This window comes from Poecile atricapillus, chromosome 2 (assembly GCF_030490865.1).
Source record: "Poecile atricapillus isolate bPoeAtr1 chromosome 2, bPoeAtr1.hap1, whole genome shotgun sequence".
NCBI lineage: Eukaryota > Metazoa > Chordata > Aves > Passeriformes > Paridae > Poecile > Poecile atricapillus.
Window position 1 is genome coordinate 81,745,443 of NC_081250.1, and position 72,089 is coordinate 81,817,531.

Sequence of the window (72,089 nt, forward strand, 5' to 3'; positions counted from 1 at the left end):
CATGACTTGGAAGGACCCCAAGATGCAGAAATGGGAGTCTGATGTCCAAGTGGTCGAGGGATCACCACAGATTGCTGAATTAGCAGCCGTCATCAGAGCTTTTGAGAAATTTCAAGAACCTTTCAATCTGGTGACTGATTCGGCTTATGTGGCTGGAATAGCTATGAGAGCAGAACATGCATTTCTAAAAGAGGTCTCTAACCCAAATTTATACAAATTGCTTCCTGAATTAGTATATCTTATCTCCCACAGAAAGCAACCTTACTATGTTGTGCATGTGAGGGCACATTCTGACCTCCCAGATGCCATTGCCGAAGGAAACAGGAGGGCAGACGCCTTAGCCATGCCTGCCAATGTCACGCCTGACACCGTGACAGTACACAAGTCTTCTTAACTCCCTCCCCCCTCCCCTTCTCACCCTCGTTGCCTAGCCCAAATTGCCAGTTTACACCAAAATGCACCTCTGTGCTGCTGCTGGTGTCGGGTCATGTGTCCCCAATACACAGAATAACCTTGCTTATAATTGTTTTTTTTAAAGAGGGGGGAGATGGGAGAGGAAGGGGAAAAAGAAAATAGCTCCCCCCCCCCCCCCCCTCCAAAAATCAGAGCTAATCTTTTATGTCCTGTTATAGAAAATGGAAAATGGAGAGCAAAACCATCTTGGAGTTCCTGATGTTCCTGATTATCTGGATGCTCCTGAAAACATCAGCTGTAGAGGCCTGGCTAGTAGCACAGCCACAGGAGAATGTGTGGATCACCCTTGCAAAGACGCTCCAACAAGAACGCATGTGCTTGTCCATGGGCAGCACCGCCAACCCTCTGTCATCCTGCCTGGTAGGGATTCCTTTAAAGCCCCATGAATATCCTTTCACAGGGAAAGAACCCAACCCGGTAGACATTTGGGATGAGTGGACAAAGATCTTGCCCCATGCACCAGAGGAACCCCAGGAATTGGAGCTTTTGGGATCCTCCAAAGCTACCTATTGCATAAATTTTAATTATCACCCAGTAGCCAATACATGGCCTGCCCAAAATACCAAAGGGCAATTAAATCAAGGAAAAATGTGACTCCCCACAGTAAAATTTACAATCAGTCCAAATGGTGCAATTACACCAGCAGCACACGATCCGCCTCCTCTCACTATCCCAGAGTGCTGCCCCGGGGAGTGTTCTTGATCTGTGGGGATAGAGTGTGGGTAGGAATCCCTTCCCGACTCCGGGGAGGTCCTTGCACACTTGGACAGCTTACCATCCTCACTCCAAATTCAACTCTAATACATAATTAAAAAAAAAGAATGAATTGGCCCACCAAAAGAGAGATCTCACTCAATTAGATGAAAATTGGAATAGCCAAATTAAAGATCAGTCAAAATTAAAGATCACAAAGAGGGTGGTGATGTCAGCATTTTTGCCGTGGGCAGCCCTTGGTGAGCCTTCTCACCTGGAGTGTTGGCTTGGTAAGCAGGCCAACTGGACCTCCTCTGTCCTGAGAGACCTCCTGACAGATGAAGAGACTGTTAGGCATGCCACGCTACAAAACCAAGCTGCCATAGACTTCCTAGTCTTGGCCCATGGACACGGCTGCGAAGAATCGGATGGTTTGTGTTGTTTTAACCTCCCCAGCCCCAGTGAAGGCATCCACGCCCGCATCCAGAGACTCCAACATGCAGTCCAAAAACTCCAGACTGAAAAAGAGCCCCAGTGGCTTGAAGACCTTTTTGTGAGCTGGGGACTCGAGAGATGGGTTGCCTCCCTCCTCAAAAACATTTTTTTGTTTTATAATAACAATTAATCCTAATTGTTATTATCTTCCTAAGTATGTTTTCATGTTTTAAGAAGCTATTAGCTAACTCTCTAGGAGATGCTTTTTTAATAAGAAGGGGGAGTTGTGGATGCAGAGGAGCCCATGGAGCCCGTGGAGCCTGAGATCCTGGCTCTCCCCTGGAGACAAGATACTTCTCTGTAACAATGTATCGCTCCCAGGGATCTTTGAGTTAGATATGTTAAACTGTTGTGCTTCATTTCTGTTCCCCCCTGCTGTCCCACCCTGATACATGTATCTCAGGCTCCCACCCCCTGCCCCTCTCCTCTCCTATAAATATCCCGGGTTTCCCCCTGTTCGGGAGATTGGCTGTTGTCTCCCTTCGCCAAAGCTCTGCCTGAATAAAGGTTTGTGCTTAGCAGAACGCTGGACCAGCTTTCTCATCCCTGCTTCCCGTGTCACCTGCCCGCCGCCGCTGAGCTGAGCTGGAATCACTCGACTGCCCAAAGCTGCTCACACGCGCTTCGGCCCAGCCCTTTTCAGGGCTGCTTCTCTAGAGAAGTCGCGGTGCTCTGGGCTTTCCATCGCTGCGGAACTGGGCCAGGTTTGGAGACAGCCTGCCAGCCACAGAGCTACCTCCTGTCTCCTCCCGAGTTTGGTGGAAGCAGAGGATACATAGAAAGTTAAAAATACATTGTTGCCTCTCCCAGTGAATCAAAATGAGTCATGAATACCAGCTGCTGCTTCCTCACTTCCCACCTGTTCTGGTATACATTCATGTCCTGATCAAACTGGAAGTCTGGCCAGCTCATATAGGAGTTCTCCTTTTTGCTGACTAATCCCTGTGTGCTTGAGCTACAACTGTTTCCACCAGCTTTTGGCATCACTGTCAGTGCTCCCAGTTTAAACCTCAGAGTACTGAACAGTCTCTCCTCATGTAGCATTAGTAAAGACCTGTTCATATGCTGAGATTTTATCTTGTCTGCAAAGAATGATTCATCAGTTCACAGAAAACTATGCCTGTCTGGAGAGAGAAATCTTTGCTGTGCATTTATGCAAATTGTGAAATAGTTTTCCATTGCCAATCTTGAGGTATTTGTGGGTGGGTGGTGAAAAAAAGGGAGAAATTATATGAGCAGTATAAAATATATTTTAATAGGTTAGGAAATAAAAATAAATGAAAATTTGTCTATAATATCTGAATTTCTTCCAAAAATACGTTTTGCTGAAATTTCTAGTTTTACTGGTTACAGGGATTTCAATCTACTCCATTTACTGCCTTTTAGAAAAAGATTACAGCAGCCATGGCATAATTTGAAAGTGATGAAAGAGACACTATAGAATTTTCTTTTCAAATATTAACTATACATGGTTCAATCAGATTAGCTTTAAAGCAAACGTCCAATGTTGCACCTTTCCCAGCTTTTATTATCTACCTGAGCATGCAGATTTTCTTAAAGAGAGAGTAAGTTTCCTTTTGTCTGAGTATAAAGCCTTTTTCTGGTAATGAAGGATGCCATACAGTTAGTAACGTAAGTCCTTTATATACTCTTTAGATCATTGCACAGCATCAGATCTACATGAGGTTCTTTTGCTTGTGTAACAAAACCAAATTTTTAATTGCTATATGCATTCATTATGCTCACCAGATATATAGCTTTGCAAGATTCTAACCAGAGACAGAGACTAGTAACAGATTAATCAGAGGACGGAATTGAACCTGCACCATGAAAGCCAACGATACTTTCCCAAAGACAAATTGCCATTGTATTAAGGGACTGGAAAGCACCCATTATCCTGGGGGGGGGGGGGTGGGGTGGGGTGGGGTGTTTGTATATGGGAGACAAAGACTAGTAAAACCACTGATTTTACCACTGTTATGATGTTTCCAAGTATTTAGAAATAGTAAATATCTATTTTATATTTTTCCAGCAAAGATGAGGGAAAAAGTTTCATAAATCAGTTACTAGACTTCCAAGAACAGTATATTAAGAACATGATCATAAGTTAACTGTAAAATGAGTGAATGACAGAGATTAAAAACACTTAAATTGATCGGCCACTTTATCTAGAAAGTATATGAAGCAGCTAGAAGTACTCAGAAGTGAATAGGAAAAATAGGCAAATTCATTGCTTATTCAAACATTTATTCAATTCATGGGAACCATCAAGGATAAGAAGATGGCTGAAGTATTGCATTCCACCATCATTTTAGAAAGCCTTGGGATATACCATAAAACTGTAAACAAGATATATGAGAAGCTAGACTTATTTTTGGAAAGGCCTGCCTTTGAAGCAACTGAACTCTGGGTAGGGAACTGCAGCAATATATTAACATTCACTCAGTGTCCAGTCTGTAAATTAAGTGGAAATTGAAGCACATTCTCTATGACACAGTAGTTAGACGAAAGAAAAGGAATACACTAAAGAAAAGGAATACACTACAGGCTTATGTATTCAACAAGACATTAAGACCAAGAATTAGTCAGCTTAAAATGTAAGCCAATTAAAAGGGCTGCTGTGCTCTTTTGGGTTCTGTTGATTCTTTCTGATGTGACTATTACTTCTTATTCTTGCTGCATACATATAGAGGGATATCAGCTCAGGAAAGGTTTACAGGAATGAAAGGGCAAGAGGGTGGTACAAAATGACAATTTTCTTTTTATCATAAGGAATAGTATAAGATAAGGAAAGCAATGATTTAATAATTTAATTCTTGAATTTCTAGATTCTATCTCCATTTTGTCTATCAGCATCACACTGGTTGCACCACACATTTGCTAATGGCTTATAAACACAACTGTCTCACTGCAGTTAAATTACTTGTAATATATGAAGCTAGAAATATATCTGCATGAAGTTCTGAGAAGTGGGAACAGAGAGTACAATAAAAGGTAATGTAAATTTTGCTAGAAGCACTGCATAGCTCTGAAATTACCTTCCAATTTAGTTGCTTGTACATTTTTTTTATATATAAGTTGAAATGTTCATACAGGATCTGCTTCAGAGAAGACAACCTTGGGACATTTGGAACTGAGGCCAGAGAAAAAGTATCACTGGGTGATAAATAGTCAGTATGGATTTACTTGTAATACTCCAGTCATTAATTTTTGGAGTAAAAACTAGAAATATTCTTTGGAGGAGCAACAGCTTTTTAATGAGGGGTGTACTATTTTTTTGCCCACCCAATCTGACAACATGGAGGGAACCGTGAGCACTCAGGGAAGGACAAAATACTGAGCTAGTATTGTGGAAAAGACAAAAAACCTGTGACAGAGACCCTGATGAAATGGGAATAGCTATGCCATCAAACCAGAATCAGTATGACAAGTCTGAGGAGTTGTCCTGGGTTGATTATGATGTTAAATTGTATCCCCATTCGTCCACCTAACCCAGGCACAGATTTTGTATTCTTAAAATTTCATCTAAGAGTAAAAGTGAGTGGAAAAGTATGGAGGCTACCTTTGGAGCAAGCTGTAGGCCCATGGCCTGCCAGCCCTGCCTGAGAGCTAGCCTGAGAATTTCATAGGAGGATTTCAAAACAATCCTCAGAGACAGAAAACAACTGCCAGGTGCTGTTTGTCTGTTCCCTTGTGTTCCTTGCAGGAGAAAGTCAGGGGGTGGTGAACCCCACTGACCAATGATGGTAATGTAGCACTTTACTAACCAATAAGAGTTTCTTTTCTGTACTTTCCACGAACTAGTCTATATAACATGGCTGTAGCAATAAACTAGAGATTCTCTCCTGTTCTGACTCCCTTGAGAGACCGTGTTGTTCTTTCCTGCCGTTCCCAATTAGAACGACAGAAAAGAAGCACCAAGTCTGTTATCAGAGACTGTACTTGCTCCCCCCGCATTGGGAGTTTTGACTACAGCACAGCCAGACAACAAGAGACAGATCACCTTGGCTTTCCAGCTAGCCGAAGCAGAGACGTCTTCCTGGACTGTTTTCTTTCCCTTTTTTTGAAATGAATCGAACCTGCTCTGAACTGGGGACTTGGGGGAGCGCCAGGAGCTTGCACCCATGGACTATCAGGAGTCCAGCCTGGGCAGCGGCATTTTCCAGCGCCAGAGGAACTGATAACAGAGCAAACACCCACAGGAAAGAGACCCTCTGAAGTTTGTCATCTCTTCAGAACGGCGAGAGGTTTTGTAATTTGATATCATTCATTCTTGTGCTGGGTAGTGCTGTGCCTGTTAAATAAACAGGTTTTTTCCACTTCTCTCAGAGAAATCTCTTCCCAAACCGGTTGGGGGGTGGGAGAAAGAGGCCACATGGGTTTGCTTCCCGGGGGGGGGGAAGCCCCACTGGAGGTTTTCTCCCAAATTTGCCCTAAACCAGGACAGGAGTGCAGGTTGGCCCTGAACTGGAATGAGGTCCCAGGGACTTGGGTCTGGAGCATTCTTCATTCTACTTTTCTATAGCCGGCTGAGCATACTTCAGTTGGCACTCATCCACACCAAACTGTGTCTTGCTTTAAAGACTCAGAGTCTTACAGACCCAGCTTTCTAATGAGTTTTCCATCTCCTTTTTATCTGAGTTTTATCTAAACCATGTTTCCTTGGGTCATTGAGGACATCATCCATGTACATGACCAACATGAGAAGAATCTGGATTCTGTGATTACATTTTAATTTTTTGCATGGATTCCAGTCTCTCTTTGCACACCAAATTCTTCTTTTGGTGTGAATTAGGAGTGTGTGATGAAACAGGCTTATTTTTTGAAGGATCCTTGCTTCAGGTGTATCAAATGCTAAAAGCTGTGTGGAAAAGAAATGGAAAAGAAGCTGGGGAAAAAGAATGAATAACAGTCTCCTGGCTGTTGAATTCCATCCAAGAAACTGGATTATGAATCTGCCAAAAATTTCTCAGTGTGACCTTGGGCAGGTCATTTACCCAAACTTTTCACAGGTGTTCTGTGGTTGTGTTTTTTACCCACTATTAGGTACCAATATGGCTGTAATTATGCTGGTTTGTTGCAGAAGTGCCAAGCAGTGACAAGTCAGGCTGCAGGAAGTTTTATTATTTAAAGGACTTGAAGATTTTGAGAAACAGATTTGTTCCAAATCAGGGTATATTCCTTAGATTAGGCAATTTCTGGAGGGTCAATTTTTATTGAACAAGTGATTTCATACTGTTTAAAAAAAATTGCTAATTTTGAGGTTGTACTATCATACAAGAAGACTGTCAGCTTTTTAAATGTTTGGAACAACATAAAAAAAATTAAAAATTAAGCCTCAATTTAGGCATTGGCTGTTCTCAAAATTCAATGTTCCTGTCAAGAAGAAATTTCAGTGGGTATTGAAAAGAACCATGTTTTCAAAATCCTGATTTCAAGATAAACATTTATTTTAGAGAACAGGATTTCCTTTGTTTCCATCACTGGTACTCTTCACAATGATAAGCCAATTATGTGGGGTGTCAAAGATGCATAGCTCTATAGTGCTGATGTTCTGAAAATTTAGGGCCCTGAAGTCTCAAACTGGTCACTTTAAATTAATGGGTTTTTTTAGATTAATGGATCTGTGCCTTGGCTCTCCAACCAAAAAGTGAGGATAATGAACTCTCAGGATTTTTCTGTGAATATTTAGAGGTAACAGTAATAACTGTAATGGAAGAGCCTAAGAGAAAGATACAATTTTAGCTGGATTTGGATGTTGTGCAGTAAATAAGACCAGGGTCCATACTCTGTATAACTAAAAAGGTCAAGTAGCTCATCAGTAATTATGTATCAGCTGTTTTGTGCCTGAAATGCACAGACCAAGCAGGATATAGTCATGCACTAAAACAGTATCATAAACATTAACCCCAAGGAACAGAACTGAGATTTTAAAAAGAAACAAATTCTGGTCTCTGCTCTGTGAGAGTTCACAAATTAAGAGAGATTGCAAATTCTAGAGCTTAATATTGCTGCCTAAAGAATAATTGAAAAATTATTTCAATTAAGTTCAGGTTGCCACAGACTCTCCTGTAGTTTTAGTAAATTTGAAGGAATACATATTTATGAATTATATTGAGAGAAAACAGTGTTTAATTAGTATTAAATTTTAATATTAAAGTATTTAAAATTTAAAATTATAGTATGCTTGCTTTTTGAACCAAATATTTCAGGCTAATTAATGAAACTTGTGCAAAATTTTATTCTCCTAATGTTTCCAGTGCCGGCAGATTTCAGGATAAGTCTTTCCTGTCTGCAAATCCTTATTTATTAATTCTAGGTCTTGCTGTAGGCTATGGAAGCAGTTACAGAATTTTTTATATAGAAGAATAACCAAAAATTTTTCATAATATTGAAAAGAAAGTAGTGAATTATATCTATAACAAATCCTCAAAATGAAAGGTTTACCAGTCTTTTAAGTTGTAAATTGAGTATAACTGCTGAAGAACTGTTGAGAACAGGCAAAATCCTAAATTAAATTTAATTAAAGATACTCTCCTGAAAAGCCTCTCCACCTTCTTAATGAATAAAAAATAAGTAAGTTTCAGGGAATCCCAAAGGCATCGGCACTCAGATTTTCAACGCCATCCAAACTTAAGAAAGGTCTTTTTTTTTTCTGCTCTCCCATGTCTCTTTCCGAAACAACAAAAAATTCAGTTTAAGCTTTACCCAGAGCTAAGAATACTCTCAAGAAACAATGATTGTTTTTACAAGCACAATGAAGATTTAGGGAAATTTTTAAAATAAACTATATCCATATTTAAAAAAAAATGTTTTGAACTATCAAAACTTTATTAATATAATTTTTGTGGTTGTAAATAGTGTTATTAATACTGTGCTAATGTTCTCAATTTTTTTAAATGAAAACCTGCTAGAATAAAGCATATTTCTATTCACTTGAGGATTAGCTGGCTATAAGGCATTGTTTATGCAGCAGATCTTCAAAAACATGATAGACAATATTATCCTCTTCTGAACTTTTAAGAACTGTATGGATGTCTGGGGAGACTGTCTATGTTAAACAGTTGCTTTAAGAACTGTAAAAAAATCCTGAACACTTAATTTGGAATTACTTATTTTTAAAAACATGTATGTTTGGACTAACTGGAAGCAGAACCTGAACTTTGTCAAACGTTAATTGGCCTAAATAAATACCTCAGAAAAAGCAATGAATACAGGAAAGACCTGAAATTGGAAACATCCTGACATGAAGCACATGCACATGGAGCCCCTGCAAGAACACAAACTGAAGAAGCTGCCAACACTGCACAAAGAACAACAGCAGCTCACATGCAGATCTGGGAGCAAGCTCGACAGATGTTCTCTCTTTTCTGAAACTGTAGAACCAGGAAGGTAAATTATCTTCAAATGAAACAAGGAAAGCTAAGCACAATTCCTATGTTTCACCTTGAGTTCTTTTGCTATCTCAGCACTCTCCCCTGACTTTTTCAAGTAAACAATCAAGAAAACCAAGGAACGAGCTGGTTGACAGCATTGTGAAATATTACCTGCAATTTCACTGTAAATTCTGCAATATAAGAGTATCACCTTAACACCATCACCAAAGTAAAAAAAAACAGAGAAAAATTATGAAAACCTACTGATTTATCTCCTTTGTATAATGATCTAAGAAATAATAGAAAAATGTCATTTTGTTTTAAACACCAGCAGAATTTCCTGCTGAACAGAAAATAAGCCAGACTATAACCTTTAGTAGATATTACAGTAAATTAATTTTCATCATATAAGATTTTTTGACATAAGGCCGTTACTCAGACAACTGATGAACTAAATTTAAATATTCCTTTTGACTTTACCTTTCTTATTTAGGATCCTTTCATGTAAGTTTTTACATAATGTCTGAGAGGGACTGATTGACACTAAATGGGCTTCTCTTGGCTGACTACAAACTGTGCTGCTACACCACAAAACAGAAGCCAGGTCACAATTTGAGTGAAATGTGCTTCATTGACTTAGATGGAAAAGACTTCTCCCTCTCAGAAGTCACATCAGTCCCCAAATTGTGTCTTTTATTATATAAATCAGGGAACTCAGTAGCAAATTCTTTGTCCTTTTTCTAATTATAAACTGTTGCTACACCTTACTGTTTTTTCTGCTTTTTCACTTACAATTTCCCTCCAAACATGGAAAAGAAGTTAATTAACTAGTGAGTCACACTCCCGAGTGGCTTTTGAGAAAAGTAGTGTTTAAGATCCTGTCTGACACTTTCTGTTCCTCCACATGGTTAGATGACTTCTTGGTATGGTACTGGGTTAAAACTACACTTTGTGCTCTGCTAAGGCTGTTTTAATGGGATGTTGTCCATATGTACCATATATGGGGGCTAACAGAAGGACTCAAAGCAGCCTGGATTACTTTTTACTTTATATAATTAACATTTTAAGCAGATTTAGTGCTGCTAGGTTCTGTAGGGAAAATCCCATTGCACTCTGACAAGTGTTTCATAGCTGTTTGTGCTGACATCCAGCACTCATTGGTTTTTGGCACTTTGGAGGACATTTGAATTCAACCATCCACTCTGTAGATTTGTCTGGGAGAGTACTCTGGAGCTCCACACAGTCTACACACAGATAGCCCCTAATTAACCTCTCTGGAGGTACTTTCCCACAGCTACCAGCCAAGCATGATGTCTGTGTATGCAGGAAGCATCAGGCTGATTTAAAGTGCTTTTTCTCAATACAGAGAGTACCTCAGAACCTACTTTTGCTTCACAGCTGAACTTCTGTTAACGAATACATTAAAAAAAAAACAACAACAAATTTGTTTATTTGTTGGAGAAAAGTCTAGCTAAAATCTTCTTTGTGCTTTAAAGGCGGGACTTTACAGGTTGACTTCAGATCACCTAAACCCCCCAGGTGAGTAATATTCTATGTCTTTACTCAATGCCACAGAAAGAGACTGAGAATGCCAGTTAAAGAACAAGACAATAGTGTGGCTATGTGAATGCTGGAGGTGTTACTCATGATAAACACAAGAGGAATTTTACATTTAACTTTCCAGTATAAGAGTACTGCTTTTGAGATTCATCTGCCTAGGTCTAGAGACATAAAGAGTTTACAGGTAACACAAGGGGCTGTTCAGGACATCTACAAGAAATTCCTCCACTCATCTTTTAGCCTTTTAGCCTGTCATATTACATATTGTATGCAGGCATCCTGGGAAGCCTGGTGACAGCTCATATAAGACACTCCAACGGTGTCTTATATGAACTGGTGTAAAGACAGATTTATCAACTCTTCTCACCCTGTGTCAATGCCAAGGCAAAGAGACTGCTAATTCAAGGTAATCAACAGTCAAACACATGACTTTACAGCTCCTAGTGATGAAAGGATATTCATAGAACAGGAAGAAGATAAGAGCTCTGGGACTAAATTTGTGCCTTCTGGCTGATGTGCAGTATGAAGAGAGATAGAAGAAGTAGGAAGTAAAGCTAAGAGTAAATGAGGGGGCTTCTGTTCTCATGTCACCAGCCTGCCTACTGAAAAATAGAGTCAAGCCTTTGGTTAGGCCATTGGTGGTTGCTCAGTGTGGTGTGGGTCAGCTGTACACTGCGTATTTGGCTCAAGGACAAATTGAGGCACATATGGGAGAAAAATCTTTGTGTGAAAAATATTCCACTTGTAAATAAGCCAACTTGGACTGCTTTGTACTGGGGCAGAGACAGAGCACTTATAGGGTAGTCAAAATGGAGGCCAGAAACTTCAGCATTGTCCTGCTGACTGTCCAGATTTTCAGTGACGTAATGGCACTTCTCTTAGGAATTAGCTCTTCTGCTGCCTGATTTTCTATTTCCATCCTATGTGTAGCATGAAGCATATGCTGTGGAAATAGAAACAAGAAACAAGTCGGTTTCCTTAATTTTAGATGCTATTTCCATTTCTCTTCAGGGGAATGCAGTTGCAGATGTAGGTATACTCAGTAAGAGGGGTGAAGAAATGAAAGTTTCCCGTGTTGCAAGTGATGGAGAGCTCTTGTTTTCCCCAAACTCTACAGATAATGGAACAATAGCAGTATGAGGTACTGAGAAAGTTTCTGCTTTGCTCTGTTTAGCTAGAAGATTGTGTATGCAAAATCAGGCTGTCACTACTACTCAGAAGAACTCACAAAGGCCAGAGGCTCAAGATGTACAAACCATCAGGGAAACAAAGCAATGAAGTAGGTGACAAAGTAAAGTAGATGATATTTATTCAAATTGTTTTAGAAAAACAAAAATTTGGAAAAAAAAAAGGCCTTTGTTAATAATTACTTTCCTCCTTTTAACTTCAGAAAGGCTGCTGGAGAACCTTCAGCAGACTAGACAAACATGCTAGGAAAACCAGCTGAACAAAATATTTTCATTCCATATGTGTGAATCTACTTAAACTCAGCAGAAAAAAACATAAATCCTAATGAAAACAAAGTATGGAAAATTCTAATTCAGACTTTGTGCTGCATGTGCAGTAGGTGTAAGGTGGCTACCCCAGAAAATAACTTTCATTCTCTGAGCTGAACTTCTTTTTCATTTCCATTTCTTATCTTTAAAGAATACAGATGAAATTTTCTTATTCTGAATGCAAATATTGCCACTGAAGTTCCTCCAAATTCTCTCAGTTCACTGGTACTGGAACAAGTGTTTACAAAGTAGTCTGTATCATCCAAAGACCTCATGAGACAAGCAGGAAAATTTGGTTTCTATTCACAGTGAGGAAAAAAAGCCACGGTTGCAAAATGTGGAAGAAAATGCTCTTTAATATATGCCATTTCTTCTCAGAACAACACAACTTTGTTCAGAGTTAAGTATTTCAAAGAAAAACTAAGAAACCTGGTATAGTTACTTGCAAATAGTACATTTTTTCCTTCTTTCCTTTTCAAGATTTGTGGAGGACAAAGTCTCCTCTTTCCAAGTTGTCTTGGTTTTAAACCAGTAATTAACAAAAAAGGGGAAAAAAAAATTACTTATTTCTTGTTGTGAGATATGGATTAAAACAAGAGCAAAACAGGCGTAAATCTTAAAAGGAATAAAGAAAGTTTATTGACAAACTACAATAATAAGAACACCAGAATAAACTTCCAGAAAAATCCTTTTCATTTCTTACTGCCCACTATTCTTTTGTTCACATGACAACAGAGACAGAAACTTTAGAACTTTGATGGTTTAAACAGTTCCAATTCTTTCTACAGTCTTTTCATCAGTCTCTGTAGAGAAACATAAGTTCCTTTCTGTTAATTTATGGAGTTTCTCACAAGAAAACTATTTTTGTTATAGTTTTCCGTTTCTCTGATATCAGCTGCCCAGAGCTGCTGTTATCAGAGCCCACCCCTCCCATTCCACATCACTCTGAAATGTGTTATGGGTCATGATGTTTAGGGATAGCACTTTTAAGGATAAGTTATTCAAAGGCAAAAAGTATTCTTCATCTGTTTCTGTGAGCTTCACTAGAAAACAGTTTTCTCATTGCCTCTCAAGGCTTCAAATCTCCCAGCACTTCACTATACCATAATTACTCTACTTTTTACTCAAATTTACACTTTGAACACTCTATTCCTCCCCTTACTCTGTCATGAATTAAAGGAGTTCTTTTCAGGACTTCATTGTCCATCCCCATAGTTTTAACAGAAAGATATTTCAGCTTAATTAAAGCATCTTCTTAATTCTCTACCTTTCTTGAAGTTTCTTTTCTTTCTTGCCACTAGTAGTTTATAAAGTCTCTTTTCATGTTGATCACTCTCCTTTTCTCTCTCTGGATAAAAAGATTAATCCGCAAGTCTCATCTGGATAAGAAAGAGTTAAAATCCTGCCCAAGCTTTTGTAGATGGTTCGGTGATCTCTGCTGAACAGGAACTGGAGCTGTCTGTGATGGAAAGTTCCTCATAGCTGCTCTGGAGAGCGTGGTCACCGTCTCTGCTTGCTGCAGGCCCAGAGCTCCTCTCCTTCTTTATTCGGCAGTTTCTGGTGAATTCCATCACAGCAAAACCTGCAGCCAAGCCAGGAACCGGCCTGCCCCAGCTTGGCTCGGGGCAAGCCCCCGCAGGCCCCATCTCCCGGCCGGGAGAACGGCAGGCCCAGCCCGGCCCCTGCCCGGCCGCATGGCCTGGGCAGGGAACCGGAGGCCAGCCGGAGCTCTGCTACCTTTCACAGCCAAGCAACAAAGAGAACAATAGAGTTCTGGTTTTTTACTTTAAGGTGGGGTTCACAAGTTGATCCCACTTTTCAATGGCTAAAAGTGCTGTCAATTCTCAGTAATGACTGATAATTGGTCAGGAGAAAAGACTCCAAGCAGTCCCCAGCAAACTCCAACTTTCCTTAAAGGTAAAGTAACTCCATGACACAACTGGGAAGGATGAAACAGAGGGAAGGGTGTCCACTTAGGATCTGATGCATTGGGTTATGTTCCTTACTGTGTTGCAGACTTATTGCAGGAGTTTACAGATGGCATCCAGACCCTATTTAAACTAATGTCAAAATGCATCCCTGAGGTATCACTAACATTCATAAAGTCCTTGGAGAGTTTTAAGCACTGGTAACTTTTGTCTGTGCATAGGTGATAGTCTCAAGTGGTGACTGGAATGTTGAAAGGACGTTATTTACAGAAAGGAGCAGCTTTAGCATCTCAAAAAGACTTTCTGGGATGGCTATGTGTTTTGGTTTTTTCTTATGTAATAAAACAATGTTTAGAGTATCATTCTGGGTTTAGATTACCACTGTGATCTAAGTAAAGAAGTTGACCTATATCTTCCATAAATTGAGAGATTAATACAAGGCTCTTGAATGTCTTGCAGTGTGTTGCTCACAGTCCGTTTTTGGAGCTGTTCTGTTTGTTCATTTTTTTTCTATAAATAATTAAAATAATAATTATGTCAAAGAATGAAGAAAGAAATCAAGAAGCTGACTCTCAAAGCCGCTTGGTGGGCAAAATAATTGAAATTAAATTCTCATTTTATTCTGTGTACTTTCCAGCTGGCTGTTCTGTATACCTTCACAGAATTACAGAATAATTGAGGTTGGGAAGGACCTCTGGAGACAAGTAAGACAGAGGTTCTTTGAAGCTATGGATTTTATTCACAGTCTATACCTAAGCTGCAGGAAACGCAGACCTCCCAGCTCCCATACCCTTTTGTCCAATCCGCCTGCATTCTGATTCAGTGTTAGGGTGAGATTTAGGTGTGTACTTTTTTCATCCTCACTTCCCCTCCCTGGCTGTCATTTATACAGAATAACACAGGCTGAAAGGACCATGGGTCCTCATTTGTGAAGTGAGGAAAGTGCAACATTACCAAACAGCAACATTTTAAGTGTTTTCCAAGGATTCAGCCCTTATGAAAGTATCAGAGGAGCAATCATTCCTGCTCAATTAATTTCTTTCACGTCATAGTATATAGTACATAACAAACTTAATTAAATCTTTGAGCCTTCCACATTTCATAACATGGAGGTTTTCTCTAAGTCTGGCTCTTATGTGTTCTGTTTTCCATCTTGTTTCCACACTTTGGTGCCACTGTACAATCACCAGAAAATGAGGGGCAGCTGTAAGTGGGGCATTTGTCTTCATCCTGTTGTTGAGGAGGATGTCCTGGGAGTCTGCAATCTGCAGCACAGGCACAGCCCTTCCCAGAGCAATGAGAGTTGCCATGACCCTGCCTCTCCCAGCATCGCTGGAACACAAACAGGACCAAGCTTCCTTCTTCCAATGATAACCTTTTTTCTTCCAAATACAGGCTGACGCTAAGCTTCATATATATATATACATATATACACCAGCCAGAATGAAGTCCCAGAAGGGAATTCCTTTTGTGGGAAAAGACAGACAGAGCTGTGCTCTTTCTCAGAGGAGAGGAAAACATTTTGTGCTGAGCGAAAAGCTTGCATTTGTTATTTTTGGTCAAACTAATAAATGCTTCATGTTGGCAAAAATAAAAGCAAGAGAAGAAATACAAGTGAAAAGAAATACATGTGAAAAGAAATACATGTGAAAAGAAATACATGAAAAAAAAATGTCATGTTGAGGGAACAAATAGGTAGAGTACAGAGAGGCTTTAGAGGAGTAAAAACACAAACACTTTCCTACATTTTATGGGAATATTCATTTTGTTGATTTTATTCCAGTTCTGAAGAAAAGTGAAAATAAGAGGAAAAGTGAAAATAAGCCACTAGTTCTTTATGAGAGACAGTTCTGCTAGACAGAACATTTTCTGAACACAAGATTCAGAGCAGATATGGTTTTGATTTTAAAAAATAGTGATGGGAGAAGGAAGAAGAAAGGAATATGACCACCACTAATATTTGCTGCACTAATAGTGCACTCAAAGGGAGGTTGCCAAGAGATTTAGCAAAACTGTTTGGTGTCCAAAGAAATTGTAAGGAAGTGCTGCAGAGGAACAACCACCTGCTGGGAAGGCTGATGGGAAAACTTCTACCATAGCATAAGATGCATGGAGAAAGAGAGTTTGCTTGCTGAATGAGTATAATGAGGAAAAAAGAAAATGTGAATATATGGCTACAGAAGGGAAAGGAGCATTGTCACTGAGAAACAAATGTTTTCAGGTATGCATGCCAGAAAAACCTGAAGGCTTGTCCAGTGAGGCAGCTCTAAGAAGACCACCTAAAAGAAACAGCTATATTTTACAGTCAGTCTCTGAAAAAAAAATATAAAAGATTGAGTCAGCCTAAATTAATTCTTTAAAGTGGGTAATCTGTAGTGTGTGAGGACATTCCATGAATGGAGACATCTTCAACAGAATAATTGATTGCTCAAGTAAATTTCTGGTCTTCAGGGTTAAACACTTACAAGGACACTTAAATCCTTTCTTTGATGAAAAAAAAATAATATCCTTAGTGAGTTATAAAAAGGAAGACTGATGTAAAACATAATTTTAATTTATAATAATAACACAAATATGGATTATTAATATAAGCAAGATTTTTTTGCTGTTTCACAGAGTAAAACATATGAAAATTGAAAGTTTACAGGTCAGAAGAATATGAAATTGTTTGAAAAAAAAATCTTAAAGACTCAAAGACCAAAAGTCATATTTCAGGAGGCTCCTTAAATGCCATTCTAGGTCCAGAACTATTCAGATTTTTCCATATTACAACCTACATTGACCTCAGGGGATAATTATGAGGAGACTTTCCAAAGTTGAAAAGATTACAAATGCTTTGAAAGATAGAAATAAATAATTAGGATGATACCAAACAAAAATAAACATCACTTCTCCAAAGAGGATATATGGCAATTACAAATGAATTTTTTTCATCAGATCTTCCTATAGCACCACTGGCTAGAATTGTTTATGAGCATAACAATTTCTTTGAGTAAGTTGTGATTGAAATGCATAACATATGATGACAGCGCTTGAAATCTTATTCCAGGCAAAATTCACACACTAATTTAATCATGCAAATAAGGTTTGTAAAAGAACTGACTCTGCAGTACAGATTATGAATATTCTTTTTATTACTAAGTGATAGAAAAGAAGTTAAAATTATAACAAGCGGAAAAACTTCTTGTAAAATCCAACATACATGCACTCTAGTGAGTGGAATGTGGCAGGTCAAGGAAGCATATATAATTGGAAGAGTAGGGATTTCTTCATGGTTTTTCATGAGGGGCACCATTTTATTTGTCTGGTTTGAAAAGAGCAGAACAGAACCATGCAAAATTGGGAGAATTGCTTATGATTTTAATTTGATCAGTAAAATATTGTAATTCATAATCATGTCATGCATCCTGTCGAGATGAAAAACAAGGGATGGGACCATGATTTATTGCTCAAGTAAGCCAGATAAGATAGATAAGATCAGTCTGAAGGCATGAAATTTAGAGAGGAGCAACAAGTCAGCCATAACTCAAGGCAGTCATGGGTTTCTTCTTCACACAGCAATATATAACATTTTGGTCTAATAGACAGTTGACACAAAACTTGTTTCTCCTTATTAACCTATCACCTTTGTTTAATTTTGCTGCACTGTGGCTGTCTCTTAGCCACTAAGCTGGCAGGTCACGTATTCATACACACACCTCTACTATGGTTTCTAAATCTCCAGTTTATAAGGCACATTATTACATCTCAAACCTCTCCCTATGTTACCTAATATAATTTCTTACTTGCTCAAGACATATTCTTACTTATAACTATGGGAACATAAGTTTATAATTTTTCTACTTAATGTTTGTGTACCTTTATCATTACATTAACCCAACCTCTTTCTAAGGCTGCAAATTGAACACTTCAGGACCTGTGGAATTTTCCATTTTTCCATTTCCCACAGCATCCCATCTTCATTCATTTCTTGCTTCTCCCAAGCCTTCATTTAAGTAAATCTTGTTGAAAGTTGAGAGGAATTTCACCCTACTTCACTTTAAAAAAAGATCTGACCCCAGGTTGGAGTTACCATAAACTAGAGAGCAAACTGTTGTATAGGTAATTAATATTTGCTAAAGGCAAAGACTATAAAATATTTATTACTTGGATATCACTTGTTTTCTTCCTCCAGCAGTTCAGAGCCTGCATAGTTAAGCACCAGCAGAATGGTGGATACATGTGCAACTCTCAGCATTTACACCCAGACAGTGACTGATTAGGCATGAGAAAGGAAAGGAGCAGTTAAGTCTCACGCCCACAGCCATTCCATTTAGTAAGGAAGCAACAAGAGCAAGAAGAAATTCAGTGGGTCAAAGTGGGTCTTTGATTAAACTCACAAAACCAAAAGCTTGTCATATTATGTTTGAGATAAAGAGAAAAATCCATACATTTTCTAAAAAGTTCAGAATTAGAGGAAAGGCATCTTTATGCTGAGGCTGAAGGAGAAAATTGGCAAATTAATTGTTTCTTGAAGACAATCAGATACAAAAAAAAAGAAGATAAAAGGAAGTTTACATACCTTTTTATTTTATATGATAAAATTGTAAGAATTATTTTTTGAATGCTATAAATATATTCTTCAGAATATTCTTTTTTTTACCCCTCCTATTCCCTCAGAATTCATCATGAGCAACTGGAAAACTAGTAAATATATGACATCAGATGAAACGGAGGTGTTTCCGTGAGGGAGAAACAATTATAAAAATTACCACCTAATTTTTAATATACTAGAGACACTACCAAAAAGTTTGTTTTCTGTTTTTTACACTTTTATGAGTTACAATTAATTCTAATACCTGGAGTAGCAGTTGTGAGGGGAAAAAAATATTGTTTTTTGGAGACTTGAACTGTCTGTTCTGTTTAGGAAAAGCCTGAGATAGATCCCCAGCCAGTTCTTAGTTAACAACAGAAACTTTTCTAACTGAACCAGGAATTACTAAACTTGAAACTAAAGATATATAAAGTGCATAGTAAAATACTATAATCCCTTTACCACCCAGAAATTGTATTGAAATAATTAATAGTTTACTTTGGAAGGGTCCTCTAGAGGCTATCTGATCCAAACTGCACTCAAAGCAGGACTAGCTTTGAAGGGTAGTCCAAATTTAAATTCAGATTAGGTTGCTTGGAACATTGGCTGTAAAGTTGTTGATTCCAACTCGGGTTTACTCATTCCAAAAAACACAACATCCATTATTAATGCCCTGAAGAAGTGTTAATATGGACTTAAAGTCTCTTAAGTGTTACTTCTAACTGGCTTTCAGACACAACAAAAGTATGGAAGATCACAAGGGCACAAATCCGTTGCTCAAATAACCACCAAAAGTCTGCTTGGGGTAATACACAATCATGTAGGATTTAAGTGGGAATTGTGTCCATCCTGGTGGAGGACACATCACAGCAATACTGTGTAACCTAGCCACTCTAATGAGGACTGTGAACTGCATATTCTCATCCTCTCCTCTAAATTTCTATGTATTAGTGACAAACCTAAATGACCTGAACCCCTTGTCACCTCCTGTAGCCTGTAGGCTGTAGCTGCAGTCACCCTTCAGCATACTCCAGACCATGTAGGGAGAAGCATTTGCCATGCTCACAGCGCTCCATGTGTATGTTCTCCAGAGATGCTGACATACATTTCTGGAGTGGGATGGCCACTCTTTACTCTAGAAGTAGCTTCTTTTATAGCATTTATCAAAGATTTAATTAGGCAAAGAACATTGACTACCTCCTTGATCTTCTGTGCCTATCCATGTAATAGATTTTGTGTCTCAGCCACATTGCCAATAGTTAGCTCTCTTTAGATACATCTAATTGCATTGCTCTAAAATCCTTCTGGGATATTTATTTCATGTATCATTTGAATGGCTTCTACCTCCTTATTAACTGAAATTTCTCCTCTCACTTGAAATTACTTGGCCAATATTTAATTTTCTTTATAATTTTCAAGCAACATTACAAGAAGATTGATATCTTTAAAAGGGTCCAAAAACTTGTGTGTATATCTTTCTGTATGCTGCAATCCAAACAAGCTGTCTGCTCTCACTGGGTATTCTTAAAACAGGAGTTTAGCAGCACTCATCTCGGCTAATCAAAGGAGATCCAGCAAACCTTTGCTATAGCTGTAAGGCAGCCCCCTGGTTTGTTCTTTACTGACTGTCCTTTTCTAAGTACTGCTTGTGTTCCAAATGCTATTGATTTTTATCTGATATCTAAGAGGGTACAAAGCCCAGTACCTCTCAGATTGTATCTTTAGCTCTTATCTGGTTATATTGTGTGAGCTGTATTGCTTTGAATGAAAAGAAGCAAACAGCGGCATTTGTTTTTAGACCAAGAGCAGTATATTTATTGAAATTCTATTCCCTTTCATGGAAAGAAAATCTGTCATCTGAAAAATTATTTATTTATTTATTTTCCACAGCAGGCTTGGTGAAAACAAATTTTTTTCTGTGAGATGATGAACAGCAACAATTCACGCTTCAATCATCTCCAATAATTTGCACTTATGGACAGGACAAGTGCTGATTGTTACACAGAGTACACACTTAATGGACAAAGCCTACTATGCTCCTAATGAATACTTCATTCAAACTTCCATACTACTTCAGAAAATTATTAGTGTGCTGGAAATGGATGAAATAATATTTAGAGAGAAATAAATGATGCTGAGACTTTTGTTAAAGTGGGATGTCTCTTTATGAACTTTGTTCATGCCTTAACACTACTGAACAAAAATATATAAACTGCTGATTTCAGATGGTGCAACTTTTTACCCCACTTGTAACTTCTCTTCTTGCCTCCTTTGGGCTGAATTTTCTGTGGATATTACTTTTCTCTAGTCTTTTCCGATATCATCTCTGGGCTATTAGTTTTGTCAGAGGGTGGGGAAAACTCCCTCCCTCGCTCTGGCTCCTCTGACAGAGGCAGGTAAGGGGGTTGTTCTAAAGGCATGGTTTTAGAAATAGCATGGATATTTTCTAGTACTTTCTTCACCCCCCCCCCCGCTACTTCTTCTGATTGTAATAATTCCATAAAGACTCTACGCCATTCCTCATGTCTCTGCACGCAACTTTTTTGTCTCAAATATTGTAGCAAACTGCTCACTTTGCTTTCTGAAGTCTCAATGGAACCTTTCTGGTGTTCCGCCGCCTCTCGCAGTCCTCCCTCCTCCCCCACATGCTCTGAAGGGATGGGGTTAGGGGTAACCATGCTGCTGAGGCTTTTTGGAGCTTCCTGATGCTCCAGAAAGGGCAGTTCAATATCTCTCCCCTCCCCACTTTCCAGGGAAGGCAATCTCGGAAAATGATACTGATATATCACATCAAAAAGAATATCACATCTCCCCTAAGATAAGACAAAACTATTTAGTCATGGTGACTAAACTGTGGACCCCTTTCTGCTTCAGGACCCCATGTTATCTCCTTGTAAACTATTGGTCATTTTACCCCAGTCTTAGACCATTGGTCCTTTTCCCAATTCTCCCCTTCCCTGTAAAAACCCAGCTTTTACCCAGTTCAGGAGAAGTTTGTCACAGGCCCCCTTCACTGAAGCCTGCCAATAAAGGACTCCATGGAATGTTACACGGCCTCCCATCTCTCGTCTACACATTGGCTGGGGTAACACATGAGCGCAGCTGGGCTGGTCTGAATTGATCACAGCAAGAGCTGAAATCACATCTAAAAGAGCTGAACACTTGAAGCCTCAGCCCGTGCTCATAAGGGTTACCCCTGGCTGGAAACTGCTGAGACCCCTGGATTGTCACCCTGAAAACTGAGTTTTTCCATCTTGTTGACATAGTTTCTAAAAACTTTCCCAGGACAGTGACTGTAAACATAGATATGTATACATTCTTTCTGATACATGTCTTTTGATGGACATCTCTCATGGCCAGTGCAGTTGGAAAGGTGTTAATCTGACCATCCAATCCCTGGCCGTGGTTAGAAACTTCAAAATACTGAGAAAAGAAAATAAAGCTCTCTTTCTTTCACCACAACTCGATCTGGATCTGTGTGACTCATTTCATGTCCAGCAGCAACACTGGATGGCTGTTCCTCTCAGGACCCCTATCTGGGATAGTAGGTGGCAGTGCTGGGGGTTGGACAGACCTCCAGAACCAGCCACCAACAGGCTCAACATAAATTTGTCTGGATCTCTGTTTTAATATCAATTGATTTGTTATAGACACACCAACTGGAAGTCAGGAATGCATTTTCTATACTTTTTTAAAGTGTTTCCATGTCCTATCTTATTTCATACCAAATGCAATCAACAAAAAGTTTGCTTCTTAAAAATAAAAAATATAAATGCTAAAAAATACTTGCCTCCCAGAACCATTCCATATTCCCCTGAACATTCATGGCATACCTCTGGATTGAATATCAGATGGAGAACAGGACTCACAGCTTTGTTTCTGCCTGTGATTTATAAATTTCTGGTGATTTCAGTATGCAGGACTGCAGACATTCTCTCACTTGATTAGTTTTCATTGATTGTTTTGAAAGAAACTTTTCCTTACCAGTAGGAAAGCTGTACTTCAGTGTACAGCCATCCAAAGGAAGGCAAAGTTATTCTTCATGTCCACAGGTGACTCTTCCATCGGCTGATATGGATGATTTTTTGGCTAAGGTCATTAGTAAAATCTGTTCATATTAGAATTTGAGACTGCATTTTTTTTAATTTAATTTTATTTTATTTTATTTTTTTGGCTAGCTACAATATTGTGCCACATTAAGAAGATACATGTTGTAGTTGATAGCTTGAAATGTATCTTTTCCCATCTTTTAGTTGTGATTTCCTCCCCAGCTTCTCTTTCTCCTAATTGTTTACCTGGCGTCAGGTTACCATGGTTACTGAAGTTTCTTTCCTCAGCCTCAAGGCGAGAGGCTGGATAAAGAAAGGACCATGCTGGCATTTCCAGCTGCTTCCAGCAGCTTCTTTAGCCCAGGAGACCCTTCTTTCCAACACGGAAGTTTGTAACTTTGTTTTTCCTGTCCCGGAATGCCTCTGAGCTATGGAAGCTGAGAGGGCATGCTTACCTTGCCTTCCCTTACCTTGCCAGGAAACCAAGCCCCCCCTCTCTCCCCCTCTGTGGAGAATACTCCTACACCTTTGTGGGCATTTGAAGAAGTTGGTGTCTGCTATTTCTTATCTTGGTGTGTGTAACCTTGATTTGTAGAAAGTTTGTAAGATGTACTAACTGAGAAAAATAATTGGTTCTCTCTCTGATGTTCCCTCTCTCCGAGAAACCCTGTTAAAAGAGACCCCCCAGACCCCAAACCCTTTGGATTCCCCTTCACAGAAATAAACTGTAGAATGCAAACTAGAGAGAGAGTCCCCCCCCTCATTTCTTTACTCGCTCTATAGACTTGAATTCTTGAAGAAAATCAGTGAACCCCACAAACATATGCTGGCTTGAAACCCGAGTGAAGAGAAACCTCATCACTGAGCTAGCCGGGCCACACTCGAGAAGATCGAGTCAGATACAAACTGCATTAGATCAACCTGTCTGGCATAAAGATGAAATTGTTAGGGGAAAATTCATGGAGAAAGAGACCTACTGAGGGAGGCAGCAGAATCACAGCACTCCATGGTTGCTTGCAGCTCATACCAAGAGAGAATATATTAAAAGCAGCAGGGAGCTTGCATATGTTTCTTCCTTAACAGTATTTTTTTTTTTAATTCCACGCTTTGAATAATGGATTTGATTCAACAGTTGCTCCTTCTCTTTACCCTCAAACCTACATTTGTGGGTTTGCATCTGTGCTCTGCAATCTAGTAACCAGGTAGAATACCCTATAAATGATGTTTCTTCATTTTTAAAGAAGCTTCTAGTTTGCCATAACCATATGCCACAAATTCAGGAGTTGCTTAAACACGTACTCTGATCTGGAATCTTCATTACCAGCAGATAATTGCCTTAAAAATACTTCACTTTGACAGAAACTGGTGACTCTTCAGGACAGCAAAGATCTGATTATATGGACAATGCCCTTTTATTAATAGGAATTTTGGCCTAAAAAACATTCCAGTGTCTTGGAAGTGTTGTTATTGTGACATGTCACAATGTTGTCACAGTACAGCTGGCCTGGACTGTGTAACTTTTTAATTTTTTTTTTTGTTTCTTTTTTCCTTCTCTTGATTCTGCTGCTATGCTTCTGCACTTTTTTTCACGCCTGGATTTCTCAGCTTCTCTGAGCTGAGCTCTTTGGGGATATTCCCTCATGAGGAATCCCGCTTATCACAGTCTTCTGGGTCAGGACAAAAACTCCAAAGCCTGTTAGGATCTTGTTTCTCATGTTTATTAGGGTGTTATCACAAAACTTGGCAGGTCTCGCCAGACACAAGTTCAATTCACTGCAATTTGGCTTATTTCTTTCTGATGGTACAAAATGGCCTAATGGCTTACTTTGTGGCTCACTTTGGCTTTGAAAGCTCAAAATGGCCCCGAACCACACAGTTCTTTTGTCTTTATACTCATTTTTATCTAATTAACAATAGACACGTATATAATTTTTTTTTAATGACCCCATGACCCAACACCTGTGTGCTGCACAATGGCATTTTCTATCCAAACACTTAGTATTACTCAAAAACCTCTAGAAGAAGAATATGAAGAAGAAAGAAGAAGGAAAAGAAACAACATTCTAAATCCTCCATTTTGTCTTCTGCTTTCTAAACTAACTTTAACTTTTTCACCCAGTGACTTAAGAAAACTCTCTAATTTACACACTTACACTTTAAGCTTTTCTATCTAACAGTTGTTTTCATGTATTACCCAACATATATACCTAGGGGGAGTTAAACTCTATACTAAAGATCATGTTCAGCCCTGAGGAAGTGAGATTGATTCACACAACAGGGATGCAGATCTGGGAGAGGGAAAACCAAGCAGGACAGCCGGCTAACCACAAGATGCCCTTAGTAGATCCTGGATGGGATCCAAATCAGGATCAGGAAAGAAGGAGCATGGAGAATTATAGGACTCTAATAGTTAGGGGAATTAAGGAGTCTGTTCCCTGAGGGAGTAACACCAAACTAGCATTCGAGAGTGTGCAAGAGAAGGATGAAATGCCAGCAACTTGGCTTAACAGATTAAAAAGAAACTTTCAGCTACACTCCAATAGAGATCTAGATAGTCTAGAAGGGCAGGAACTGCTGAAGGTACAGTTTGTGACAAAATCCTGGCCAGACATCAGAAGAAAATTAGAAAAGATGGAGAATTGGCAGAAGAAGGGGATGAATGAGTTGTTGAAAGAGGCTTTAAGAGTTTATTTAAGAAGAGAGGAGGAAAAGACAAAAGCCAAAGCCTGAAATATGGTGGCAATATCTAGGCAAAGTTTGGAGACAGATAAGAATCTATCGGAACCATCCTCCCAAGAGAGGAAAGATCCCAAGGCATAAGGTAAGCCAGTGTTGCCCCCATGGGTGAACAGCAATGGGAAGCCAGGGGTCATGCAGAGCTGCTACTACTGTGAGGAAATAGACCACATTAAGAAGTTTTGTAACAAATCCTCTCTCGACGAGGCCATAGGCAAAGAACAGGAAGCCTTGGAAAAAGCTCTAAAAGGTAATGAATAGGGGTGTCAAGGGCTCTATCCATTAGGGGACCCCATGAACTATCAAGATGAGCCCTTAGTAAAGTTTGAGGTGGGTCCTCAACATGCAGAATATGAATTTTTAGTAGATAAAGGGGCAGATCAACCTTGTACAAGTAAACTACCAATAGGGGTAAAGATAGGGGAAAATACATGTGAAGTGATAGGGGCTGAAGGAAAACCCTTTAGGGCTAAGATCATAGAAAAGGTTGAGATAAAAGGGAACTCGAAGCATTGTGTTGTGGACTTTATTTGTTTACCCAGCCTAGGGGGTAACCTGTTGGGAAGAGACAAATACAACTGGGTGTAGGGGTCCTCCCAAAGAATGAGAAAATGATGGTGCGTAACATGAGACTAACAGAAGTAGACTTGAAAGAGACAGATGCTAAAGTATGGGCTGAGGAAGAGAAAATAAGTTGTCTGAACATTCCACCCATAAAAACTGAGATGCAGGAAGAAACATCCCCTATCCGGGTTAAACAGTATCCCATATCATTGGAGAGTAAAAAGGGGCTGGCACCCATAATCGAGCACCTGCTAACAGAGGGAATTTTAGAACCCTGTAAGTCCTTGCACCATACCCCCATACTCGCTTGTTAAGAAGGAGGAGAAAAAATATAGATTAGTCCAAGACTTAAGAGAAGTAAGTAAGAGGACCATTTCTAAATATCCAGTAGTACTCAACCCATACACTCTTCTGAGTCAGATCCCCAGAGAACATGCGTGGTTCACTACCATAGATCTAAAAGACACATTTTGGGCTTGTCCCTTAGTGGAGGAATGCCGGGAATTGTTGTAGTGCATCTAAAAAATCTTGGTATCTCCCAAGAGTAAAACTCACCTCTGGTTTGTGTAATGTTAGTTCCTACCTGAGAACCTTCTTTCCCTACCCCCTTCCTATTGGCTGTAACCTCCCTGTATCCCCCGATCACCCCTGCCCCCTAGTATAAGAGATAAGACCCAGGGCATTTCGGTCTCTTTCTTGCCCCGGATGGATGACATGCAATAAACCCAGGATTATTTCCAGCAAGTTTGAGCCTCCTGTGTCTAGATACTTTAAGTCCGTGTTGTATCCACTCCAGGAGCCCCTCCGCCGCCTGTGTCCTGAGAGGAGCGGGGCTCTCACCACGGGGGGTGGGACAGAGGGGTCCCCCTGAGAGAGGATTGCAACAGGGAATGGTTCACCTTTGAGTGGGAACATCCTGACCTAAATAGAAAGCAACAACTCAGATGGACCTGTCTACCCCAGGGATTCACCAAATCCCCAAACCTTTTTGGGCAGGCCTTAGAAGAACTTTTAGAAAGGTTCACCCTAGAGAAGGAAGTTCAAGTCCTACAATATGTAGATGACCTTTTAATATTGGGGAAGGAAGAAGATCAAGTCAGAACTACCAGTATCAAACTCCTAAACTTTTTAGGGATCAAAAAACAAACTGAAGGTATCAAAGAACAAACTGCAATTTGTAGAACCAAAAGTCACCTACCTAGACCATATAATAGGGGAAGGATATAAGAAATTAAGCTTGGAGAGAATTTCAGGAATTTTATCGATACCAACTCCAAAGACACAAAGAGACATAAGAAAATTATTATGCTTATTTGAATACTGTAAATTATGGATAGACCAGCATACTCAAAGCATCAAATTTTTGTATGATAAAATAATATATTCTGAGCCTGTAAATTGGAAAAGTGAAGACAACAAGCATCTAGAACTTCTAAAAGATAAGCTAATTACAGCCCCAGTTTTGAGCTTACCAGACCTCAAAAAGGAATTTGCTCTATTTGTAAATAGGGAAAATGGAGTGGCATATTGGGTACTAACACAAGAATGGAGTGGGCATAGAAAACCAGTAGCCTACCTCTCAAAATTATTAGACCCGGTAGCTAGGGGATGGCCCATCTGTCTACGAGGCATTGCAGCAACAGCCCTCTTAATAGAGGAGACTCAGAATTAACCTTACAAGGAAGCATCATAGTCCATACTCCTCATGACCTCAAGGCTGTGCTGAGTCAGAGAGCCCACCAATGGCTTACAGATCCCAGAATATTAAGATATGAGATCGTGTTGATGGACACTGGTAATTTAAAACATGTCATCTCAAAAAGCTTAAACCCATCGCAGTTTCTCTCAGGAGAGCCCTCATCTGAACTAGAACACAGCTGTGTAGAACTAACAGACCTGCAAACAAGGCTAAGGGAAGACTTAAAAGACACACCTCTGCAGTATGCAAAGATGTTATTCAGTGATGAGTCTTCCAGAGTCTTAGAGGGGAACAGAGTATCTGGATATGCCATAGTAGCAGCTACAGAGGGGGAGGATCTGAAGGTAATTGAAAAGGGTAGGCTACCCTCTAATTGGTCAGCCCAATGCCGTGAGGTGTATGTGTTAAAAAGGGGGCTAGAACTATTAAAAGAGGACTGTGGGACCTCCTATACAGACTCCAAATATGCATTCGGCATTGTATAGAGGTTTGGGAAGATCTGGGAAGAAAGAGGGTACCTAAATTCCAAGGGAAAGGACCTATTATACAAAGAACTAATAAAATCAGTATTGGAAGCCCTAATAAAACCAAAAGAAACAGCCATAGTAAACACTAACCAGAAAATACCTCCAAACCATACGAAAAACTCTTGAAGGCCTCAGGAAGAAGGGATACCTTCCCCAAACCTCCCCTCTAGATAAAGATATACACAAGATTAGTCCTGGGGACTGGGTGTTAATAAAATTGTAGAATAATACCCCAGTAACACCAAAATTTGAAGGTCTCTTCCAGGCATTGCTTACCACACATACTGCCATAAGGACCCAAGAAAAAGGTTGGACCCATATCACCAGAGTAAAAAGGACCAGTACCACCTCCCCCTTGTGAACCAGACCAGGCTGCATCGTCCACAACATCTCCTGAGTGGGCTGCCATCCCAAGCTCAAAGGATCTTAATATAACTCTTCAAAGAAAGCCAAAAGAAACCAGCAAAGGACAATTAAGAGTTATCGAGCTACTGTTGAGGTGTACTATTAAGGTTGGAAAGTTGTTAGTCTGTTGTTAAAGGTTACTAGTGAGGTTGTAAAGTTGTGTTGGAATGTTGCTAAAGTTTATCCTTAAAGTTGTAAAAATTGTTGTTAGAACAGTACTATTAGTGTTAAGACTTTGCCCTTAAAAATCCCTATGCATGGTTGCAGAACTCTCTCTCCTCACTTACGTATAGACCAAATCTCCTACAGGGCACATTCTGAGAGGCTCCAAAAAAATTGCAGAAGAGTGGAACAGGAATAGGACAAAGGTGATCCCATGCATCCCTGACCCTAAGAGGGAAGACCGAGTGAAGCCTATGCAGTAGAAAAGATGGCTCATATCGGACTCTTAGGAAAAATTATGCTGATCCTGCTGATAAGCCAAAGAGCCAAGGGAAATGAGAACTCTTGTACTAAGTGCTATCAGCCCCTTTATGATGGAGAAAACCTGGGATCCCTGATCAGAGTCCACACAAACCTGAACCCTCAGTGTTTTAACAAATCCTAATGGTAACTTGCCAGGAAGGGGGAAAAACTTATTGGGTAGTTAAAAATACAGCCTCATTTAGGCAACTTCTCCTCGGAGAGTGTCCTGCAGGAGAAACCTGGCTCTGCTTTGAACATGAGGGGCAAGTAAGTCTGATAAAAGAGAAGCAAGTGACAACCACAGACAGAATTCAAAATTCAGAATTCCCTCAAGGGAAAATATTATTTGTAGACCTAGTTGAGAGGAATAGCAAAGAACTGAACGTAATCAATTGTTGGATCTGTGGTAGCACACAAATGACTGTGATTTGGCCCTGGGAAGGAATTAGCTTAGGACGTTAGGAGATTATAAGGTGGAAGCAATTGGAATTGAAACCCCAAAATTTAGGATTAAGAAGGAAAAATGGGATCTAAGAGTGAAGGTTATTGGAGAAGAATGTACCTTAAGATCAGGAACAGGCTATAACACTCCCATGGGGAACATGGCCTGTAAACGGTACTTGGTAGTAAAGAAGACAGGTATTAGGTGGATCACCCAGGAACCCAACCGGTACTGGACACCTGGGAACAGCAAAAAGGGGTGTATACACCATAAGAGATACAACCTGTATGAATGTGCCCAACAAGGAATAAATCCCTTCTGGGCACTAAGACAGCTATCTAAGTACTGGGAATGTCCCTCTGAAACAAGGGAAACATTTTGGGAGGCACCCAAACAATTATTTTGGATATGCGGTAACACGGCCTACACCAACCTTCCTGGGGATTGGTCAGGAAGCTGTATAACTGTGATCATTAAGCCAGCTTTCTTCCTCCTACTGAAGGAATTAGGAAAGGGACTGGGGGTACCACTGTATGATGATTTAGGGAAAACAAGACAGAAAAAGTGATCCCTTGGGCCCCCACCCCAGAGCTGTGTCCTTCAATAAAGGCCTTTGAAAAGGAGCAGGTCTCCTGGCCCGTTCATAACATTTCCATGTCAACTCCCCCCACTGTCTCCTGGGGCCCACCCCCCCCGCTCCAGCCACATTCCTCAGTGCAAACCCTCACCCCACACCCCGGACCAGAGAGCCGGGAACTGCGCCCTCCTCCCCCACCCCGCTCTCTTGGGCTGGGAGTGTGGGACCCGCTCCATTCCCACTCCTGCCTGTTCCCATATCCACCGCGGCCCTCCCCCCACCCCTGCTGTGTATCCCGCTCCCCAACACTCCACTGCATCCTGTCCCTACCCCCACTTTGCCCCGTCGTGTACCGCGAAATCCCCTGTCACCCCCCCATCCCAGAACACCTCCCTTCACACGCGGCTGCCCCGCCACCTCCGGCAGCGGCACAGTGCTAGCGGAATGCGGCGCCACTCCCCGCGGCGGCACAGTGCGAGTACGGCGCGGCACCACCCCTTCCTGGCGGGCCCACGGACCTCCTGCCGATCCCCATGGTGCACATAGCTCCCGTCCCACCCGTGGCCGCTCCCAGCTGCCTATGGCTACACCTGCCCCTCCCGTGGCTCCCGCCGTCCTTCCCATGCCCGCCCGCCCCACCCCACCCAACCCGCGCCTCACCCACCCCCCACCGCTTTTCTCCCCACCACTGCTTCTCCCTTCGCCACGGCTTTTCCTGCCGCTGTGACTTTTCCCCGACGCTTCTACCTCTCCCAACGTGGCTTCTGCTGCCATAGCAACAGTTACTGCCGCTGTTCCCTTGCAAAACCCGGCAGGCGGCACTGCAAACACACCGCCCCCATGGACACTAACAAGAATCCTCCTCAGTCAAATACAAGACCTCCACAAAACCAAACCACCTCAGCACGGAAACGAAGGCATCGCCAAGCGTCCAGAAACCACAGAGAAGAACATTCCATCAGAAAACTGAACAAGATGCTATTGCATCAGACAAGCTATAAGCCAGACACAGCCTGTACACAAATTGTTGCCTGATTTATATGTTGTTACCCCTTTTTCCCTAAAAACCCTCATGTCCCCCTTCCTCAACCCTTGCCAGAACCTCCCTGAACCCCATACCTACCTCCCCCATCCTTAGTTTTTGGTAAATAGAAGAAAGGGGGGGAAAGAATGGAGAAAAAGGACGAGGGAGAAAAACCCTAAACCTCCCCCCTCCACCATAAGGATAACAGATCTTGCTTATATCCCTATCAGAAGCCCCATCCTTGTCCAAAGATGAAAATTATCTCCGCTGGTGCTGTTCTCACTGCTGCCTGGATGCTTTTCACAGTGCCACACACCTTTGGCTGGATTAGCCCACAGCCTAACCATAATGTGTGGGTGACCCTAGCAAGGACACTGAAACAAGATAACATGTGCCTATCCATGGATAGCATTGACAACCCACTTTCCATGTGTCTGGTAGGAATTCCCTTGGTAGCAGATGACTGGCCCGTCTATAATTCAGAGCTCCTCTGCACCACAGGTAAGAGACCCAATCCAGTAGACACTTGGGATGAGTGGACAAAAATTCTGCCAGATGCTCTGGAGGAACCCCAAGAATTGGACCTGCTGGGGTCCTCCAAAGCAACATACTGTGTCAGATTTTATTTTAGATGACCAAGTGATTATTGGCCAGGAATTGACCAGGCAAAGAAACACGTACAGAAAAGATATATCACCAATTAACAAAGCTTACAATAATTTAAATTGGTGTAATTACACCAGCCGCACACTTTCTGTGTCCTCTCTCCACCCCAAAGTGCTGCCCCAGGGAATGTTTGGGCTGGAATCCACTCACATCTCCAGGGGGGTTCCTGTAGCCTTGGCAAGCTTTCTACCCTCACCCCAAATATCAATTGTTACATAATTTGAAACAAAAAACCGAATTGGCACGCCAAAAACATCCTATTCAGAATTCAATGAAAATTGTGACAGCCAAATTTGCAATTGGAATCTAGGAAAGTGAGTTGCAGCCTCCCCATTTTACCCATGGGTAGCCACAGCTAAAGCCCTTGGTGACATAAATCACCTGGAGTGTTGGCTTAGCAAGCACGCCAACGCAACATCTGCTGCCCTGAGCATTGTTTTAAAAGATGAGGAGACCACCAGACACACACCTCTACATAATCAAGCAGCAATTGACTTCCTACTACTTGCTTACGGACATGGCTGCGAAGATTTTCGGACAATGACCTTCTCGGTCACTGGGTAGTAATGGGATGGGTGAGATCTTTGGTTTAAGGGAATTTTGTGGATTATTATTTTTATTGATTTTTTTATTGTGATTATTGTTGTATTAGCCATGTTCTCATGTCTTCTCTGTTGCTTCAAAAGAGCTATAGAGGATGTCTTTCTACTAAATACAGAAAGAGGAGTTGTGGAGGAGGCACAGTCCTCCGACAGGCATCCTCCCTGGAGATCAATCCCCTAAGATAAGATAAAACTGCCTAGTCACTGTGACTAACCTGTGGACCCCTTCCTGCTTCAGGAAACCATGTTACCTCCCTGTTAACTATTGGTCAACCTATCCCCTCTCAGACCATTGGTCCCCTCCCTGATTCTCCCCTTCCCTATAAAAACCCCAGCTTTTACCCAGTTTGGGGTTAGATCATCACTGGACCCCTTCGCTGAAGCCTGCATAAAAGACTCTTTGCAGAATGTTACATGGTCTTCCCGTCTCTTATCTGTGTTGTCTGGGGTAACACCTTAGCAGAGCTGGCTGGGCTGAACAAAGCTGATCACAGAGCAGAAATTTCTGCTAAAAGAGCTGATCACTTAAAGCCCTTGTCCATGCTCCAAGGGTTACCCCTGGCTGGAGGCTGCCTGCAGAGCCCTGGACAGTGACTCTGTCCCCTGGGACAGCCTGACTATCTGGGCTTGTTGCCAGCAGAAACCGGGGGTCAGACAGGCCCTCAGGACCCAGCCAGCAGCACTTCATTATTTAAAATACTATCTACATTTTAGCCTTTGGTGATAAAGTATCCCACCCTCATGTGCTGGCTGGCATTATTTTTTCTAAGTTTGAATGAAAATATGACAGTTGTATTAAATGATTAATGGCATAATATTTTGTCATTACCAAACATCACAAGATTCTATTTTATGGCATTCTATTTCATCAATTAATGAAAACATTTGTAATTAATCACAGGCAGAGACTAAAGTTTGCATATTTGTATCCAACCTGAGGGAGAGCAATTTCAAATAGTAAATATTAAGACTGTGAAGAAACATTGATATGCTTTCATAATTTAATTTTGTCGTATATTTCAGTGCTGTTTTGGAGCACACTGTGCAAGCAAAAACAATGAGCAAAAAAATCACTGTTTGAATGTTATAGTTATACATTAATACAATGAAAAATCATTGTTTCTTTCACTTTAGATTACAGTTCTCTGACATTTAGTAATTTTGTTCTGTTTTATCAGGTTTTGCCAACAGTACCTCTCTTTGTTACTGTATTAATGTAAATTTTTGACTTACGTTTCCTCCCATTAATAACTAACTACTGACAAAGCTCAATCAGAAAGTGTCAAACTTAATGCAGCATTATTATCTATGAACAAATTGACTATCGCTACTTTCTGTAAGACTCTTCTTTGGAATTTATCAAGACTATTCTTGTCCATCAGACACAGAAAAAAACCCACTCCTGGTCTTATTTATATTCTATATGCACTATGGCATTTGGCATCAAAAAGGACAACTTCTCAAAGCATATTTAAATTAAAGGTAGCTTTGCAACCCAACCATTGCAGTAGTTAAATTCCACTCATTTCTCCTTTTGTCTCGACAGCCTAGGAATGCTAAGAAATTACATTACTTTCCTTCAAACTATTAAAATGCAATCTGCCAGGTATCACATTTTATAATACCCAATGCAATCTGTATTATATTATTGTCAGGAAAGAAGGCACTTAAAGCACAGACCTTCAAGACAACCGAGTCCATTGGGCCAAAGGGGAAAGACAATTAAGTAGAAAGGGAATATAGTTTGATATCTGAAATACTGACTGTGCATTAAAAGGTGGATAACTCTTGTCACATTCAAGGTGGAACCTTGTCACAGTGTTTCACTTGACTTCCAGCTGCCTGAGTTTTAAGGTTAAAAAAAAAAACAACAAAGGAGAAAACCAATATTTTCAGATGATGAATATTTCTGAAGTATTTCAAATCAAGCAGAAAATGAAACAAAAAACATACTGGAAATACATACTGGAAAACATACTGGAAATGAGATGTGATTAGAGAGCATTATTTTTCATGGGGAAGAATTATAAGCTTTAGGGAAGGGAGAAAGTTCACTTATGAAAGTCCTACTTTTGACGGGGTCTGCAGGATTAATTGATATCTGTTGATCACGTATTCGTAAAAGCATTGATGCTGGAAGGGACTTGTGGAGGTCAGCTGGTCCAACCCCCTATTCAAGCAAGACTACCCAGAGCTGGTTGCCCAAGACCATGTTGAGTCAGATGGCTTCTGAGTATCTCCAAAGAGGGAGGTACTATGTGCTCCATTTCCTCTGGTCCTGTCACTGGGCACCACTGAAAAAAGCCTGGCTGCTGCTTCTTATCCACCTTCCTTCTTGTGTTTATATACATGTATTTATATACATTTATAAGAACTCACCTTTGATGTCCAGTAATACTCACTGTATCACTCCTGCTATTTTCCTATAAAGCAGACAGTAAAGAAAGTAACCTCCTTTAACAATAATCATTTAACATGGAAATTAAAAGGCTTTTGAGGTAAGGATCCATGAAAAATACAGAAGCAAAGAATTTGGACTACCTACTGAAGAAAGTTCAATGCAAACACAGAAGCAAAATGTAGAAAGTTGGGGCAAATGATAGATATTTGGAAAGAATGGGAATTATCAGTGATTCACAGTAAATAATTAGCAGCAGTCAGACTATGGTGCATTCTGCAGCTGCAGGATCATGTCCAGGGAGGCTACAGTTACTGGTGACCAGCATGAGAATTCAACGAGACGAGCTTTTGCTTGGTTAATCTCAGGAAACTACTTATTCAACACAGGAACAAACTCAGCATAAATCCAGAGACAGAGAGCCCAGAACAGAGGCAGGGTAGTGGGTTTTATGGGGCAGAGCCAGGGTGGAGCTTAAGATCAGGGACTAATAGAGACAGAGCAAAGGAGAAACACCAGCAGCGCAGAACCAGTCAGAACACCCTGGACTGCCACCCCACGAGAGTCCAGGGCTGGGCTCACAGGGCCCATCCCCCCAGGCAGAGGGATGGAATTTACTCTTCCCAGGTGTCTCTGTTTTAGAAGACAGGTGTCTGCTAGGGAGGGCAGGAGCCTCCCTTAGAATGAAAAAATGTAGACCCACTCCCTCCGAATTATTATAATTCTGAAATCAAGGGGCTCTCAGGCAGAGATCTGGGGATAGGAATAACAGTTCTTTACTAGTCCAGGCAAGGTGTTCAATTGCTTAATGTCCTCTGCCTCCACAGCCCCTATTCCAAAAGCCCACCTGAGTCCCTTTGGGTCTTTGTAATAGCCATTCCAAAGAAGTCTATGCCCAGAATACACAGGACCTCTGGGCCTATCACAATAGGATGTTTCTGCCACTCCTTCCCAGTCAGGCTCACCTCGGCTTCTAACAGTCAATTGCTGCAATCCCCCCGTCACCCCAGCAATGGAAACAGGTTCTGCCCCCACATGTCCTGATGGCATTAGGCTACACTGTGCACCAGTATCAACTAAAGCTTCATATTTTTGTGGCTCTGATGTGCCAGGCCATCGGATCCACACCATCCAAAAGACTCGGTTTTCCCATGCCTCTTCCTGTCTAGAGGCAGGGCCCCTCTAGCACTGGCCATCCTCTCCTCCCTGGGCATACATGCAAGAGGTTCCTTCAAGGGGATCATCCTCTTTTCTGTAATATCTGGCAGTTTGGTCACGGGAGGTTGAGGCTACCTTCACTTTAGTGGAACCTTTCTGGTTAATGGTTCCCTCCCTGAGTTGACACACTTGTGCTGCCAGGGCAGAAGTGTGTTTCCCATCCCACTTTCCCATGTCCTCCCCATAGTCACGCAGAAAGAACCACAGCTCAGCTTGTGGGGTGTACCCTCTCTCTCTAGCTGGGGGACATTGGGCTTGGAGTTTTGGACCTGTGACTCGAACTGGTGCCATATGGGAACTGCTCTTCCTCATCTCTTCCCTCATTTCCCTTGTCTCCTCTTTGAGTTCCTTAATCACAGTAGAAACCTGAGCCTGCTGTGGGCCATGGACCATACTCTCATAATTCCTAAGCTTGGTGGAGACAGACCCCACTGTCTCTCGGTTGTTATCGGCATTAATCGTTGCAATGAAGGTGGTGTATTCACGTGGTCCTAGATTTGCCAGATTCCACAACATCTGCCCAGTGCACCTGACTTTGTTGGGGTCATTATCATGCTGTCCACCCCTCCCAAAAAGGACCTCCAATACCACCACTTCTCTCAGCTGGATCAGTTGGATCCCTTCCTCAATGGTTTTCCAGACCCTTCTATGATAGTGCTCTTCCATTCTCTCTCTGTGTACAAACCTCTCTCTTACACTCATCAAAAGCTGCTCCCAGAGGGAAAGGGGCCCTGGCTCCCTTACGAATACCTGATTCACACCTGAGTCCTGGGTCAAGGGTCTCACATTCCTTGCCTCACCAGCATCCAGTTGCATGCCTGCACCCATAAGGTCCCAGACCTGAAGTAACCATGTTGTATAAGCCTCACGCCCCCACCTCACAATGTATTTTTGCAGATTATGGAGACAGTCATATGTCAGAGACTCTGTAATGATTTCAACTTCTGGCTCCCTTACGGGTTGTGAGGGCCCTCCTTTCTTATCCTTATCAGCAGGGTGCTGTGATTTCATCTTAGACTTCCTCGTTTCCACAGGGGCAACTGCTGCTGGCTGGGACTGCCCTTGTGGTTCAGCTGCAACCTGGACGGTTGTAACATCTGTGGGTTCCACTGCTGCACCATCAGACTCTCCCTCTTCGAGGCAGGGGGAGGGTTTCCCAGCAGCTGAGGAAATGCACTCTAGCCTCTGGCCTATCTCATGTTTCTCCCTCACCAGAACCCACACCCACTGTGTGTTCATTTCTGAGGTGGGCTGTGGGGCAGGGTCAGGCTCTGGGGCAGCACCCCCAGGCTCTGTGGCTGTGTCAGGTTCTGTGGCAGCATCACCAGTCAATTTCCCTTTGTCTCTGAATGCTAGTGTTATAAATGCAATGGCAAAATAAGGTCAATAAAAAGCAATTTATTATAAAACAATTCAAGCACCTGCAACGAAAGAGAAAAACTATAATAAATAAGACAGCGCAGCGCTGGGTGGACAGGGGTCTATACCCAAGGTATAGGTGTTCTCAAATCCACACTGTATGGGCTGCAGTCCGGGGTTCTTATAGGGGTTTTGTGCCCTGAGGCCAAAACTCCGAGCAGTTACTGTTCAACAAAGTGTCTTGATGGTTGTTTGAATGGATTTCCTGGAACTGGCGAACTGAATCAATAGACAGTGGGGCAGAGTCTCCTCATATGTAAAAAGGTCCTGGATGTTCTTTGATTTTGTCCTGGTTTGGGCCATCAGGACGGAGTGGTTGGCTCCGGGGTTGGGGCCGATGAATATCTCGACTGGGCTTCTTTCTTTGTCTAGTTTGATTGCTCCCCACCTGCAGCTTGTCAGGCTTGTTCAGGTCCGGTGATGAGTATCTCGTCCGGGCTTGTTTCTTTTGTCCAGCCTGATGGCTCGTGTCCTGCTTATTCTTTTAGGCTGATGGGCGCTGGCTAGGATTATTATCCCGATGCCGGTAGAATTGTTCTCTCTAAAATGGATGTTTGCAGCGGGATCTAGGGAGGAATCCCTAGTCACACTATATTTTTTATTTTCTCATGTTATTATACTACAGATATATTTATTTAGGTCTTTACGAATTTCTATTCATAACTATATTTATTACACTAGGTAGAATAGGCCTATCAACAACACCAACCACTGTATGATGTCATTAGCATTCAGAGAAGATTTTAACCCTTCGAAAACTGGTGGGGTAGGCCCAAGGAAATGGGTGAAAGGTTGGGAGAAAATTTCCCCAGCTGTCATTTTCTCCCAGTAGGTACCATTATTAAAGTAACCCCAAAACCATCCAGTTAGTGTGTGATAACTCTTAGTCCGTGAGCCCGCCATCAAGAGGACATTAAACATCCATGAATTCCTCACCTTATCAACCCACAAAACAAACTGGATAATAGCCACCAGTAGCCTTAGTTATAGGACCCATATTTAGGTAAGGTGCAGCAAATGGGAGAAATAGAGCCATGACCACATGCCACCCAAACCTGGGTAAGCTAAACAACATGGTTTAGAACCCTAATGAGGTTTCTAAATCCAGCAGACAAAAGTTAGGTTATTTAAGAACTGTTATTCCTTTTCTGCCCTTTTTCTCTCATTGCCCCACGGGTGGGCGCCAAAATCTGTCTTCATTTTAGAAGACAGGTGTCTGCTAGAGAGGGCAGGAGCCTCCCTTGGAATGTGAAAATGTAGACCCCCTCCCTTCAAATTATTATAATTCTGAAATCAAGGGGCTCTCAGGCAGAGATCTGGGGATAGGAATAACAGTTCTTTACTAGTATTTATAACAAGGCAAACAAACAACAGTAACTACAGCATTAGCAAGAAAACAGAACCAAGGACCCCGTGACAGCTTTCTCAGCTGAGACGGGAAGGGATGGAGGACAGGCTTTGCTTCACAAACCCCCTCGGGCAGGCAGTCTCGGTGCTCCTGCAGGGCTCTGAGGAACAGTTGGCTGGAACAGCAGGGATGAGCTGAGATCCTGGGCTGGTGGCTGAGGTGTATCAGCAGCTCTGGGGCGGTGGCTGGCACTGCCACACATCCCGTCAGGACAGGGAATGCGAGGCCACCAACGAAGAGGGAAGAAGGAGAAGAAGCAGCGGCTCCGTCTGGGTGATGGTGAAATTCCCTTCTCCCCACCGCAATAGGTCCGCACCCCAAGTGTTCTTTCCCTGAAGCTTAAGAAAGTCCGCCAAACTGTCCCCACCCTCCTTTTTTTCCTGCCCCCTTCCCCCCCTGAGCCCCTGCCGAACTCTTTGTCTTTTGTCAAGCACCCACCAAGTACCCAAAGTTAGGTTGTCCCCACAACTAATGGGTAAAAATTCCACAGGCAAGCCAGAACTAAAAAAGAAAAACACCTAACCTTCAACACCCGCTTTAAAGCCACGCCTCTTACTTTAACAATGCTTATCTGAAACTGTATCTTTGCCTCCCTGTGTGGAGACACCTCTCAAGACTACAATCAGAAAATGGCAGGAACAGAGAATAATTTTTAAAAACAAAGAAGGAGCTAATTGCTGCTGTCTAATATTGTCCATCAATTGCTTAAACAAAGAAAATAGTTTGAAATTAAATAGCAGTTGCTTAATTGCAATGATATAAAGATATGATTTTTGGTAAAAAAGAAAAGCAGATGGAAAATGAGAGTAGTAATGGTAAACTGATGAATTTAGGTTATAGAAAACTTGATCAGGTAAAGTGGAACAGCAGGGAGAGAGATGACTATGCAAGTTCAGCAAACAGGATGAATAAGGCACTTATGTGAATAAATGTGGATCAAAAGTAATCAAAGATGTGGTTTTAGAAATACTGTTTTTCTGTGCTGCCTAGCATTTTGCTAGTGGAGATATAGATCTAAAATAAATTTAAATCTGTACATATTCAATGTTAATTGAATATGTTAACAGATCTACAGATTAGACTGAAAAATACTATTCTGAGGAAGGACTGGAAAGCAAAAATTGCAATTCTAAAATCCTTAGTTTTAGTTGCAAATGAAAATATGTGCAATGCTTGAGAGCAACCATTACAGTGACAACAGTGCTGACATAAAGAAAGTCAAAGCAGTTTCTAGAAAATTTCTAGAAATGCTGAAGAAATAAGTATCTAATAAATTAAAGCAAGAGACAAAAAATTGCAAAGGAAGATGGAGATCAAACTAACCGTAATGTCATAAAGCCTCTTCTCATAGAAACAGTTTTTACAATTTCCTGCCTTTGTTCAAATAACCCTTCAGACATGAGCCATGGAAGGATGCTAGGCTATTTCAATGATGTGTCTAATTCGAACCAATTTTCTGTCCACAGGCAACCATGGAAACAAGTTTTTCAGCTCTGAGAAGTCCTTGATTTCCACTGCAGGCTGGGTGTAAGTATAGAGAAAAAGAAGGTGTTTGAATAAATTGAGTAATTCTAGCTGGTGGATTCTCAAACTCTAAGTTTCTGTATTTCCTTCTTTAAACTTCGTGTGTCACAACTTTTCTTAAAATACTCAAGGTTTTCTTTTTGTATTTAGCTTAAGTGTAATAGATAAACTTATGTATAAAAATTCGTAAAGGTCAAATTAAATATATTTGTAATAAAATAAAACAGTGTGGCAAAAAGTCCTTCCCCAGATCTAGTTGCGAATTCCCATTCAGGAGAAAACAATGCTAGCCTGCGCCCATCGACCGAAAAGAATAAGCAGGACACGAGCCATCAGGCTAACAAAAGGACGAGCTCGGAGGAGATATCCATCACCGGACCTGAAAACGCCCTGCAGACCACTGTTGGGGAAGCAATCAGGCTGACAAAGGAACGAGCTCAGAGGAGATATTCATCACCAGACCCAAACACCCCACCTGGCAGACCGCTGTTGGGGAAGCAATCAGACTGGACAAAGGGAAAAGCCCAGCCGAGATATCCATCGGCTCCAACACGGATCCCACCACTCCATCCTGATGGCCCAAACCAAAATTGAAATCTGGGAACATTAAAAACCTCTTTACATATGAGGAGACTCTGCCCAGACATTTACTAACTCTATTCTCCAATGCCAGGAAATCCATTCATCCAACAATCAAGGATCTTTGGTGAATGGTGCCTGCTTGGAATTTGGCCTCAGGACACAAAATCCCTATAAAAACCCAGACCAGAAAACTCTCAAGCGTGGATTTGGGAACACCTATACCTCTGGTATAGACCCTGTCCACCCAGCGCTGCGCTGCCCATTTTATTGTGTTTTTTTTTCTCGTTGTTGTTCTTTATTGTTTTATAATAAATTTCTCTTTTTTAACCTGAATTTGCCTTTGCATTTATAACAGATTGGTGCCGTGAACTCAGATCGGAGAAACTCCGGGAGAATCTTGCTGTCCAGGACGGGTACCCCCGCTGATTTTGGCGGCCTGGGGAGTCGAGAGCCTCCGCAGTTCGTTCCGACATCCGAACCAAATTTAGGCTAAGGCAAAAACCACAATAAAAAGAGAGATGGATCCAGAGAGCTCGGGAAGGCACAGAGCCTTCGAGAAAGCCGTGGCTTGGTAGCTCGTAAAAAGTCGACAGTGCACGAAGACGCCCTCGCAGGAAATAGCTGTAAGTACTGTGGGGTTGAGCGGGTGATTGGGCGAGTGTGCGTGAGACGTGATCTAATCACGGAGCGAGTGCGGACTTCAAGGCCGCGGTTCCATCCTCCTGCGAGGGAATTGGCCGGCTGCGAAGGAAGCGATTCGGTGTGGGAAAGTTCTCTCTCTACACGCTTGTAAAAACCTGGGATGAAAGGGAGTCCCGGGGGACTGATCACAAGGGGCTGAAAGGGGAAGGGGACGTCCTATCGAGCTCGGGAATTGGTAAACCCTTTCAGTCAATGGACCTAGGCAAAGGTCCAAAGGAGAATCGAAGTGCTGAATACAAAAGACCCCGGTGCAGCTAACTGAGAGGTGAGTATCAGCAAACTTTGATTTCTCTGGCAAAGGCGGAACAAACACAACGCAGGAAAGGTAAAATATTTTTTTGGTTTTTATAATATGGGACAAAGAAAAAGTAAAATACAGAAGAAGGGTAATGAAAAGGGTCCCTCCGAGAAAGCGAAGGGATTGCTGGACATCCCACCGGAAAGTCCCTTGGGATGGATGTTAAAATATTGGGAAAATTGTCCCGAGAGAAAAAAGAAATCTAAGGCAAAAATGATCCAGTATTGCGCCGAGGTCTGGGGAGGGCAAGAACTGAGAAACCATCTCACTTGGCCTGTGTTGGGCACATTTGAAAGGTGGACGTGTAATGAATTGCTCTCTTATGTGGAGAGCAAGGTTTCCTCAGACCCCGAGGAGAAGGAATATGCCAAGCTCTGGTTAACTCCAGAGTAGGGTTATTCCCGGTGAAACAAAAATGTGGATCAAGGGCAGAAACCTGGGAACCCCTTGATCATTTACCACCTCCATACCACGGACCGGCAGAACCCTCTGCGGTGGATCAGGTGGTGCCGTCAGCACCCGCGGGCTCCCCAGAGCAACCTGCTGAGATATTCACATCTCGAGCGGGGGAGTCGGCATCGGCAGTCATGCCGGCAACACTCCCTTTGCCCCCGCCTGTGGAACCCCAGCCGCCTCAACCTCTCCAGAGTCCATGTTAGTGCAAGGCTGGGGATCACCCTATCCACAATTGCCCGTCCGGCCGCCACCGCCGGGACCCTCAAACTTAACTGAAAAGGTCCCCCCCGGTAACCGGATGGCGGCGGAGTTCCCGCAAACAATAAAGGAAAAAACCCCCACAAACCCCAGTTCCCCTCCTGCAAGTAGAACTCGTTTGAAAGCAAAAATGGTGGGTGAAGAGTGAGGAGAGAATGAGAATGGACACCGAATGTTCCCTCTCAGGGAAGTACCAACCGCCCCTGGAGTAATTGGGTTTGTGAATGTTCCCCTTAATTCAGGGGATGTGCGAGCATTTAAAAAAGAGATGGGGCGGTTGCTGGATGATCCGTTTGGTGTGGCTGAAAGGTTGGATGACTTCTTAGGAAGCAGCATTTATACGTATGATGATCTTATGGCAATCCTGAGATCGCTGTTTAATCAGGAGGAGAGAGAGATGATTAAACAAGCCGGTATCAGGGACCGGGACCAACGCAACCCACAGGGGACACCGGGCGACCAAAAGTGGCCCAGTGTAAGCCCGAGCTGGAACGCCCAGACAGAAGAAGGCAGGCGGAGCATGATAGATTTAAGAAATATAATTGTGCAGGGAATTAGAGAGGCGGTTCCCCGAGGTCAAAATATTAGTAAAGTGTTCGGGGAATGCCAAGGGAAGGAGGAATCGCCCACAGAATGGGTGGAGAGGCTACGGCGGAGTCTTCAGATATACTCTGGGACTGACCCGAACTCTCCCATGGGAGACACACTACTCAAGACACAATTCGTAGCAAAGTCTTGGGAGGATATTAGGAGGAAACTGGAGAAAATCGACGGATGGCAGGATAAAAGCCTCCAGGAGCTTCTGAGGGAAGCTCAAAAGATATACATGAGAAGGGAGGATGAAAAACAAAGGCTACAGGCTAAGGTGTTAGTAGCCGCTGTCAAAGAGGTTCAAAAGCAGGAGCAAACGCATGGTAAGTTTAAAACTTCACCCAGAAAACAGAAAGGCTCTCACAAGGCAGCCCCTACCCCACGGAGAGAGCTTCCCAAATGTTACTATTGTAAAAAGGTAAGACACATTCAGCGGGACTGTAGGAAAAGGATGAAAGATGAAAAAATCTTTCAAGAGGATTAGCGGTGTCTTGGGCTTTTAAATTTGGGGACCAAAACATCTAAAGAGCCCTTGATAAAACTGAGAGTGGGTCCCCAACGGCAGGAGGTAAGCTTCCTGGTAGATACCGGGGCAGAGAGGAGTACTCTGCAAAAACTACCAGAGGGGTGTGTGGCAAGCAGGAAAAAGGTTTTTGTAATTGGAGCCAAGTGAGATCCTTTTAAAGTGTCTGTAATAAAAGATGTGGAAATAGAATCGAGAAACAAAATTTGCCTAGGAAATTTGTTACTTGTAGAAGAGGCGGATTATAATTTATTAAGAAGAGACATGATTGTTGCATTGGGTATCAATATTATTGTTAAAAATTCTGAATTGGTGGGGAAAATATTCAAATTGACTCCAAAGGATGACGAGGAAATTAATCCCAGAGTGTGGCACTCAAAAGAGGAAGTGGGAAAACTAAATATTAAGCCTATTAAAATTTAAATAGAGGACCCCGATGACCCGATAAGGGTCAAACAATATCCCATCCCGATGGAAGGGAGGAGGGGATTGAAGCAGGTAATTGATGATCTTCTCAAAGGGGTACCCTCGAACCCTGCATGTCTCAACATAACACCCCCATCCTGGCCGTAAAGAAAACGGATGGGAGTTTCCGATTGGTTCAGGATCTTAGAGCGGTAAACGCTAGAACCCAAACCAGGTTCCCGGTGGTGGCAAACCCGTATACTTTACTAAACAGACTCTCACCTGAGGATGTGTGGTACAGTGTAATTGATTTAAAGGATGCCTTTTGGACTTGTCCTTTGGATGAGAAGAGTAGGAATTACTTCGCCTTTCAGTGGGAGGACCCTGACACAAACCGAAAACAACAGCTAAGGTGGACGGTCCTTCCTCAAGGATTTGTGGAATCTCCAAATCTGTTCGGACAGGCTTTGGAGCAATTGCTAACCCAATTCGTTCCTGAGGATGGGACAAAACTGTTACAATATGTAGATGACATATTGATTGCCGGGACAACTGAAGAAAAGGTGAAAAGGAGTACCATTGATTTGTTAAATTTTTTGGGACAGAAGGGGTTAAAGGTATCCAAATCCAAACTGCAATTCACAGAACCCGAGGTTAAATATCTTGGTCATTGGATATCTCAAGAGAAAAAGAAATTAGATCCTGAGAGAGTGGCAGGGATCCTTGCACTCCCTGCCCCAAAAACAAAGAGACAAATTAGACAATTTTTAGGGCTTCTGGGATATTGCAGGCAATGGATTGAAGGTTTTAGTGAAAAAGTAAAGTTTCTGTACGAGAGACTAAACACTGACAGACTGAAATGGACTGAGCAAGATGGAATTAAATTCCAGGAGTTAAAGAATGCCCTCATAACCGCCCCCGTACTAACCTTGCCGGACACCAATAAAGAATTTCAGCTGTTTGTGGACTTAAGTGCGCAAACAGCACAAGGGGTTCTGACCCAGGAATGGGCAGAAAAAAGGAAACCCATAGGATTTCTATCAAAAATCCTAGATCCGGTAAGTAGGGGCTGGCCTACTTGCTTGCAAGCAATCGTGGCAGTAGCTCTGTTGGTTGGGGAAGCAAAAAAGATAACTTTTGGAGCTTCCTTGATAGTTTATACCCTACATGACGTAAGAAATATCTTACAACAAAAAGCAGAAAAATGGTTAACTGATTCAAGGCTTCTGAAATATGAAGCCATCTTAATCAGCTCACCGGGCCTGGAATTAAAAACAACTACTGCACAGAATCCTGCGCAGTTCCTGTTTGGGGAACCAACAGAAAAACTACTCCACAATTGCATTGAAACTGTGGAATTGCAAACAAAGGTTAGGCCTGACTTGGAAGATCACGAATTAGAGGGAGGAGAAAAATAGTTTATAGATAGTTCTTTGAAAGTTGTTGAAGGAAAACGAAAATCAGGATATGCAATAATAAATGGCATGTCAGGAGAGGTTGTAGAGTCGGGACCCCTAAAAGCAAGTTAGTCGGCCCAAGCTTGCGAGCTATATGCTCTCCTAAAAGCCCTTCGGGGATTGAAAAGAAAAAGGGGGACCATTTTTACAGACTCAAGATATGCATTCAGAGTGGTACATACCTTCGGAAAAATATGGGAAGAGAGGGGTTTGATAAATACTAAAGGAAAAGGATTGATCCATGGGGAAAATTTTAGAAGCAGTCAGAGAGCCATGAGAAATATCGGTGGTCCATGTAAAAGGACACCAAACAGGATGGCAATTCCACACGCGGGGAAACAATCTGGCAGACAAAGAAGCGAAAAGAGCGGCTTTGTTAACAGTAAGTATTCCCGAAGTAATCCCAGAGGAATCACCAGAGGTTTCCATGCTCCCTTCAGAAAGGGAGATAGAAGAATTCAAAAAGGTAGGAGGTAACTTCGAAAAGGGAAAATGGTGGTTACCAGACGGGAGGGAATTAGTCCCAAAGGGAATGGCAAGGGGAATACTATGAGACTACATGAACAAACTCATTGGGGAACTCGAGCATTAGCCGAGCAATTTCTTAAATTTTTCGGGTGCAAAGGAATCTTTGAACTCGCCAAACAAGAGGTGCAAGGATGTGTGATATGCCAGAAAATAAATCGATCAAAATTTAAGCAATCAGCCTGGGGAGGTCGCCCTCTCTCATACAGGCCGTTTGAAAGAATCCAAGTGGATTTCACTGAGCTACCAAAAATTGGTAGATACAAATTCTTATTAGTAATAGTAGATAAATTGACACATTGGGTGGAAGCTTTTCCCAGGGCAAGGGCCACAGCTCAAACGGTGTCAAAGATTTTATTGGAAGAAATTATTCCCAGATATGGGATAATAGATTATATCGATTCAGATCAAGGCACACACTTTACATCCAAAATTATCAGACAACTATCAGAAGCATTAGGCATAAGATGGCAATATCACACTCCTTGGCATCCTCAGAGTTCAGGACAAGTAGAAAGAATGAATCAAACATTAAAATCACAGCTAGCCAAACTGATGATTGAAACCAAAATGTCATGGATCAAATGTCTTCCCCTTACATTACTAAACATAAGAACCATGCCACATTCTGAGACAGGTCTGTTCCCCTTTGAAATGTTATATGGAATGCCATATAAACATGGAATGCCAGTGGCACATCCTCAGGTGGAGGATGTGCAGATTCGACCGTATCTTATTTCCATAAACAAAAATTTACAGGAGCTGAGGAAAAGAGGACTGATTCCCCAAAGTGCAACATTGGGATTTCCAATCCACCAGATACAGCCTGGGGATAAAGTCCTGATCAAGGCGTGGAAGGAGCATCCCCTCAGCCCTCACTGGGAGGGACCATTTCTCGTCCTCCTGACAACAGATACCGCGGTTCAGACTGCCGAAAGGGGCTGGACACACTCATCTCGGGCGAAGAAAGTAACGGATTACAATTCCTCCGAGTGGAAAGTCACCACCCCTCTGGGAGAGTTGAAAATTAAACTCCGGCGTCACCACAAATGACAAGTGAAAGGCAGATAAGTTGTATTAATCCTGATTGTTACTGCTTTCCATTTGTCCATTTCAAGTGTGCTTATTGTGACCAGATTTGGGTGGCTCACTGTTTGGGAGGGTACAAACCCAAGGGGCTGTGTACCAAGTGTCTAGAAAAAGAACAAGAGCAAACTAACCTTTTCCTAATACTTGCCACCCGGGCAGGGATTTTGGAACTCGACTCTCCTGAGTGGTTCCTGTTTTTTTTCAAAAGGGGTTGAGAGGCAAACTAGATTGTAAAGCAGAACCTCTAGTAATTGAGTGTCGTAGAATGATAAAAGTACTGTGTAGGACAAACACAATCAAAGCGTCTCGGTGGGCTGCCTTTAAGAGAAGGTACGCCATAAGGACTTCAAGGGCCCCTGAAGACAGTCCTTGCTGCCGAGAAGATGGCAGTCCCCGCCATATGTTCTTATACGGGTGAAGGGCGAGGCAGAGGGATGCAATGGTGGAGAATCCTGACAGTCCTGAATCTAGCCATGTGCTTAGCCGAGGGAACGAGTCCCGAGGCACCTCTGGGGGAGCGTCCTCTGGGGAAGTGTGAGCAGTGTAGGACTGCCACAGTTACCGAACGAATGATCAACTGTCCTCTGGAACTGCGAGCGGGGTTATGCTGAGCTAATGGCACTCAGTATAATCTGTGTAAATTGGAGGGGGAGGTTTGGTGTTCCCGCCCAGGGGCAAGTTTTAAAGACAGGCAGTTTCAAACTCTGGAAGGACAAAAGACCCAAACAACCCACTTCAGAAACAAAAGGGAGGTGGGGGGAGTCCCTCCGATCTCAATTAGCGGTCAATGTAATAAAACCGTTTGGATCGGAGGTAAAAGGCAATCTACCTTCATCGCATACTACCAAATTAACCCTCTGTGTTACAATAAAGCAAACTTGAAAACGTGTAATATGGGTGGGAAAATGTATTGGGAAGGAAGAAATTTGAAACATAAAGCAAAAGCTTCCTTCAACAATGAACCCATAATTCTGGATTTGTTAAAAAGTGATGACGACCGGGTGTGTTTGCAATTCGACCAGGTATTCTGTTTTTCTAAAGATGAGGAAAGGTTAAATCCAGAAAGCAAAATCAAACAACTAACCCTAGAATTAAAAAGACGAGAAATAGAGAATAAAAGAAAGAGGCTGGAACAAGAGAGACTAAACTCTCCTAGTGAACATTATGAGCAATTAAAAAAACAATATAGTAGTTGGGGATTACCAAGCCCCAACCAAAACCTATTCATAGACCTGATGCAAGAAATTGCTACCGAATTAGGTCTATCAAATTGTTAGATATGTGGTGGCTTGAAATCGGCCGAGAGATGGCCATGGAAGAGAGAAGGACTAACCCCAGAACAACTCTTAAAATAGAAAGGCCTAAAATTATCTAAAACTACACGAAGACCCGAGGGATGGGTAATAGATCAGAGAATAATTGGAACCTTCTGCATTAGCAGAGAAGGAAAGGAATTCACCGATTTGGTAGGTTATACCCCGTGTATAAACACCCTCACGGTGAATTCCAACAGCAAAACAAAAGTCTGGCAACCTGAACCACCCGAGGGTTATTGGAGTCACTCTCGAGATAATAACTGTGAATGGATAGAAATAATTGGACTTTGTTGGTATAAGAATTCTGGGGCCAATTCCTTCCATGCATTAATAAGCCTGAGAGAATATTGGGATGATCCAGCAAAATCGAACAAGGGTTGGGAAGCACCGGATAGCATATATTAGATATGTGGAAAGAAAGCATACAGTAAATTACCTAGAAGGTGGAAAGGATACTGCACACTCAGAATCATTCGGCCCTTTTTCTTTACCTTGCCCAAAGATGAGAGTAAGTCTTTGGGAGCTCCCCTCTTTGAAACCTTAGCCAGGCAAAAGAGGGAATTAAAACGGGAATTACCAATGGCGGGAAGCAACCAGAAGTGGAAAGAGGAAGAATGGCCTGCCGAAAGGATTATTCAATATTATGGGCCCGCTACTTGGGCAAATGACGGCAGCTGGGGTTACAGAACCCCCATTTATCTCCTCAACAGACTTATCAGGTTGCAAGCTGTGGTAGAGGTAGTCTCAAATCACACTTCAGAAGCCCTGGAACTCCTAGCAAAACAACATTCACAAATGAGAGCTTTTGTTTATCAAAACAGATTAGCTCTCGATTACCTGCTAGCCGAGGAGGGGGGAGTGTGCGGCAGATACAATGAATCCGAGTGCTGTATGGAAACAGACGATTACGAGGAAACAATAAAAGGATTAGCGGCTGAAATAAAAAAGGTAGCACATGTACCAGTCCAAAAATGGAACTCAATCCTACAAGCCTCCTGGTGGGACCAAATATTCGAGCAAGGGGCTTGGTGGAAGAAGCTAGTATTCTTCATAGTCTGTTTGATTGCTGGAATAATTTTTCTTCCCTGCCTAATTCCTTGCTTCGTAAGACTAATTCAGTCTGTTGTGCAAGGAATGCAAATTGCCACCCTTCCAATAGATCCTGAAAGAGCACAAGGAAAACCTACTTCTCTCTCTAAATTAATGAAATTAGAGGAAGAAAAGGAAAATAAAAATGCAATTAAAGCCTTAGAAAATTTTGAAAATAAATATAACCGGTTTCAAGAAGACTGTGGGAATTCGCTAACTGACTGGGAGGAAAATGAATGTGATTAAAAATTACATACAATCCTTCCCCCGCAAAATTGGATAAAATAACACGAATTTTTAATGTGATAAATTATTAGGCGGGGGACTGTAATAGATAAACTTATGTATAAAAATTCGTAAAGGTCAAATTAAATATATTTGTAATAAAATAAAACAGTGTGGCAAAAAGTCCTTCCCCAGATCTAGTTGCGAATTCCCATTCAGGAGAAAACAATGCTAGCCTGCGCCCATCGACCGAAAAGAATAAGCAGGACACGAGCCATCAGGCTAACAAAAGGACGAGCTCGGAGGAGATATCCATCACCGGACCTGAAAACGCCCTGCAGACCACTGTTGGGGAAGCAATCAGGCTGACAAAGGAACGAGCTCAGAGGAGATATTCATCACCAGACCCAAACACCCCACCTGGCAGACCGCTGTTGGGGAAGCAATCAGACTGGACAAAGGGAAAAGCCCAGCCGAGATATCCATCGGCTCCAACACGGATCCCACCACTCCATCCTGATGGCCCAAACCAAAATTGAAATCTGGGAACATTAAAAACCTCTTTACATATGAGGAGACTCTGCCCAGACATTTACTAACTCTATTCTCCAATGCCAGGAAATCCATTCATCCAACAATCAAGGATCTTTGGTGAATGGTGCCTGCTTGGAATTTGGCCTCAGGACACAAAATCCCTATAAAAACCCAGACCAGAAAACTCTCAAGCGTGGATTTGGGAACACCTATACCTCTGGTATAGACCCTGTCCACCCAGCGCTGCGCTGCCCATTTTATTGTGTTTTTTTTTCTCGTTGTTGTTCTTTATTGTTTTATAATAAATTTCTCTTTTTTAACCTGAATTTGCCTTTGCATTTATAACATAAGGATCAGTCCCTGAAATTGATGAAGAAGAAATAGAATGGCAATATTAAATCACTGAGAAAATCTTACTTGGATGGGTGATATTTTCCACCTAATAAAATTGAATTTAGGTATCTGGTGTTGGGTTACTTCGGGAAAGAAATTCTTGACTTTAACTAACCCTCGTTAATACCATTGTAATAGTCTCTAAATGAGATCTTGTTAGAATTTCTCCCTGACATTGTTGCATTTAGAGTTATGGTGTGGTATGTTTCAGCTTTCCTATTCATTTTAATACTGTATAAACATAAATGTGGGTTTTTCCAACTGGTTGAATAAAATAGCTGTAAAGACACTTTAAGTTTTTATTAAATAAATTCAATACTCACTTCTAAAGAGAATCAGGTAACCAAAGCACCACATGCTAGCTTGTTTAAACTTTCTTTTGAATTTGGGATTCTTTTTCTGAACAGTGTAATATTTGGCTCTTAAAAGAACTAAGGATTATGCTGTACCTTTTCTGAAGATTTAAGCATAGACTGAATGCTGCAGAAATAGACAGTTCAAATTTGTGCAGTTCATGGAGGTTGTATTCTGAAAGACACATTTGGAACTTTGCTGTTGATTCCATCTATTGTAAATAAATACAAATAGTTATCTCTCTAATTATCAAAATGGTATAAACTGAAAAAATTGTACCCATAATTCTGAAGTGAGCTGTGGTCACCGGCTTTATCACTGACAAGAACAACACATGCAACCCATGCAGGAAACACACTTCACACAGGGACAGACTGGGTACTGAATAATGTAAAACAGACTTTTACAGACATTACAAACCTATATCAGGGAAAAATATATCTTTTTATTTTTTTCTTTCTGCTACAGAAATTCAGGATACTTTCTATGTGTCTAATTAAATAACGTGAGAAGAAAAATATTCCACTGTACTCATTTTTCCCTATGGGAGAGACATTGAAAAAACAAACATGTGGCACTTGGTAAGTACATTCCTTCAGACTTTGTTTAGGAAGTGCTTTAATGAGATGGATATGACATAAAAACTTAAGGAATATAATATGTTTGATAGAAGGATTGGTGTGTAGAAACCACAGTTGATGCTTAAAATGTTTTTTAAATTTCTTATAAGCGAGAAGACACACTGCTATTAAAAAATAATAATTTCAAACACATGAGGAGTTGAAGAGACAAAGACATGAAACAAATCTTGAGAGAAAGCATGTTTTACCATTCATTCTTAGCATATTCAAAGTCTCCATGATGATCACTTAGCCGTCCTTCCCAAAACAATCAAAATATGGATAATGCAAATTATTGTAGAAAAGAAAGAACATTTTAGAACTGGTTTGAAAGCATACAGTAGACATATCTGTCAAGTTAGAAGGATCTTCCAGGATACTGCCTTGAATGGGCCTAAAAAAGGGTGGCATGCCCAGAGGACAATTTTGATATTTGGGATTGAGGATTTGACTAAAAATTGCTTGGGAAAGGCCCTTGGAGTCTTAGAAATGTGTGCACAATAGAAAAATCAGTATAGACTGGACTAACCCCAGGGCTGATAGAAGCTGCAATTATTTGTAATAGTGTATTACTGTAGAATGAAATGCCCTGTATAATGGGTATGTGTTATAGACATTACAACCTTGCTCCTTTAGAATCCTGCAGCAGCTTAATACACATATCTGAAGGTAAACCAGATTCCCAAGAAAAATAATATCTTATGTAACAAGTTTCTGTAAGATAAACCAACCAAATGTAACTAATATTTAATTGCCTTTCTTTGGTCATTGTGATTTTAACCATTCCATTACAATACTTTAAAAGGTGCACCATTTAGGAAAGACAATGCTAGCAAGCAGATTTAAATAGTAATTTTGTGTAAGTATCATCATGCTGCCATGAATCTTCTTTAATTATCTGGCCCAATTTTCTGTGTGTATCTCCCATGAATGGAAGAAAGTTTTCTGGAAGAATTAGGATTTTTGTTCTATATTTCTAATCTGCAAGTGCTCAGCTTTTTCTCAGGGAAGAAAAAAGCAATCAAACAAAAACCCAACTCCCTGTCAAAAATAAACAACAACAACAACAACAACAACAACAAAAAACACAAGAAAAGGAAAACAACTTCACAAAGGCATGGCATTGTGAGCTAGGTAAAATTTAAGTCTCATATTTCTGGGTGAGTGCACCAACACAACATGTGTGCTCAGATATAAAGTTAGAGTAGTCATTGGACATTACTAAGGTAAGCTCTTTGGCCTCTTCCACTCTTAGGAGGAAGTCACTCTTTCTCATCTGTAAAATGTAAGGCATGTCAGGGGAAAGTGCCCTTTTATGCAGTTATCCAGTGGGGCAGAAGACAGTAAAATACTTTTTATGCTTTTTTTGCTGGGCAATGACCTAAGGCTGAATTGCAGACTATGTTGGGAACGAAGCTGAATCCCAAAGGTACGGACAAAGCTAGGATAAAATTTCTTTCTGTTTGGTTGAGGTGAGTCAATACAGTTTTAAGGAGACAAAGGCAGCACAAATGTCAGCAGACAAATGATTGAACTAGAGCATAATTTACCTCAGGATATTCTTACCAGAGATGGTAAAATCCCACCCCTATGGTAAGAATTGTGAACACATTGGGCCGTATTGTTGCTATGGTGGCAACTCTGAGTACAGCTGAAAATGTTCAGGGCTCATTTTCTCAGAAGAGAAACACGGATGTTGATGCCAAAAGCTGAGAAATTTAGGTGCCTCAAGAGCTAGATGGGTCTGGCTAAAAAAGGCTCTAAAGACTTATACCCTGAGTATTTAAATTGTCATTAGAATGTCAGCTTAGGCATCTGAATGCCAATCTGGACATGGACCTATGATCTTAGTACTGCTAGGCCAATCAGAGTCTATCTCAAATAAAGCAGTGCAAGCAGGGCAACATAAAAGGCATCGCGAGGTAAGTCCCAGACTGCTACGGAAGCAAGATACTGCTATTGATCTGATTTACAGTATCTCACAGCTTTGAAAGATAGCTATTGGATGTAATAACCACAGACAACTTTGCCTTTCTACTGGCTATGACACAATGGGCATAGAAGGAAAGAATATTTGTGATTTATTTGAGAAGCCAGTTGCCGTCATTTTAGAGTCCTCTGATTAACACAGTGTTGCGGTCTTACAATGAAGATTTCTGTCAAAACTGGGATTGCTACCATACCACAGCACAGTAAAAAATGCAGTTTTTTATGTAAGAAGACAAGAAAAAGGCTCACCAGTGAATTTCCAACAGGAATTAAAAACAGATTTTGAAGGAAAAATAAGTGAAGACATGAAGGTAAACCAAAAATGGAAATAGACTTTTTGCCAAAGCTGCAATATGCCACGTAAACTAACAGCTTCTTATCTTAATATAACTGATTTTCCAGATTAAGAAAAACAAATTGAAATCAGATGACAATATTGGAATGAAACAAGTAGATAAATGGCCATTATTAAATTATACCCAGAAACTGGATAACATTTTCTTTTGCTAAGTTTTCTAACAAAGGTTAGGACTGAAATTTTTATTTAGGACTTTAAACTTTGTTTTTCCTGTAGTGGTCCTCAAATAATCCTTACATGGCTAATTCAATTAGCAAATGTAACTGAACAGTAAGAATGTGAACATCAAATAGAATTTCAGAAGCTCCTTTATCACTTGAAGAAAAAAGTGGGCAACTTATATCAGAAAAGTTCATGTTATAGCCTAAATCTTCTCTGAACTTTGAAAATCCTAAATAATTAAGAAACCTGATGACCTAGTGGTAGCATTAGATTACTAAGTGAAAATGTTATTTTGCAGACAGATCCCTCCATTTATCAAAAGATATTAAATAAAAGGGTTTTTTCTACAAAAGACAGTAAATTCCCATATGTACTTGTAGTCTCATTAGTGAGTTATTAAGCTGCACGGATGGAATTTTACAGCTAATGCAGATTCTACAACCCATGTGCTACCTCAGTGTTTTCTGAGGAATTGGGAGAGAGAGAAGAGGAAAAACTAGTTTTAGGTTTCTCTTGGAAATTCTTGCTTACTTTGTTTTTAACTCACTCTTGAAATTATAGACATCTATCAGTCACAGTTATTTCTAGGGTGCTATACCCTTTCACACTTCCTCAGTCTTAGACATCTCAAAGACGAAAATACAAAGTGATCAGCAGGGTGATTAAACAAACAAGCAAGCAGACAATATGTATTGGGAACTAATCACCTATCTAGGTACATAAAACTCCACTAAATAGAAGCTTGTTATCTCAATTACACTGTTAAGTCACTTTTTATTTGTTTTTTTCCTTCATCAAATACTAATGCATTAAAAAAATGTTACTGAACTATCTTTGAAATAATTAAAATATATCACTAACTGTGTATTGTATTATTGATAAAAATCAGTCTCATCATTGCAGTGATGATGTAAAGAAGGAATATAAAAATACCCATTTTGCAAGATGACAGAACTGGGGCATTATTTATGAAGAGGCAACATGAATTTACAGAGCTAACAAATCTAGGCAGTTACACAATGAAGCTTTTCCTCACTTTGAATTGTAGATTATGTCACATTCAAGCACTCATTAAGTGTCTGAGCCCCAGACTGCATGCCCACTAAATGAACATACAGGCTGAGATTAATTGCTCGAAGCAGAAGAAATATCCCCACTGAAATCAACAGGCACAGATGCAACACTTGTGTTGTGTGACCAGCATTAATGTATAAACACACTCCTGTTCCCTGTCAGTGAGTCTGTCAGGCATCCCCCCAGAGGCACACAGAATGCCTGCTACTGTCACAGAGCATAAAACAACTCTGAGCATCCATGTTTCCCACCTTGTACTGTATCTTCGAGAGCACTTCACTGTGGAGGAAGACAGGTTTTCTCCTTGGAGATCTTTCCCCTAAGATAAGACAAAACTACTTAGTCATGGTGACTAAACTGTGGACCCCTTCCTGCTTCGGGACCCCATGTTATCTCCTTGTAAACTATTGGTCATTTTAACCCTGTCTTAAACCATTGGTCACTTTCCTAATTCTCCCCTTCCCTGTAAAAACACCAGCTTTTGCCCAGTTCAGGAGAAGTTTGTCACAGGCCCCCTTCACTGAAGCCTGCCAATAAAGGACTCCATGCAATGTTACACAGCCTCCCATCTCTTGTCAGTGTCAGCTGGGGTAACCCATGAGCAGAGCTGGGCTGATCTGAGCTGATCACTACAAGAGCTGAAATCACATCTAAAAGAGCTAAACACTTGAAGCTTCAAACTGATCATAAGGGTTACCCCTGGCTGGAAACTGCCCGAGACTCCCTGGATGGCCATTCCTTGAGCGACCCCTATCCGGGATAGTCAGTGGCAGTGCCAGGGGTCGGACAGACCTCCGGACCAGCCATCAACACTCTACTATTAAAACTTCCTTGGAGGTCTGCTGATCTGGCTCTCTGATGGGATTGGGGTGCTCCAGATTTGGTGCATAATACTTGGATTCCCAAGTGTCTTGTTGTGAGACTGCTTCAGCATTACAATAGGACTTCCAGGCTACCCCAGCTGTTATTGTGCATCAGATTTCTAATAGATGTCCCTAATGGATATCCTCCACAGCCCATGAACTCTTTCTGCAGGAAATCAGTAAGAGACCCTATAGATTTACAGAGAAGACACACTTGAGACTAGTGTTGTGAGTCACTCACTACACAACTACCAACATTATCACTATATGGACAAAAATGAACAGCTCAGATTTGCAGTAGTTCAGGACCTCTGACCAATGAACTAATACAATTTCACAGAAGCTGTCTATTGTTTACATTTTACACTTACTTATAAATTTTAAAACTAATGTTCATACAAGCATGCATCTTTTCATTAGTGCCCCTATTCTGTCCACATACTCTGAACACACCCCTTAGGGCACAGGATTGTTTACCGTCCAGGTGTTCAACTGTCCTCTGTTATCTAGCTCTTGTGGCTCTGTTTTCTTGTTTTTCAGTCTCTTCTTTCTTATTTTTAGAACAGCTTATGTCTCAGCAACCTTGAGAAATTCTAGAGGGTCTGATAAGAATCTCTACAGACAATTTGTCTGGTGCACACTATTGCCCAAGCTGCTCAGATGCATTTCTACAATTCCCCCCTTTTTCTTCTTGCACCAACCAAATTTCTTTACTGTGTTTTGTATCAAGCAGGTCACCAGCTTTATAATGCATGGAATAGCACACAGCAATATAATAATGACTAATAGTAACAGCAAACTCCCTAGAGAGGTTCATACAACGCATTCCTTCAAAATCCCCACACCTGTGCCCATGTGCTAACAGCAAAAGATCTGTCAGCTCTATTTAGCAGTGTGTTGGGTCTAATACTATCTACCTCAGTGAGTACTGAATTTAAGATGGCTAAAGCTATGTTTAATTGCCTGACCATCCAGCATCCCAAATTAGATTGATTGAAAAAATCAATCTAAACTCTACACTAAACCAGCCTGGGTGTATTCTACACCTAAGTCACTACTAGCCTGACCTAGTGAAGCACTCAGTATTCTGACTTCCAAAGCTGACTATTGTGAAAAGACCAGCTCCAGCAAGAAGGCAAAACCAGGAGATCCTTCATCTTTTGGCTTAATCCCCAACCTTTTGCACATGTTTAATTTTGTACCACCTCTGGTTATGTTACACCAGTAGTTAAACTGCTTTCAACACTCCATTCTGTAGGCTCAGCCCAGCCCCCCCCATTTTTTGTTTATCAAGCAGTCCTTTCCATACCTGATGTGTCCTTTCAATAACAGCTTGTCCTGTGGAGTTATCTGGAATACCTGTGCTATTCTTCAGAAAGATAGGGAGTCAACCATTACCATGTATTTACTTAATTCTAAAATTTATGCACATTTGTCCCAGCAAAAATACCTTGAATCACCCCACCAGTTTCTTCTGGTATTGGCCAAATCTCTACTGGCACACTTGACTAAACAAGTTGAAAATGGATTTTCTGGAGTGGTAGTGGACTAGCATATGGTATCTAAACCTGCAGCATTAGCTAAAGTCACTCAAATTGGTTTTAGGTTGGCTAGCTGGCAAAAATACACTACTAAAAGCAAACAAGGCAAACAAAGCAAAATTCAAACACTTGAATAAATCTGATTTTTGCAATGCCCAATCAAAATATTATTTTTTTTTCAATGGTGGGTAGATCACTGTAAAATCTTTGCCTGCCATTGTCAGCAATCTCACTCTGGCTCTGATTATAATGTGAGCTGTCATCTCTGGTGTTGTAAATATTATTTTTGGGGATCTATAAGGCAAAAAGACCCATTCAAAGAATCTTTCGCAGGGTGTGCTTGTCTCTGTTGAAAGGCTTTCACGAGTCCACCAAGAGTCTCCTGAGCTTCAGGTGTGAGTGATCCTGGAGATGTAATGTAGCTTGTCCTGCATTTTGAACTTCTGAGCTCACACTGTCACGATCTTCCTTCATCTCATTCTGTGTTGGAGCATTGGCAAGGTTATAAACTCTTCTTCTGCTATGTGAAAATCTCGTCCCTTTAAAGCTTTCTGTCCCACTTCACCCCAATGAACTGATTTTAAACTTCTTCTGGAAAATTCCCTTGATTTTAAATTTGATGGGTCTCTTCCTGGATCCAGTGACCCTGAATCTTGCAAATCTGCCCCTTCTCCCAAGATGAAATGTTTTTCTTGCTCTTTTCCCCCACTCCTTGCAACACTAGAAGTGGCCAGAGGTGGTGCTGTAGGTGGAGGTCGCAAGCCTCAGTGGTTACAAAATTACGTCAGTGGCAATATACAGAAGTGACTGCACTTGCACAGTGAAGCACTACAGGCAAAGCAGGTCTCTGCACGGAAGTGGCAACTGGGCATGCGCAGTAGTGCTGCAGGGAACATGTGCATTGTTCAGAATGAGCTTGTTTGGGGGGGGTTGCATTCCTGTGTGGAGGCTTGCTTGTAACAGTGAGAGGACGCTTGCAGGGACCCACACAGCATTGAGCAAGATACACAGGGGTTGGGGGGGGGGGCAGTGGTTATTGGAGTTTTTTCTGCAGCGGCTCAACTATGGGGGTGCCTCTGCTCTCTGTGCCTGTTCGAACACTCCCTGATATACAGAAAGAAAACTATAACTGAGAAAGTAAGTTATAAGACTAGGTATATATATATCTATTCAGTGCTGAGGTGCATGGGGGGATATCTCCTCCAAAGACATGCACACCTTGGAGACTTGGCCTTCTCCTTTTATTCTTTACAAACTAGGGTTACACAATATATATTGTGTGTATATATACATTACATATTCATTTCCTAACCCTGCCTGCCCCTGCTTCATATTAAAATTAGCTCCACAACCCTTTGTGGCTACGCACTGCCCTTTTTCGATCAGTCTTGTGGTTGTCTGGGGGTCTTTGGGATGAAATCAGTGATTTTCTCCTTAGCTGAACTTTTCACCTCATCTTCTTGCGCATGCTCCTTTTAGTCTTTTGACCACCTTTCAGACTTTGATACCATTCCTTCTGCCTTAGGGGTCCAAAGAATCCCCTTATACTGTGGTACCTTTGTCTTTGCATCTTGTTTGTGTATTCTAGCTCTTCATCTTATCTTGCAGTCTCGATCCCTTTCTGCTCTTGTGGGAGCAGTAAGCATTCCATATGGGTTTGGCAGCCCCCTCTTCTAGTCAAAGCATTTCTTTCATGCTTAACTCCTAATTCTTAATTTCTGTGTTTCATTCCCAACCATGCCCTTCTGAGTTGGGGGGGGAGGGGGGGGGGGGGGAGCAGGGGGGAGAACCGATCTAGATCTGACTCCTCTTCAAAGGCAGAGACAATATGCCACCCCTGCATTTTCACGATCAATTTCAAAGTATTGGATCTCTCCTCCCTTTCTTCTCTCTGACTCTCCCCTGCACCTCTAAGGGCAGTGCAGCCAGGAATGCTTGCTCAGCATGGGTGGGGGGGCAGGGCTGCTGGTGGTGAAGATGACTGCTTCTGTGACGCAGGTGGAATTACAGAGCTCACAGCCTGTGTAGACCGTTAAAGTTATTAATTAACAAAAGGCACAGAAAAAGCAGCAAAAGTAGCAAAACTCCTACAGTATTCCAGAGAAAGTTTCTAAAGGCATACTTAAGGTCCATATCAAGCCAATTCCACTGCCTCCAAATTAAAGTCTCTTAACTCTTGCTTAGTTACTGTAGCATAATTACTTCTTATCAACTTTTAAAATTTACTATAAACATAACTAAGTGTATTTTCTCCTGCTGACTACATTCCTCTTCCTCAAAGGAGCAAAAACTTTTTACATTTGGGTAGCTGAACTCTGCATATGTATCCCCATGGGGAAGTGTGGAGGAGGCATAGTCCTCCAACAGGCATCAGACACTGCCCGCTGGCGTTCCAGCTATCTCTTAGGTTCTTGGCCGATGGCAGTGCCAAGAGTGGGGAACCATGTGGGGACAGTATCTCCCAGCACGGAACCTCCAGAGCTCCACGCACCCGGGCTCTGTGAATCTCAGGGTGTCAGAGGTTGCGATGGAAGGATCAGAGAGGACTCAGTCTCTTCGACTTCCCAGGAACAAGTTTAATGTAGGATAAAAGGAAACTGGAGCAAGGGTGAGGGCTGGGACAAAAGGGAAGAGAGCTGAGCTGAGCCTCTGTGCCTCAGGTTTTAGGTCAAGGGGCAGTCAGAACATGAACCAATGGGAATGTCGCTAAGGAGGAGTCGAGGGAGTGGATTACAATATTAAGGGCCAATGGTAAGGACGCAGGGGAGGGACGGCAGCTATACAATCAATAGGGCGTCGAGGAAGGGGTGATGGGCAGGGAAGGATCTAGAGCAAAGGGTTGGGTTTACACAGATAGACAAGGATAGGGGGCAGGATGTGGGTGACGGATAGGGAATACTCTGGAAAAAGGGGAGGGGTTCACCATGACTGATAACTGGGGACAAACCATTTTCGGGACAACCGGGGAGTAACTGGGAAATACCAACTTGAACTTAATAAACTTGAGCAAACAGGCGGCAACATCTACCCCTTTCTTCTTCAAGAAGAGAGAGATGTAGGGTTTAGGGGAGGAAAGGGTACAGAAAACCATTCTAATGAAGGAGAGGGTGGAGGAGGAGGAGGGTGGGAATCAACATAATTAACTTGAGGTGGGGGAGATATAAGGCGTAAAACCGACTGAACTAAACATCTTCGTAATACAGCGAACGAGGCTAAAATTATAAAAATAACAAAAATAACCCATAACACAGTTCCAATAATGGAGGAGAGCCATCTGGATACACCCCATCCTGAGAATAGTTTGGTGACCCAGTTGCCGGTTTCTTGATGGATCTGGTGGATCATGCTCTTCATCTCGGAGATGGTCTTCCGGATGTCGGGGCTCCTGCTAGTAAGGTTTAGGCAGCAGAGCCCCTCGAAGTCTCTGCAGTCATGGTTATGTAGGAGCAGTAGGAAATCGATGGCCGCTCGGTTTTGAAGAGTGGCTCGCCTGGTTATCTCCTCGTCTTCGAGGAGGTTGCTCAGTGCAGTTGATGTCAAATTGGCCTGTTTGACCACCCAACACTCGAACTGGCCTAATTCACCTAGGGCCTGAGCAGTGGCCAACCATGGCAAAAACACGGACACTGCCACCCGTTTTGGTTTGCTCCAATGAAAAATTTTGGAATCACAGTCTGGATCTAGATCTTCTAGACTGCGCTTCTTAATGACTGAATCATTCTTTGGAGTCCAATTCTCAATTTGGGTCGTATTGGGGGAAAACAGGGACAACTGGCCTAAGGTACACGATCCTCCGAGAAGGCAAGAGGGGATGCCAGCCCATGCCCGGTCTCCACAAATTAAAAACATGCCTTTTGGTAATTTAAGGGGACGAGAATCTAAGGTGGAAGGCATCTTTATGTGTGCGATGTTTTTGCACCATGCAGTTGCTTGGAACTGCTTATTATCCTGTATCATTTGTGGATATAGGGCAGGGTTTTCCGGGTAGTAATGGAACTGAACACAAAAGGGAGCCAGAGAGGAATTTAATAAATCATATTCTTGAGGTTCAGCGATTGCCAGCTCTAGGTAGGCCTGCCAGTCTCTCCAAAGGAGGAGGGGATTCTGGACAGGCCTTTTTACTTTATAAGATGGAATAGAGCGGACTACTCGCTGAGCTGGCCTACCTTTGTTGGCCTCCTTTTTTAATTCCATTAAGGATTCTGGGTACTCTTCTGGCTTCAATGGGATCCCCACCAGGCAAGTGGTCATCAGGTTTCCCGCTGCTCTGGTGGACAGACATAGCTCATCTCGCTGCAGAGACCTCGCTAACATTACCCAAACGTTTTGTTTGGGTTGGGGCACGATCCACATGACTACTTGGGTCACCAGCAGGATCAGGAGTGTGAAGCCCAGGGTGATGCTCGATGTCATCATCTTTGGATGGCTTTCTGAAATAAAGAAATAGATATCTTACTCATCATAACAAGGGGGATAATGCATAGAAAGGGAAAGGGGATTTGAGGTTTTCCTCCTCCTCTTCTCTTTCAGGGGTTATGAGGGTGGCTTGTACGGACACGACGTTATCCTCTTGTTCGTCTGGCGGCCTGGTAGGGTGTTTTGGGACATAAGGCTTCACCCACTTCTGCGGGATCCACCTTAGTCCTTGGGGCAAGGAAACACAAGTGTATCCTCGCCCCCAGGTCACCAGATCGAACGGACCCAGGACCTTTTGGGTCTCTGGGTCTCGGACCAGCACTGGAGGGCGATGTTGGAGCCTATAGTTGCTGGTGGACTGGAAGTGCCGGACCACTGGAGGGTTGGGATCTTCATCACTGCAATTCAGGAAATTAATGGTGAACAAGGCCTTGCACAACCTCTCCTGAGGTGTGCAGCCTCTCATGGTCCCTTTTTGATGGACTAGGACATGCTTGAGCGATTGGTGGGCTCGCTCGACAATCACTTGGCCGGTGGGGGAGTGTGGGATGCCTCTTTTCTACTCCCCACTCTTGCAGGAATTCCTCCAGTTTCCTGGAGGTATATGCTGGGCCGTTGTCCATTTTGAGCTCTTTGGGGACCCCCAGTACGGAGAAAGCCTGCATGAGGTGTTTACAGACCTGCTTGGCTTTCTTCCCTGTGTCGGCAGAAGCAAAGACCGCGCCCGAGAAAGTGTCGATGGAAACGTACAAACCGAAACCTCCCAAACTCAGGGATGTGTGTTATATCCATCTGCCACACCTCGCAGCTCCCCAGGCCCCGAGGGTTAACCCCCGACCCCAGGGAGGGCATGGCGGTGGTCTGGCAATGTGGGCATGTGGCCACAATGGCTCTGGCCTGATCTCGCCGCAGATGGAATTGGCGGACTAGACCAGGCACATTCTGATGGAACATTTGGTGGCTCAGCTTGGCTTGTTGGAACAGATCGGGGAGCTGAGCCACTGAAACAGGGGTAGCGAGGGAATCAGCTATTCTATTTCCTTCGGCTACCAGGCCAGGGAGGTCCATGTGTGATCTCACATGCATCACAAAGAAAGGTTGCTTTCTGTGGGAAAGAGTGTAGATTAATGCAGAAAGCAACTCAAACAGCTTCGGGTTCGAGACCTTTAGGGCTGCATGCTCAGCCCTTGCAACCACCCCTGCTACGTAGGCCGAATCTGTTACCAAATTGAAAGGTTCAGAAAACCTCTCAAAGGCCCTAACGACTGCATCCAACTCAGCAACTTGTGGAGATCCTTCCACATATTTAACATCTGTCTCCCATTGCTGAGTCTCGGGATCTCGCCAAGTCACCACAGACTTGTGAGATGCCCCGGATGCGTCAGTGAAAACAGTTAAGGCTTTGAGGGGCTTCCTGCTCCGCACCTCTTTAGGGATCACATTAAATTAGGCGTTGAAAAATTTGTGCACAGGGGCGTGGACTGAAACTTGTCCTTCATAACTATCAAATGCAATTTGGAGGATCTCGTTTTCTCAAAGCAGTTGATTGAACATCTCTTTTGTCAGCTTATCCGGGGACGCCTTGTCCCGAGACAAGCTGACCTGCACTCAAATGCATGCGAAATCACACCCGGCCATCTCCCGAAGCCTAGCCCGAGCTCTCCCGATGAGCTGAGCCATCAGTTCCTGTGGGCGGGTGACACTTTTGGACCGTTGATGACTCAAGAAAACCCACTCTATGATCAAGAGGGGATCCTTAGAGCCTTGGTCCCATTGAAAAATCAGCCCACGCAGGTGTGGCAGCCTTCCTAACACAATGAACTCAAATGATAGGGTTGGTTCATACCGATGCGCCTGTCTTTCGACTAGGGCATCTTCCACTTTCTCCAGGGCTTTCCTCGCCTCTGGGGTCAGGGTCCTGGGAGAACTTAGCTCCTTCTCCCCCTTCAAAAGTACGAAGAGGGGGGCTAGGTCCTCAGTAGTGAGGGCCAGCCAAGGCCTGACCCAGTTCAAAGTCCCACACAGTGAATGGAGGTCTGCTAAAGTCTTCGGATTGCTGTTAATGGCCAGTCTTTGAGGCACAACGGTCCTCTCAGCAATCCGTAGACCCAGACACTTCCAGGGCCACATCCTCTGAACCTTATCCTCCTGGAGTTGAAAACCTGCAGATGTTAGAACGTTAACCACTCGGTCAAGAGATTGCTTAAGTAGATTGTCATGGGGGGCGCACACCAGGACATCATCCATATAATGATGGATGATGACCTCCCCCAGTTCGGTGCCCAGAGGGGACAGCAATGAGGAGACGTACCACTGGCAGATGGAAGGTGAGTTTTTCATGCCCTGAAGCAATACCCGCCAGTGGAACCTCCTCATTGGGGCTTCTCGGTTAAGGGTTGGAACCGAGAAGGCAAACCGCAGGGCATCATGAGGGTGTAGAGGAATTTGGAAAAAACAATCTTTGATATCAATGATAGCAAAATTCCAATTTCGGGGGAGCATAGTCGGGGTAGGCATCTCTGGTTGCAGGGGCCCCATGTCCACAATGACTTTATTGATAGCCCGAAGGTCGTGGAGGAGCCGCCACTTGTTTTTTCCCCGGCATTCGAATAACAAAGACCGGGGAATTCCAAGGGCTCGTGGTTTTGACTATGTTACCCTTTGCTAGTTGCTCCTCCACGAGCTCGTTGAGTGCCTTTAATTTATCTTTCCGAAGCGGCCACTGTGATCAATCCAAATCGCTTCATCAGTGGTCCAATCTAATTTTTGGAAAGGGCACTCCACAGTGGCCGCTATCAAAAATCCCGAGGGGTTTTCGGGACCTCTATTTTTACCCCCCATTGTGACATTAGGTCCCTCCCCCACAAGGAAACCTGAAAGTCTGCAACGAATGGGCGTAAATTTGCCAATTGCCCATCCGGCCCCATAATTTGCACTACGCTCTTTGAAATTTGTGCCAATTGGGTACCCCCTATGCCCTGTATTTTGCCAGCCACGGGTTGCAATTCCCAATGTGACGGCCATCTCCTTTCGGGGATGATCGTCACATCCGCCCCTGTGTCAAGCAGACCCTTCATGTTCACTAATTCTACCCCCTGCTTGACACTGCAATCTATGATGGGTTTATTTTCCCCCACCACCTCTGCCCAGTAGACGCTGGGGGCATGGTCCTCTACTGGGATATTCTCAGGGACAGGGATGTACTGTGCAATGATATGGCCTTTGGGGAGAAAAAATCGTGGGTGATTGCAACGCGTTAAAAGAATGAGATCTTCCAGACCACCCGGGAAGGTGATCGGGGAGATCTCTATCTCTGGGGGTGTATGCTTTGTGTCCCCGATGGCAATGTACTTACATACGTGTCTATCATCCATCCGGTTTCCCTCCAGTGGGTCCACAGCAACCACTCTCCAGTGCTGGAACCGAAAGAGGATGTCTTTTGCAGTCATCAAATGTCGTGTCCGGTGAATTGTCCAAGCCTGTGAATTTGAACCCCCCTCCCCCGCGAGACCTGCCCCATTTATCGCATCGCGCAGGGCAGGTTCGCGCCTCTCCCCTAGTTTTTTTTTTTCTTTTATTAAATCCTCTCTTGGTCTCGCCCCCAAGTTGCTCCCTCGACCAGGGTGTGTAGCTGGACAATCCCTAGCCACATGCCCTGGTTGTCCGCAGCAGTAGCAATGCAGTGGATGCGCTGGTGTTGATGGCAGTTGCTGCGTCACTGCTGCGGTCGGCATCTTCCTCGACGGCGGCGGTGGTGCGGCTCTGGACATCCCTGCCATTGGAGCCTTCTTAGTGCATGCCTCGATCAGGGTGTCCAGCGTTGGGGTAGGGTAGAGTGGCAGGCTGAAGATGATTTGTTTGCAGAGCTCATTCGCATTTGCTTTGGCGGCTTCCAGCACCAGTTGTTCCTGGAGCTCTGCCTTTTCAACTTACTTTTCAACCTGCGTCTGCAATCTATTTATAAACTTAGTAAAGGGTTCATCTGGGAGCTGATGAACCCTTCATTAGGGTTCATTAGGTTGACTTGGGGTCCCTCCTCAGGTAAGGTATTAAACACCTTCTCAGTGGTCTCCATGATTTTTATTATCACAGGCGGGGGCAACACCCTGGCCTGCTCTTCTGGTTTATCCCAATCCCCTTCACCGCACAAGTGTTCTAAGGTTAGAGGGACTCCATCTGCGTCAACCGCAGTTTCATTACTGTGCAGAAGCCCTGGAAGGATGGTTTCTAATGATCTCTTCCACCCCTGTTTCCACAGCCTAAAATCGGCTGAGGAAAGGAGGCAGGAAAACAATTCTTTAAGATCATGGGGAACCATTTCGTTCACGGAGAAGGTTGCTTTTAACAATCCTTTAAAATACTCACTATTTCTCCCAAACTCCTTCTGTGCCTTGCACAGCTCCCTCTTTGTTTGGAAAGAGAAGGCTTCCCATTCCCGGGATCGCCCTCCCCTTCCACAAAAAGTGACTGGTGCGGCAAGGGGAATTTCTACCAGTTCGGGGTTCTGGCTCCCAGGCCTGCCCCCCCTGATTCTCAAAGCATGGGAACTGGATGTTGAGGCGTGGGAACCGCATGTCAAGGCGTGGGAATCAGGAGCCAGAAGGGGCGGGACTGGAGGACCAACTGAGGAGGAAGGCGAGGGGGAGGAGCGGCAACAGGAAAAGGTGGGGTTTTGGGGCGTGGCGTTGTTGAGGTACACCCCTGAGGAGGAGGAGGAAACCCTCGAGGGGAAGTGGGAGGAGTCAGGGTAAGGAGAAGGGGAGGAGCTAGGGAGGAAGGGATTGTACTTGGAGGAACGGAAAGGATTATGGGAAGAAGGAGCACAAGGGAAGGTTCCAGCCATGTGGTCCCCACCATCTTGTGCCCTTCGGGGGCCATTTTGAGGATCATAAGTAGGGTAGGGGAACATAGGAGAATAATGGGAATGAGGGGAAACTGGGGAACACTGATCCGGGGTCAGAGACTGGGGATTTACAACATTATTTAACGAGGGATATTGAACCTGGGAAGCACTTAACTGGGGGTTTGCAACTGGGGAAGTAGGGGAGTGGGTAGGTGCTCTGACAGCTTGGCCAGGGCTGACAGGGCGAGGGTTCTGAGGGAGATGTGGGGAGCCAGGGAGACTACTGCCACTTTGGGAGCCCTGAGCAACATGGCTTGCTCCGCAGGTCTCCCCCAACTTAGGACCAGGGGAAAGGGAACACGGGGACGGGGAAACTGGGGAAACTGGGGAAGATTGTGGTGGCTGCTCCTGCACTTTCTTCTCTGCAATTAGTGCAGACCGAATTAAAATGAAAAGTGTAACTAATTTAGACACCAATTTGTCCCCCTCATTTACTAGCTCGGTCAATTTAACTCCAACAGAATTCCAAAATTCAATTGAATTTACATTATGGGGGGTCACATTCGGAAAGTGCAAGAACAGCCATCTCACTAATCTTTTAACCCTCCCTTTTGAAAACCTTTTATCCCCCCCTCAAGGATTCCCGCCACTTGGTAATAGACTCTCATCTGTTGAGCCGACATGCGCGCCCCCATTCTGCTACCCCCGGCTCAACAGTCCTACCACCCCCTAGCAGCAAAGGCAAACTTAAAGAACCAAAAATAAGGGTCAGGACCAGGCTCTCACACAACACTCCCCCCCCACCCGGAGGAGCTATACACACACAGGGGGACACTCATACCCCCTCCCCCCCACTGGGGAACTCTTACCCGGTCCTGACGTTGGCTGCGGGGGATGTTCACGACCCTCAAGGCAATCCTCTGCACGCCGAGGACTGCCGCCTTGCTCCCCGGGAGCACCACCCGACAAAAGTGGGTCTGCAGGGGAGGGACGGCAGCTATACAATCAATGGGGCATCGAGGAAGGGGTGATGGGCAGGGAAGGATCTAGAGCAAAGGGTTGGGTTTACACAGATAGACAAGGATAGGGGGCAGGATGTGGGTGACGGATAGGGAATACTCTGGAAAAAGGGGAGGGGTTCACCATGACTGATAACTGGGGACAAACCATTTTCGGGACAACTGGGGAGTAACTGGGATATACAAACTTGAACTTACTAACCTTGAGCAAACAGGCGGCAACAGGCATCCTCCCTAGAGATCAATCCCCTAAGATAAGATAAAACTGCCTAGTCACTGTGACTAACCTGTGGACCCCTTCCTGCTTCAGGAACCCATGTTATCTCCCTGTGTTGAAGGACCCCCGAGCTGTTCACCAGTCTTCACAGAAGTAATTGTGAATGCCGTTTATTTCTATCTTTAGCACACCTTTTATAGGGTTTTACAGGGTTTGCGGGCAGAGCAAGCTACTATTGGTCAGTACACACAGGTTTACATTCTTGTCTTGGTACACAGGAACATTGTTTTACTTTCTACAGGCAGGTTTCAAGGATTTTAGCCTTTAATATTGCGGCTTAACCCAGAGGCTGGTTTGTGCAGACAGGCTTTTACCAATATATCGTGTCCCCCATCTGCTAGAAAATTCTCTATATCTCTGTTAAATATTGGTCATCTTATCCCCTCTCAGACCATTGGTCCCCTTCCTAATCCTCCCCTTCCCTATAAAAACCCCAGCTTTTACCCAGTTTGGGGTTAGATCATCACTGGACCCCTCGCTGAAGCCTGCATTAAAGACTTGTGAAAAACGAAGTTCACTCCTGTAAAATTTTAAAAAAAGTTTAATAAAGACAATAAGAGACATAAAATAAAGCAAAGAGTTATGACCGAGTGCCTTGGCGCGCTGCCAAGAGCACACCTGGTATCTTGGGAATACCCTTTTTATCCCATCCTGCTGTGATGGTTTAATGCATATCCAAAGCATGTCCCCTCCCTGGTTCCCCCTTCTTAGAACATGCACAGTTTAATTTTCTGCTGGTCAGCATTTTTTTGCTGGTCATCATTATTCTAGCTGGTCAGCATTATTTTGGAGTTTGGTTTCCTTTCTTCTGCAAATGGTCAGTGTTGATAACAGTCTGGGCCCCTCATCCTTCCTTTGAGGGCAGCTGGGCTTCATATCTTTTCCCCCTGCCAACGTCCTGGTACTGGCTTTTTGATAACAGTTTGCTCTCCATTTCCTGCTGCTGATAATAGCCTGTTTTCCACTGTCCTGTTGGAGAAACAGCTTGGTCTTGCCTGTTGGAGTTATCTTGCCTTGTCTGGATGAAACATATCCTTACCATTCAGAATTCCTATCTAAGCCTATAACTTGCTAAGAGAGAAAAGAATATAGCGAAAGCATATAGCATATAACATTTATCAGAATAATTGTGAAAAGCCAATATTTACAACATGAATTCACAACAGACTCTTTGCAGAATGTTACATGGTCTTCCCGTCTCTTATCTGTGTTGTCTGGGGTAACACCTTAGCAGAGCTGGCTGGGCTGAACAAAGCTGCTTAGAGAGCAGAAATTTCTGCTAAAAGAGCTGATCACTTAAAGCCCTTGTCCATGCTCCAAGGGTTACCCCTGGCTGGAGACTGCCAGCAGAACCCCAGATGGCAGCTCTGTCCCCTGGGACAGCCTGATTATCTGGGCTTGTTGCCGGCAGAATCTGGGGGTCAGACAGGCCCCCAGGGTCCAGCTACAACAGGGAACAGGGGGAAGACTCATGCCCCTGCTGCTATTAAGTCTTAAGTAGATACCACAGGACATTTTGTGGGTAACCCCAGTGCTTTGCTCTCTTTGCTTTTAACCACTTTAGGACTGCAAGGATTGACTTCCATGACATGCTAAATCCCCTAGTTTCCTTTAATCCATCGCTCACACAATCCCAGAGGATTATTTCCAGCCTTTTACACTCAAGAGTATTGAAAACACTCCTGGGGGCAGCAAAAAATCATCTCTCCTGAGCCCATTTTAACAGTCTTTTTAAGACTTCTGGGTCAAATTTAACTGCTTTCTTAGAGAGCGTATGCTGAAGGATGTTTAGGATGGCTTGCTCTTCTTTTGACAGAGCCTTCCCCATTCTCTCCAGCCCTGGCCACTCACCTGTTCGGTGTACTGCTGCAGCGTATTGTGTATTATCTGAAGTTTTTAATCCTGGGAGCCTCCCTCCTGTACTCTGAGTGGAGCCATCCTCTACCTCCCACCAACACAGTCCAGCCATGTCAGTCTCCAGCTGGCCTCCCACCTTTTCACTCCACAGGACCCCCCTCCGATTTCAAAGGGTCTGGGTCTGCTTCATATCACGGCACTGTCATCATGTTGCTAGGTCGCCAACATACAGGAGTTCAGGACCTCTGACCAACAAACCAATGTGATTTCTTAGAAGCTGTCTATTGTTTACATTTTACACTTACTTATACATTCTATAACTACTGTTCACACAAACACGCATCTTTTCATTGGTGCCCCTATCCTGTCCACGTGCTCTGCATGCACCCCTCAGGGCACAGGACTAGTTACCATCCAAGTGTTCAACTGCCCTCTGTTACCTGTCTCTTGTGGTCTTGTTTTCTTGGTTTTCAGCTCCTTCTTTCTTATTTTTAGAACAGCTTATGTCTCAGCAATCTTGAGAAATATACAGTAGTGAAATGTATAAGAGGTAAGGCCCTTACTTGCAAACAAGTCAGGAACTAGACAGTGTGAGGAAGCAGTCTGTTCTTGCAAAGAAGGAAAAAATGACAAGCTGTAAGACAAGCTCCCAAAACTGAGCAGAGTATAGTTTTATTTTTGCCCAGTTGAAATTTTGTTTCATGTTGTAAAGAACATACTCTATCAATCACATTTTCCAAATTAAACCAATTATTGAGCACCAGCTTTTCCCTCCTGGAGAAGGTCTGGCATTGTGTTTTGCTAACAGAGCATAACATGCATAAAATGCAGTTTTAACTTTTGCACTGCTGTTTTCAGTCATTTTTACAAAGAGAAAACCACTACAGGGAGGTATAAACTTAAATTATACACACACACACACACACAACTTTTTGCTTCCCTGTATGGGTAAAAAGACCAAATCTGCTTGGGAGGCACTCCTTCAGTTTAAAATTCTGGTTGTCTCTTTGCTACACCAAGCAGTCAAAATTCATACACACAACAACAAAAAAACAGTCCCACCCTTTTGCACTAAGAGATCTTTTGTGAAATTCTGCAGACAGAGCCCTCAAGTGAGTGTGGGGTGCTTTTCACCTCAGTGTGTGCAGTTTGCGGGAAACTCGAGTCACCCCCCTTGCTTTCTAGACACTGCTTACTCTTTTGCGAGTGTCGGGCTAGGTGTGGCTGGAACAAAATGTCTTTCCCCAAATACAGACTGCACAACAAACTGCAGCCCCTTCTGTCTGTCACAAATCCTGTCCGTGATTCCAATTTAAACGTCACGATTCGCTAACGCGAGTGGGACTCGTGAGAGGTTAGTTTGATCTCAGAGTGCAAAAAGGACACAAAGGGATTTCAGTTTAAATCATAACAACAATAATGTACCCTTATTTTAGTGCCAACAACAAGGGTTATGCGATAGAGGAGAGAGAGAGAGAGAGAGAGATAAGGAAAACTAAGTAAAGAAAGAGAGAAGAGGTTATAGCTAACAACAGATGAGACGGGGTTGCTGGGGTCTTTTTCTGTGGGAGATCTGGCCAAAATTATCTTAGTCTTATGTAATTCTTCCCCAAAGTTACTTTGTTTCCAGTGTGCTAATAAGCACCCCAAAGGAAAAGTACCCGGTATGGGAGCATAGCAGCCCAAAACCCTTCTCCATGTTGCAACTACAATACACCAAATGCCGAACCCGCGATGCTTTTGCAGTCGTCTGATGGACGGCGCCTAGGCAATACCAAGAGTAATTCCTTTAGCCCAACCACCTGCAGCTTTCGCTGCATCTAACTGGCAGGCACCCAAACCAAAATAAAGCACCTTACCTTTCTCTCCCGGGGATGTTTTGAGCAGCGGAGACGGTCGCAGCCGGATGGGCTCCCCAAGAATCCCTCGGTGCTGGCTGGAGCATGATCAGGTGG